Source organism: Hibiscus syriacus, unplaced genomic scaffold, assembly GCF_006381635.1.
Source record: "Hibiscus syriacus cultivar Baekdansim isolate YM2019G1 unplaced genomic scaffold, ASM638163v2 tig00110403_pilon, whole genome shotgun sequence".
In the NCBI taxonomy this organism is placed as follows: Eukaryota; Viridiplantae; Streptophyta; class Magnoliopsida; order Malvales; family Malvaceae; genus Hibiscus; species Hibiscus syriacus.
The window spans coordinates 1,052,773-1,109,926 of record NW_024062723.1 but is presented as its reverse complement, the minus strand read 5'-3'; the positions used below and the strand labels follow the sequence as shown (position 1 = coordinate 1,109,926).

Sequence of the window (57,154 nt, the reverse complement as noted above, 5' to 3'; positions counted from 1 at the left end):
TGGAGCACGGAGTGCCTGGAGGCTTTTGAAAAGATCAAGGAAGCCATGATGAGTGAGCTCGTGTTGGTCTTGCCAGATTACACTAATCCTTTTGTAGTTTTCACTGATGCATCTGACGTTGCCATTGGTGGAGTCCTTATACAAGAGGGACATCCGGTTGTATATGAGAGCCGGAAGCTCACTGAGGCAGAGAGAATATACTCGGTTCATGAGAAGGAGATGACTGCAGTGGTGCACTGTTTACGCACTTGGCAACACTATTTGCTTGGTTTCAGGTTTGTGGTTTTTACCGAAAATGTTGTAAATAGTTATTTTCTCACCCAAAAGAAGTTTTCTCCCAAGCAGACTCGTTGGCAAAAGTTTGTTGCCGAGTTTAATTTTTTCATGGAGTACAAGTTAGGGAAGGCAAATTGTGTTGCGGATGGCTTAAGCCGGAGGTATGCCATCAAGACTGTGGAGGGTACTTTGCTCGAAATGATCAAAGAAGGGTTGCCCCATGACCCTGTGGACGAAAGAATCATTGATGGAGCCAATGAGGGGCGAACTAGGGAGTTTTGGCTCAAGGGGGAGTTGCATTATTATCGAGGACATTATCTCTTTGTGCCTCGATATGGAAAGTTGCGCAAGGAGCTCTTGAAGGAATGCCATGATTCCATTCTTGAGCGCCCATGGGAGAGTATTTCCATGTATTTTATCATTGGTTTGCCCAAGACTGATGGACTTTTGAGTATAATGGTTGTGGTTGACAGGTTTTCGAAGTATGTGACGTTTATTCAAGCGTCTAAGGTGTGTCGAGCCATGGAGGCGGCTCAACTTTTTCTCAAGCATGTGGTGAAGTTTTGGGGGATGCCGAAAACCATCATTAGTGACCAGGACACATGGTTCACGGGAATGTTCTGGACAGAGTTGTTCAAGCTGATAGGATCGAACTTGAACTTTTCTACCGCAGTTCGAATCGGGTGCAAGCAATAAGATACGAATATGTTTACAACATGATTAGTGATAAATTTTTGTAAGATTTTGTATTTAAGTAGATGATCATTAAGGTCATATCTTCGTATTCAAAAAAAGTGTGGAGAACATAACTTTTATTTCCATGCTTTGTCTTTGTTTTTGACAACATGTATTATTGTTCTATTCTGGTAGTCTGATGTTAGTTTTCAAATATGTTTTGTCGCATTTAACCGATTCTTGTAAATGAGTGAATCCTTTGACTTATGATAAGTAATCACTTTGATGATTTTCTGTTAAGTTCATTTATTGACTTGATTTAGCCTAGTGATTTTCTGGAGTATGTCTTGTTATTGTTTCGATTAGTATGTCGACTCGATTCAATAGAGACTCGACCATGTCTCGAACATGCTTGATTCAATCAATCTAATTTTCATTTTTAATTGTCTCTGTACTTGAAGGGGCACAAACACTAGAATTACCCTGTCCTGTATGGAAATGCATGCCATGTCCAAATACTCAAGACTTGAACATGCAGGTACGACAAAGGTGAAACATCCGACCTCGAATCCCAAGCTCGGTTCTGCCTCTCAAGATACGAGGAAGAGGAAACGGATGGCGACCAATGGAGACAAGGAGACGAGCAGCATTCTACAATACCACTTGATCGACGTCTTGGAAAAGAATGGTAAAATGTTGGTTGCTCAACTCAAGGCTCAAAACATCAACTTCCAACAGGACAGGGCGCAAAGGAAAGACCATGGCGAGAACTTGGTCTCTGTTCTGAATAAGCTTGTGGATGCCCTAGGGAGGATCGCAGACAAATTATAACTGGGAAGTGACCGGGAAACACGTCTGTACATAAATCGAGTAAGACGATGCAGGTTCGAATAGATGGTAGCTGAAAAGATTGAAGTTATGGATCAAATTGTTGATTCATTATATTTGTCTCAGGATATATGCATTTTTCCCACTACATATTCATCATATTTAGTTTCTGCCAGTAGTGCCATGCACCAATAAATAAGGTTTAGAATTTTGTAGATTTATACAACATTTCTACTCCGAGATTATATGGTTTTCCCTACTTTTTTATGCCTTATATAATCAAATTTATTTTTTTTTCAATTTTTTTATTAATCTAGAGTAACTATAAGATAGTGTATGTTCAAAGATAACTCTAAACCATTTGACATGAAACGCTCACACTCATGATATTTTTGGTGTTCAAACCCGATACCTTAAAGAACAACAACAATTTTTTTTTATTACGATCACTCGGTTCATGTTTTGTATTTTCGAGGTTGAATTCAAATGATTGAGAATATAAATATGATATAAAAAACCAAGGACGTCCCACATAGGGTGGGGGAGTGTTTGGGATTTGGATTAGTTTGAAGACAACGTCTTTGCTTTAGCTCTTGCACTGCCCTTTGTCGGACCCTTTTTTTTTTCTTTCTCGTTTCAACAATATTTTGATCATCATCTGCTTTTTTTTATTTTTTGACTTAATTACAATACACACCTTTATATTATTATTTTATTTTAAATCGATTAATAAATTTTTAAATATTTTAATTTTATTCTCAAATTATAGCTCTTATTTTCAAATAGTCCCTAAACATTTTAACATTCAAAATTCATCCTCAAACTATGGTCCTTATTCTAGAATGATCTCAAACTTATGAATGATTTTGGGGTGTTATATGGATGTTCAAAAGTTTGGTTCCATCATCTGCTAATTTTTGAGTTAATTAATAATATACATCTTCAAACTATGTTCTTTGTTTTAAATTAATTTCTAATTTTTTGAGTATTTCAAATTCATCCTTAAGCTATATCTCTCATTCTAAATTACTCTCTAAAATTTTGAATATTCCAAACTCATACTAAATTATTTCATTATGTATAGGTCCCCAAACGTTTGAATGATTTTGGGGGATATTGTTAAAATGTTAAAAAATTCGAGGATCAATTTAGAATGAGTGTTATATTTTGGGAATGAATTTAGAATTTCCAAAGTTTGGATTGATTTAAAATGAGATTCATAGTTTTGGATGAAATTAGAACGCTCAAAAGTGTATAGGCCAATTTAGAACGAGAATCACAATACAGTGGTATGTGGTACAATTAACTTTTTTCCATTTCTCAATGAGTTTCTTGCCTAAATTTGAAGGGTAAGTGTTACATGTCGGGACTTTAGTCTCGTTATCATGCTATATTTGAAATTGTATGGGTTGTGACATATTAGTAGTTTGAGTCTTTGAGATATATATTTTGTTTTATTTTACATAAATTTTATACATTTTAAAATGGTACTTTTTTAAAACCTACCTACTTGTGGCTATTGGATTTAATAAATTGATAAAAGGATAGTTTTTGCCTCTACAATATACCTAATTTATCACTTTCGATCCTATTATATTATCGTATCAATTTAGCCCTTAAAATTACTCAATTGTATTATTTTATACCATACTCTTAACTTAAAATCCTAGATTATAAACCCTAAACTATAATCTCTAAATCATAAACCCTAAACTTAAACTCTAACTTAAGATTTATAATATAAGGTTTTAAGTTAGAGGTAGGGTATAGAACGATAAAATTAAACATTTTTAACGATTAAATTGATGTCAAAATATGATAAGAGCGAAAATGATAAATTGAATATATTACAGAGACACAGTAACCCTTAAGCTTAATAAATCTAATTTTTCATTTAGTTAAACTTTACTAATATTTTTTATGCTTTGAGTAGATTTAAATTAAATTTAAATAATAAATATATTTTAAGATTATGCTATTTTTAATAAAAAGATTTTTAAAAATATCAAATTTAAATAATATAATATTCCAACATTTGAGTAATAAATGGGCCATGGAATCAGATCAAATACCGGACCCGACTCTCTCTCGTTTCTGGGTTTGTTTTGTTGCCGGCAAAAACAGATGGTAAAGTGAAAAAAAATTACAGTGAACAAACTTTATTCAAAATATATAAAAACAAAAATCTCTTTCTTTTAACTTAAAAGCCATTAAAATCCATGAAAATCGAGTTGATGCAGCTGAATTCTCTTGCTTTTGAAAGCTAATTGTCTTGGTTAATCAAGCTCTCAGGTCACTGCGTATCGCTCTTTCGCCCCCCCCCCTTTTGGGAGGTTTAAATCGAGCTGAAACTGAGATCTCAAGGGCTAATTTTGTTCTATGAAGGATCAAAAATCAGTGTAATGCAAACCGAGATTCACCGTAAAGAGAAAAAAGAATCGTCGCCTCCACAATGCATTTTGCTAAGCTCGATGACTCTCCCATGTTCCGCAAGCAGGTTTCTCTCTCTTTTTTTAGCTTCGTGTTACTTCGTGTTCGAGGTTGTTGATTTAATATTACTTACATATTTAGCTGAATTATTTCGTGTAGCGTATTTTCATTGTCGTGTTAGTAAACTCCTGGTGCTCTTGAAAAAAAAAAAGCAAAGCGGGGAACCCCTAATTTTGTCTTTACGATTTCTAAGCTGAGTAAACAAGCTTGTTTGGCTGCTAACTTTAGAATTTTTTAGCTAGAAACCAGCTGTAGTGTTTGTATAATGAAAAAATTGTAGATTCGGGGAGGTTTACTTTTGGGAAAGAGTTGGGAATAGATGCGAAAATTGATGGTTAGCTGGATGATCAGTATCTGTAATTGGCGGGTTTCTAAAGAATGATCAGTAGATATTGTGTGATCCTTCATCTTTCTGTCATTCGTGATGAGTTGTCTTATTTGGTACTACAGGTTTTTGATTATCAGATGGCCCCTTATGCCTTTTAATTTTGACTTAATTATGTCCTGTTTATGAATAAGAAGAGAGAAGACTGAAATGGGGTTGGACGAATAGAATAATACTTTGAAACCTTGTTTTTTTCTCCTGGTTAACTTTTCATCTCATGAATATATCTTTGTCAAGTGTCAATCCTAAATCCGAATTTGCCTTTTAATTTTGCTTTAAGACATTGATTACTTATAATATTTGCATTGTTGCAGTGAGGATGTACTGTAGTTTCTCATGGATTTTGAAACGTTCTTATGCCTATGAAGATTATAGTTTGGCTAGCTTCTTTAATTTTAAGATATTCATGTTGTTTGCTTGCTTCCAATTCATTACTGGTTATTGCCTTCCCTCTTATTTTGGTTTTAAGTTTCAAAGTGAAGTAGTTGGTTTCTTGTCATTTTATTGTAGTTTCTACACATTGTTACCTACTTTGCTCTGATGGGCACTAATGCTATACCTTATAAGAGAATATATATTTTTGTTACTTATGGATCATGTATTGGTAATTTATTTATTTGGCGAGACAGATACAATCCATGGAGGAAAGTGCAGAGTTGTTACGGGAAAGAAGCTTAAGGTTTTATAAAGGATGTCGAAAATACACGTATGTTTAGATCATTAAATTTATCTATGAATATGATTGTTTTCAGAAAGCAACATCTCTTTCGGCCATATAAATTGATATGCATGAGAATGTGTCATGGCCAATCATAAATTTCCGAACTAAATAAAGAAATAGTCCAATATGTCTTTCACTAATAGGCAAAGTATTTGCTGCTTGATGTTTGTTTATTTGTGCCTCTTGAACATAAAGCGTGTCAAATGTGTAAATTGTCATAACCTATTTTTGTTCCTAAATTTCAGCTTGTTCGAGGTAAGTCTCATATGTTTTTCAACATTCTTCTTACGTGTAAAACTAGTTACTTAATTGTAACTCTCAACTGGAATAGAATTTTTTATTATTTTTTAATTTTTAATTTTCCCCCCTTGGTATCTTCCTTTGATGAGGGAAGGAAGTAGGGTGGGGTTGCTACCACTTGTTATTAGAGCCACAAGCTTGTGAAATATTCATTTGCAGTTTTACCCTTCTGATTGCAGTGAAGGACTTGGGGAGGGATATGATGGGGACATTGCTTTTGCAAATGCCCTTGAAATGTTTGGTGGAGGGCATAATGACAATATTAGTGTGGCTTTTGGAGGTATGTATTCGCTCAATCTTAGTGTGAAAGTTGTTTATTGGAATTTCTCAAATGTTGGTTGATGCATATGCACCTTGAACTGTTTGGGCAGTCTTTAGTGGTAGTGGATTCACCATTGTTGCTTTGGTGGCTCTTACTGTTGTAATAATTGCTTTGGTTTCATTACTTTGCCACTTTGTTCTTCGGTTCTGGCATCACATGAAGATTTATTCTGGTGTGATTCTGATACTTATGGCACTATATCAGTAATTGAACCCTTTTTCTCTACTTCTTTAGGGCCTGTCATGACCAAGTTTACCATAGCGTTGAGAGAAATTGGTACGTACAAGGAAATTCTTCGATCCCAGGTAAAGTTCTGAAGTATCTTCTGAGCATATATATAAAATTTTTTAGAGCGAGGACCTGAAAATAACTTATTTTGGATCTTTAACACTCTCCAACTGCTGCTGCAAGAATAGCAACTGAAAGACTGATTAGTCTTTTAGAAATTTTAGTCATAAATGTTTCTTTTTTAATTTGTTATTTTTTATTGGCTACCTAAAAATTGCAATGAACAACTTTTGAGAACTAATCTCATGTCATGTTTAGATCTTTTTTTAACACTATATAGTTTGTTCTTTGTTGATATTGAAAATTATGGATCTTTCCTTTTTTATTAGAAAATTCAGTCATAAATGTTTCTTTTTTAATTTGTTGTTTTTTTATTGTTTGCCTAAAAATTGAAATGAACAACTTTTGAGAACTGATCTCATGTCATTTTAGATCTTTCAACATTGTATATAGTTTGTTGAAATTGAAAAATATGCAACTCTTTCTTTTCTTTTTTAGGTTGAAACGGAGCTAAATGACAGATTACTGCAGTTTGTTGACATTGATTTACTTGAGGTCAAGGTAACCCCCAGTTCTTCTTGCTTATGAGATGTAAGCAGCTGTATAAAGTTGGGAGGATATGGAACTATCTTAAAGCTGGCCACTGGGCAGCCCTATTAACTCTTATATTATTCTTTTAACTTTCATTTTTAAAATTCTTATCTTAGTGCAGGAAGCACATAAGCTCTTTGACAAGGCTTGTCTCATCTATGACCAGGTGCTTTAGAGGCTACATTTATTTTTTTACTGCTGTTTGTTGGCATGATACAAATGTTCCTTGGATGTGATGTTATATTTCTTAAGTTGGTCTAAAATCATGTTTAGTTATATTAGACCAATTCAATTAATCTTGCAGGCTCGAGAAAAGTTTCTTTCGCTGAGGAAAAGTACGAAGAGTGATATTGCCAATATTTTGGAAGAGGTATCTGATAAAATAGCTTGATAGTTTCTAATTTCATGTATCCGAAATTCTTACCTATGTATCTATCGTATTGATCGAAAACCCCTCCATGCTCTGATATGGATGGAGTTATTCTAGGAACTTCATAATGCGAGGTCCACATTTGAGCAAGCTCGTTTCAATCTAGTGAGTTAATTCCTTATTGACCATTTTCTAAATTGATGTATCTGATATTTCAGAATGTTCAACATATGAAATGGGAGTACTGTGGTTTATAATTACAGGTAACTGCTCTTTCCAATGTTGAAGCCAAAAAGAGATTTGAATTTCTAGAAGCAGTCAGTGTGACTATGGATGCACATCGTCGTTACTTCAAACAGGTTATCACATGGCAGGCCTTCTCAATTCTTACTCATATTTCTCACTTCGTGCAGTTCTTATTAAAAAATTTGTTCATTTGTAGGGATATGAATTATTGCATCAAATGGAGCCATATATTAATCAGGTTAGCTACCAACTATCATATAAATTACCTCTAGACTCGGAAAAATATCTCTACATCTTCTCTGACTTGGCTTTCTTTTCTTCACCTATTCATTTCCTCAAAATAGAGAAATAATATCATATACCAAATATATATTGTTTGTTTGATAGATTAGTCATAGAATGCTATAAGATTTCTGGTTTATAGTTGATATGGCCTTTGAAGAAAACCAAAGCAGGAAGAATAATTGTATCTTGTTCTTTTTGACGATACCTACACCTGTAATTCCAGTACTCTATTTATTCTGTGCTAATTGTTGAAATACAAGTCCTGCAGGTCTTGACTTATGCACGACAATCAAGGGAAAGATCAAACTATGAGCAGGCAGCATTAAATGAAAGAATGCAGGAGTACAAAAGGCAGATTGACAGAGAGAGTAGATGGTCTTCTAATGGTTCTTCTCCCAATGGAGATGGTATACAAGCAGTTGGTAGAAGTTCACATAAAATGATAGAGGCAGTTATGCAATCTGCTGCAAAGGGAAAGGTTTAAAGAAGCTTTTAAGTTGTGGCCGACCTCTGTTTGTGAGATTGTCTTATTGATGCTTTTGCATTTAATTGTCAATCTGCATCTAAATATGAAAAATACTCCACCAGGTTCAAACTATTCGACAAGGTTATCTCTCAAAACGTTCATCAAACTTAAGAGGAGACTGGAAAAGAAGATTTTTTGTCCTTGATAGTCGAGGGATGCTGTATTACTACCGCAAGCAGTGTAGTAAAGCATCTGTAAGATTCTTCCTGTTCTCCCCTGTGGGAAAAATGTTAATAATTAGGGTGCTTGAAGTTAATTTTATGATCAGTTCTCTTTTCTGCTCATATAATTGTTCTTTGTCTATCGATAGGCGTCTGGCAGTCAGCTTTCTGGTCAGAGAAATAGCTCTGAGCTTGGATCTGGATTATTGGGTCGTTGGCTTTCTTCTCATCATCATGGTGGCGCGCATGATGAAAAGTCTGTTGCTCGTCACACAGTGAACCTGCTTACGTCAACTATTAAAGTAGATGCCGACCAGTCAGATTTGAGGTTTTGTTTTAGGATAATTTCTCCAACAAAGAATTACACGTTGCAGGTATGACTTGTGTGTAAGGGTTAATATGTGTGTATGCATGTATATACATGTATGTATGTTGTTTATGAGATCACCCTATTGAAAAATCATTGTGCATAAAATGTGTCGCCTTTGAAGGATTGAGGATTTTTATTTCGCAAATTAATCCTCAATAATGCTTGTTTGTGCTTGTCAGTACAGGCCGAGAGTGCGCTAGATCAGACGGATTGGATTGAAAAGATAACTGGAGTTATTGCATCATTACTTAATTCGCAGGCTCCTGAGAGGGTAATTAAAGATTTAGCATGAGTTTTTCTTCTTGATTTACTTATTGATATATTGACAATTATACTCCAATAATGTTTCAGTGTCTTTCTGCTAGTCCCATGGGAAGTGGTCATCATCGATCCACAAGTGAGAGTTCATTTGAAAGTTCCGATTTTGATCATACTGCTGTTGAAGAGTATACCTCTGAGAGAAACCTTGTTAGTGCACATAATGAACACCAATCAAAAGCTTCACAACATCTAAGGTCATGTATAAAAAATGAAAAGCCAATTGATGTACTGCGAAGAGTGTGCGGGAATGATAAATGTGCAGATTGTGGTGCCCCTGACCCTGATTGGGCATCATTGAATCTGGGTGTTCTTGTTTGTATTGAATGTTCTGGTGTTCACCGTAATCTTGGCGTTCACATATCAAAGGTAAATTTAATAAATTACAATCAACCTTTTTTTCATCACTTGGTGAGAATCCCGCATCACTAAAACTAAAGTATTTGATTGATTGATTGATTGTTCTTTCTCTTGGTTTTCTTATTTCTAAAATGGTCAATGGTTCGTATTTCAGGTTAGGTCACTTACCCTTGATGTCAAAGTATGGGAGCCTTCTGTTATAGTTTTGTTTCAATCTCTGGGCAATACCTTTGCTAACTCAGTTTGGGAGGAATTTTTGCAGTCAAGAAGTGCTCTCCATGTCGATCTTTCCCTCAAAGGGTAAAGATTTTTGTTTTTCTTTAAATAAATAAGACATTTTCAGTAGTATAAAACCAAATTTGTTTTTCTTGCTGCTTGTTTCTAACGTTCATTATTTCGGTGATGAAGCTTTTACAAGTCTGATAAACTGCAGTTGCTTCTTACGGGCAAGCCATGTCATACTGATTCTATATCTGCAAAGGAGAAGTTCATTCATCCAAAGGTTAAGCATTTTCCTTGTATTCAAATCTTTACATATTTATTATTTTAGATGGTTGCATAAGATGATCTTTTTTGCTGTACCTTTTCCTTGAAGGCCGGATAATTTAATCTAATTTAATTACGGCTCACAAGGACAACAATTATTTGACTAGTGTAAACAATTGAAGGAATTCTGTTTTCTCTTGATCTCAGTATGCGGAAAAGCTTTTTGTTCGCAAGCCTAAAGACAAGCAATATCCTAATTCTGTGGCACAGCAGATTTGGGAGGGTGTTCGTGCCAACGACAAGAAGGCTGTCTACCGCTGTATTGTCAATTGTGAAGCAGATATAAATGCAGTGTACGAACAATCTCCTGTGTCTTCACTGACCCTTGCCAAAGCCATGCTATTGCAAGAACATGAGAATGCCGATAACAACTCCGGTTACATGAGAGTGAATTCATCTGATAGCTTCTCTGTTAGCTCTTTCAACTTGGTGGGAACCAGTGAGGGCCAAGTTACGGACAATTTACACGGTTGCACCCTACTTCACCTTGCCTGTGAAGCTGCAGACATTGGCATGCTTGAACTTCTATTACAATATGGAGCAAATATAAATGCAACTGATTCAAGAGCTCAAACGCCACTTCACCGATGTATTCTCCGAGGCAAAGCGGCATTTGCTAAATTACTACTTACCAGGTGATCTTTACATCTTTGCTACATGATGGTTATATCTGCATTGTTCTCATGGCCGTTTACATGGTGCTTTAATATGGCTCGTATGTGTATACCGTATATGGAAACATTACGAAGATTTACCTGGTTTTATGTAGGGGAGCGGATCCATGTGCATTAAACAAGGAAGGGAAAACCCCTCTTGAGCTTGCAGTAGAATCCGATTTCCGTGACAGTGAGGTACTTGCTTTATTATGACATGTAAACGGGTAAGGAAAACCAAAATGGAAGTAAGAACCGAACCCGAAGTGTGGAGTTTGAAAATATATAGGGCCGGTTCTTCTCATTGAAATGGATGTCAGCAGTGTTTTTGGTTTGAGGGGCGATTTTAGAGGGGAGTGGAGAGTGTATGCTATATGTTGTGTTTATTAGTTTTATTCCTTTCCTGGTGAAGCTGTTGGGCTGGGGATTAGATTTTAGGGCAATTCTGTGTTTTAAAATATGTTTTTTTGAGATGCTTTCTTGTGTTTTTTTAATATTAATATATTTATAATCTAATGAGTGATCCTAGTGGTAGAAGAAAATGAGTGATCTTTACATCTTTGCTGCATGATGGTTATCACACTCACCTACTCATATCTAGGGATGGGTACGGGACTCGAACCTGACGGATTTTGATCCGATCGGTTCGGGTTAGATCGGGTTTTTCTAATATTATGTTTGGGTCAGTTTCGGGTCCTGTGCTCATCCCTAAATATGAGTAGGTGTATATTTTTTCGGGTTTGGATCCAAATTTTATCTAAAAAAAGCAAGTCTAATGGAAAGTGTATATTTTTTGAGTTTGATTCGGATCGGGGGAAGGATATATAATTTTTAAGTCAAATTAGGTGGATTGAAAATCCGGCCAGTGTACATCTCCACTCATGTCAGATTTCCCTGCTTGATAGGCCTTCAATTCATGAACTTGCTCCCGTGTTAACTCAGCTTTCAATGGACCAAAACGGACAATACTTCACAAGTTGACTTAAATCGAGGGAATTTTAATTTGGATAGACTATTTGACGTGACAAACTGCGGGACGCTTACGTTATCGTTTATCCCAATATGTAAGATACCATTAAATCGAAGTAGCCAAACACTTGGACCGACAATTTGTTAAAAATTGGATATTGATTATCTGATGTGATAATTGTGGGACAAATGTGCATTATTACTTTTTCTTTCTTTCTAGAGGTAAAGAAAACAAATGTCTTTTTTGAAGGAAAGATCATGTCTATAACACGTGTTTTGAAGCAAAAAAAAAATGTTTGATTAGTTTATGATGGAGTTGATTGATTGTAATGAAAATGTTTTAGTAGAAATTGGTCTACAAGACACGTGGTTTTGACACAAATGTCTGGTATCTAGTGGATGACGTGTGTGTGTGTTTCTTTATATTTAACCATAAGGTTAAATTACATAAAAATTATTGAATTTTAATTTATTTCACTGTAATTATTATCATTAGTTAGTCTAAGGAATAAGACACTAAATTGATATGTCAATCAACAATCAATTAGTCTAAGGAATAAGACACTAATTGATTGGAAATTGTTGCATAGTTTATTTGCTCCATGTTATCTTTGTTTGACACCAAATAAACTTTGAAATTTGATTGGAAATTGTTGCATAACTAAGCAATCTCCTCCCCCCATATGTGCAGTATGGGTAACTTTGTTTTCCATACGTTAAAGACCCTTTTGAGTGTTGATTTTGGAGCTCGAAAATGCAGAATGACTCGAATAATCCGGGGGCAAGTGGACCAGCCACATCCGACAGCAACAATCTACCAATACCAAAGCAATCATCTGGTTCAACTTTTGGTAAACACAACGACTCTAGCAGTTCCAATGATCTTAACTTCACCGAACAGCCTTTAATTGTGAGGCCGGTTGACCAAGGAAAGCCAACAACAGCAGTTAACGAGGCTGCTGATCGCGAGTTGCTGGCGCAAAACAGAGGCAATGCCATGCAACGTTACAAGGAGAAGAAGAAAACAAGAAGGTATAAACTTATACACTCACATTACAATTAACATTTAAGTATAGGTTAATTGCACTCGAAATTTTAAAATGGTCTCAAATTTCAAAACGACCTTGTTAAACCTTTAAAGCAGACGATGAGACGATGTCGATAGGTGTATGTGTTTATAATTTGATCCCTATATGTTTTTAAAATGTTGCAGGCCGACTGTTAAACTGATGGAATGAATTGATCGATACCATACCGATATTTTTGGGGACTCAATCAGAACGTTTTGAAGTGCAGGTATCGATTTATAATCCGGCCGATAGTTTGGAGACATTTGATGGAATCAACCTTTATGTGTAAGATTCTTAATGAAGTGTCGTCGTGTTGTTAATTCTGGTCCATTTAATCCGTGCTTGAAATCGAGGAAGTCGAGAGCGGATACAAGGAAGCGAGTGATTAGTCATTGACTATAGATATTTAAATCTTGGTGTTTGTGTATGAATCAAACTGGGTTGGGTGCATAGCCCCTATAATAGGCCTTTACAAAACTCGATCTGGATTAGTCGGTTAATAGTTTGGATACCAATGATTAGTTCAAAATTTTGAAGTGAATTAAATTTAGATGGTTCATATAGGTTTATTGAGTTTTTAAAATATGATAAAAGTATACAAATGGTAATTGACTATAGAATATTGTTTTATTAAGTTAATCGACTATTAAAAGTTACAAAATGGTCATTCGATTATTCATTATGTTCCAAACTCGTCATTTTTTGTTAAAAAATGGCGGTTGTCTAAACTGGCCGTTAACACGATGATTGAGATATGATAGTCGTTTGAGATTCTATGATCAGATTTTATCATATCATAGTCAATAGGTTAATGTTCAGCTTACCATATCGTCAATTTTTTAATAGAAAAAGACGAGTTTGGATCATAATGAACAATCAAGTTATCGTTTTTGTAACTTTTAATAGTCAAATGACTCAACAAAACAACACTATATAATCGAATGATCATTTTACAATTTTTAATAGTCGATGAACTTCATAAAGCAGTAGTACCCTTTAGTTGGGGACCACTTGTGTATTTAATCCTTAAATATAATTGAGTTTGATTGAAATATAATTAAAATTCGGTTTGACTCAAATAATTTTATATATATATATATATATATATATATATATATATATATATATATATATATATATCAATTTATGAATTGAGTTTGATTTAATATAATTAAATAGTTATAGAAAATCAAACCGAAAACAAAATTGAACACTATGGTTGGACTTGGTATTCTGAAGTTGTTTGTTCAACTATTATATTGACATAAATGGTCATCAACTTTAGGATATTGTTTTATCACGCCCATCGACTATTTAAAGTTACAAAACAGTCACCCAACCATTCATTATGTTTAAACCCGTCCTTCTTTGTTAACAAAATGACGACATTCTAAGTTGAACGTTAACATGATGACTGTGATATAATAACATATGATTCCAGAATCTCAAACGACTATCATATATCTATCATCATGTTAATGTTTGGCTTAGACAACTGCCATTTTTTAATAAAAAATGACGAGTTTGGAACACATGATAGTCGGGTAACCATTTTGTAACTTTTAATAGTCGAGAGACTTAACAAAGCAACATTCTATAGTCAGGGGACCATTTGTGTACTTTACCCTATAATTGATTTGAGAAAATCCATTTTCAAAAGCAGCTATTTCGAGTTTATTAATATAAATAGGGTAACTTACAAATTTGGTAATTGATCTTTACTCTCTCTCCTATTTCACTCATTATACTCTAAATCTTTTCAATTTCCTCACTGAACTTAATACATTGGATTTTTTGTCACTCGGCCGTTAAATAGTTAACAACGTTAAAATGGACTGTTATATATATGCAAAACGACGTTGTTCTGGTGAAATTTTTTTTAAACGACGTCGTTTTTAACGTCGTTAACTATTTAACAGAGGAGTGACCAAATTAGGAGAGAGATTAAAATTCAATGACCATAAAAACAAAATGTATTAAATGCAGTGAGGAAATTGAAAACTTTTAAAGTTCAATGAGCAAAATAGGAGAGAGTAAAGTTCATTGATGAAATTTGTAATTTACCCATATAAATATTAAAAGATATTATTTATATTTACCAAATTTGTGATTTGTGGTATAAATCAGTATGGTCAAATATGTTGAATATTCAACCATGGGGGGGACACGATAGAAACGACGAATTCAAATCCTTGGACTGATCGACATTAATAAATCAGAACAGGTAAAGTCGATGAATAACTGCAATATTTCCTCCATATGATTGTTGTCGGAGTCAACCTAATCTCCATCTTCAACTAGGTTACAATTTGTTATTAGGGTTATTATGGCTTCCCAGATTCTAGTTTGCCTCCTCTTTGTTGCAGCCATGAGTGTTGCTGTACACTGCAATTCTGAAGGTATAAATATACATATTATATGATTTATTACAATTAATGGTGATTATGTTGTCTTAATCCCTGTAATAATTATTACAGGTGATGCTCTTAATGCCTGGAGAGCCCAACTGATGGATCCGAACAACGTTCTTCATAGCTGGGATCCCACACTTGTTAACCCATGCACCTGGTTTCACGTTGCCTGCAACTCTGAAAACTCCGTCATTAGAGTGTAAGTGCATGTATGTATGTACGTACGTACGTACGTACGTATGTATGTATGTATGTATGTATGTATGTATGTACGTATGTATGTATATATATATGTGTGTATATATGTGTGTAATGTGTATGCATGTATGTATATGTATGTACTAAAATGGGGTTTCGATTGTTGAAGGCACCTCGGTAATGCAAATTTATCAGGGCCTCTTGTTCCTGAACTTGGACAACTTGCGAATCTTCAATATTTGTAAGTCCAGTATTTTAAAATTGGGTTTATTTAAGTAAAAATAAAAAGTTAGGGGGTTTATTTTGGTACACTAAAAGTTCAGTGACTAATTTAGTAGAAGTAAAATAGTACAAGGGTGGTTGTAGTATTTTAACCAAATGTTCCGATTGGCAGGGAGGTATCTGATAATAATCTCAGCGGCAGCATTCCAACCGAGATTGGTAACTTAACGAGCCTTGTGAGCTTAAATTTGCAGCATAATCAACTTACCGGCCCTATTCCTTCATCTCTTGGAAACCTAGTTTCTTTGTCATTCTTGTAAGTTCATATATGCTAGAGTATATTACACGTTTAGTACTTAAAATATTAGTTTTTGTCTATTTTAATATTTAAACTTTTAATTTTTTTAAAATCATACTTAAAATTAGGTTTTTGTTTCATTTTAGTACATGTTCAAAATTTAACATTATGTTTTGAAAAAAAATTAAAAGTTTAGATACTAACGAACCAAAATTGATAGTTTACGTACCGAACGCGTTAAATTTTTAACATTGAATACTAAAATGAAACAAGAACTAAACATTAAGTACTAAATGTGTAGTTTACCCTGGTATTAATTGTGTATATTAATGACAGGAAGTTGAATGGCAATAAACTCAGTGGCGTAATTCCACCATATTTGTTCCTACTCATTCAAAGAGGCAACTTGATCGTTATGTGAGTTTGCATTTTGCACATCTTTTACTAATTTATTTTCTCTTTATATTTTCGTTTTAGCTCATCGTCCTTATCGTATTTTTACATCAATTTTACCCTTAAAATTATTTAATTGCATCATTATACCCTACCCCTAACTTAAAACCTTAGATTGCAAACTCTAAGTTAAAGTTTATGGTTTAAGGCTTATGGTTAAGAGGTTATGTAGTTATGATTTAGGGTTTAGGATTTATAATTTAGGATTTTAACTTGAGGATAATGTATATAATGATGCAATTGTGTAACTTAAAGAGTTAAATTGGTATGAAAATACGATAAGGAAAAATGTGATAAATTGAGTCAACTATAAGGGCGAAAGTTACCCTCTTACCTTTCGTTTTTTTATACTCCGGAATTTATGAAAAAATTGAAATCTCTAATTGATTTTGGCCTTACAAGAGAGTGATTGTGTATCAGGAATGTATCAGACAATATGTTTGCAGGAACCGTTCACCGAACAAATCTTACCGGTAAGGGTAAACTCGGTGTTACATGCCATGTAACGGTGTTATCAAGTGAAATTTTAATTTTAATTTTTATTAATTTAATTTTCTAATTTAAAATTTGATTGGTTTAATTTATCAATTTAATAAATCCCCTTTGTTTGTTGTATAATTTGCAGTAACAACAATAATCCAAGATCCCAGAGCCTCGTAGAGTTTCAAGTAATACAAACTTATGATATGAACCTTCTTCATGTTGCTGTTTTTTTTATCTTATATGATTCAATTGTACTTTTCCCTTATAAATAAATGGAACAATTGCAGTTTTGGCCCTTTTTTAAATAGCTAATTCAATTTAAGCCATTTTAAATTTTAGTACAAACTCTTTAGCTTTTCCCTTGCAAATTCTTTTGATTTTATTTTAGCCTCCAATACTTGCTTCATGACTTCACCCCAGATCATATGATGATTTTTTTTAATCTCGTTCGTAAAGTTTATTTAAATAAATATGGGTAAGAATCTCAATCTGAGGTTATTATAAATTCTATATTTAATATGTGGTGGAATAGACCCAAAGTTGAATTAGAGGATATGTTCTCATGATTTGGGACTAATTTTGTTTTCTTCTTGGCAAAAAGGCATATACACGTACTTTTGGAAAAAAAAACTAATGTGGTCTTTCAACTCGGATAAACTCAATGTGATCGTTTGATCAATGTTTTTTTTTCGTTGATCGTTACAATACTGGTGTGTCAATTTACGGTGTTGACGTAGTGTTCTACGGTGCTAACATAACAGTTCATCTGTCATGTTTGAGTTATCAATTTAGTCCATCTGCCATGTCATCTGTCACCATGGGTTATCATGTAAGCATCGTAGATTGTCACGTCAGCTTCATGAACCGTCACATCAACATTATAATAGTCAACGACGAAAAAATATTGGTCAAAGAGGTCCACTAAATATATTTTATGAATTGAAGGATCACACTAAAAAAATAATACGAAAGGATATTAGATTTTTTCAAAAGTACATGAAGCTATGATGTTTTTCCCCTTTTGTTTGAAAGCTTTGTTAAATATTCTTTGTGGATCTTGAAAAAGCAAAGAGGTTTAGTGCATGCTAGCTTATAGTGTTAGAATACTCGACGGCATCTTCTTTGTCTTGCATCTTTATATTCTGTTCTTTATTTGCCTCTTTCAAAATCTGAATTGACATGTTAAAAATGTACAATTTGAAACTATGTATGGGAAGCTTTAAGACAAGGGTTCAATTTGAAGGAGGGAAAATAAAGGTGTGTGGGGAACCTTGTTGGTCCATTTACATTTCCAAATTGCACTATCAAAGGATCCATCCCTTTTGACCCCATGCTCTTTGCTTGCTTTATGCAATCTCATTATGTCCATCTTTGCCCTATTTTACTTCATTTTGTTTCTTAGGGTAAAATACACAAAGGATATTGTTTTATTAATTACTTCGACTATTAAAAGTTATAAAATCGTTCCCTAACTATAGAATGCTACTTCGTTAAGTCCCTCGACTATTAAAAGTTACAAAATGGTCACCTGACTATTCATTATGTTCCAAACTCGTCATTTTCCGTTAAAAATTAACGGTTGTTTAAGCTGGACGTTAACATGATGATTGAGATATGATAGTCGTTTGAGATTCTAGGATCATATTTTATCATATCACAGTCAACAAAGTAACGTTTAGCTCAGAATATTGCCCACTTTTTAACGAAAAAAGACGAGTTTGGAACATAATGAATAGTTGAGTGACCATTTTGCAACTTTTAATAGTCGATGGACTCAACAAAGCAACACTCTATTGTTAGAGGACAATTTTATAACAAAGCAACACCTTATAATCGGGAGATCATTTGTGTATTTTACCCCTTTTATATTGTCTCAAAAATCATTTCCGATAAGTAAATTATATTAGGATATATTTAAGACGAAAATTTCAATCCCAAATATGAACCGTAAAACAAATATGAAAGATTCCAAAAACGAAGGAGTAAATCTCAAATTTTTACATGGCAGAGGGGCTAAAACCAAATTAGACCGACAAATAATAATAAAGGTCAATGGTCAAAAATTGACCGCCAAAAGTATCAAAAAGAACAAAAAATTTATGGGGGTGGTAGTGATTACACTATCAATGGTCCGTGTGGAAAGCCTTTTCATTCTCCTTTTGTAGAAGAAGAAAAATGAAGGACATAGCCTTTTGCAGTTTGGTCCCTCCTTTTTCCAAATCTATGATCGAAGGAAGAACAAAAGATGCAATGCAAATATAAGGTGCTTTAATGTTGGCCTTGTGAAGTCACTTCTTTTAATAATAAAGTTGCCATCATATCTTATCTAATCTTTCACTTAACCCAAGATTTGAAAAGGTGTTTTATGTGTCCATATTATTTTGATTTCCCATATTTCAAATTATTATTATAATAATATAATATTTTCAATTATTTAACATTAAATGTTTTACCTTGATACTTAAATTTGTGACCTCGAATAATAACAATAATTTTTTTTACTACTGAAGTCACTCAATTCGTGCGTTTTACATCTCTTAAACATATAAGAGACACATATCTATAAATTAAAAAAATGATATGTAAATATAATAAAATATTCATATATAACAATATAAAATTACATTAACTCAAAATTTTCATAATATATTATATATTAAAGACAAAAAGGAATCACATCTGTTGTACTTTTTAATAAAATCAATGTAGTTTTGGTATTATTTTTTTCTCACGCGGTCCTACAACTTAAAAAATAAATCTAATGTGACCCTTTGATCAATGTTTTTTGTTCGTTGATTGTTACATGATGATATAACAGTCTGTCTGCCATGTTTCAATTACCAATATAATTCATCTGTTATATCATTAATCAGCATAGACTGTCACATCAATATTATGAACCGACACGTTAATACCGTAACGATTAACGATAAAAAAATTAGTTAAAATGTCACATTAGACTTATTTTTTAAGTTGAAGGGTCAAATTAAAAGAAAAAATAATACTAGAATCACATTATTATTTTTAAATTACAGGAACCTCGACGCTTTTTTGCCTAAATTAAATCAATGTTTATATAAAAATGTAGACTTCAACCTCTCCATAATCATAAATACGAAGCTGTAAACACAAGGAGAAGCAATTGCAAAGTGAAACCCCAGTGAAAGTGAAGTCAAAACATTACAAGGAATGGAGCCCTAAAGGCCAAAGCCATTTCAGCATCATCAAACACATCAAAAGACGAGTTTCCATTCACATGCTATTCATTATTTTTTGTCCCTTATTCGTTATTATTAATATATTAATTACCAATATTATATTTATAAACAATAATTAATTTAATCTCAATAATAACCCGTAAAAAATAAAATTGCACATTCTATATTGTTATAAAAATTAAATTCAATTAGTTGGGCACCGACAAAAACGACAATAAAAGAATTGGACCAGAGCAAGAAATTGGGAGTCGGTGATGATATTTGGTACAATGTTGTAATTTTACCAACCATTCTGACACAACATTCAAGGACACTGATGTTTCAATTTCAATGTCACAATTGCATTATGGCTGTCCTTTGTGCATGCCACTGAAGGTCATAGTTTGGAGATTGAATAGAAAATTTTTAAATTTAAAGATTGTTTTAGAATAAATATTATAAATTAGGGACCTCCTACGCAATTATCTCTTAACTGTTTAACTAAAACGTTTGGCTCTCGGCCTCTCAATAAACGAATCTATTTAAGGACTAAAATAATAAATGATGGACCCGTAACTAATTACTTTATTATATTATTTTAATCATGTCAAAAGAATAATATTGTTTTTAAAAATAATATATATTAGTTAAAGTTTTCTCAACTTTATACTAGCGAATATTTTGGCATAGGGACCGAGTTAGAAAAAAAATTGGTCGTCGAATTTAGAAATTATATAAAAAAAATTAAAGAGAGAAAATTGAATTTTAAAATTTTTATTGTTATATATTTTTAAAATATTTTTAAAATATTTTTAAAAGAGATGTTATTTTTTATATTATATATATATATAATTTATATGAATAAAAATGAAAATTTTAAAACTTTTGAGATGTGAATTGACAACCCTTAATACATATCAGGTCCGCCAGTATTTTGGCATAAATAATTCAATTAAAAGAATATGAAGCACAACATGCAGCAAAAATAACATATTTTATTGGAGAGTCAATGAGTTTTTTTTCGTTAGTAGCTTTATTTTATAGGGTAAAATACATAAATGGTCCCCGACTATAAGATATTATTTTATTAAGTCACTTAATTATTAAAAGTTATAAAATAGTATTTCGATTACAGAGTGTTGCTTTGTTAAGTCTCTCAACTACTAAAAGTTATAAAATAGTCACCTGACTATTTATTATGTTCCAAAACCAGCCTTTTCTATTAAAAATATACAATATTCTGACCTAAACAATAACATGTTGATTGTGATATGATAAACTTTGATCCGAGAATCTCAAACGATTATCATATCTTAGTTATCATGTTAACGTCCAATTTAAACAACTGACATTTTTTTAAACAAAAAATGATGAGTTTGGAACATAATAAATAGTCGAATGATTGTTTTGTAACTTTTAATAGTTGAAGTATTTAATAAAGTGATATTATACAGTCGAGAGATCATTTGTGTACTTTACCTATTTTATATATATTATTGACTAAAGAATTAAAAGTGGCTCCAACAGAGTTCAAAAGATTTGCCTATGCTCTTTGGTCTTTCCCTCACTCCATTACTTTCATTGCATGCAGTCCGATATATAAAAATATTGACTCCAATTTTAATTATTTTTTATTCAACAGAGTAAAAAATATTTAATATTTAATTATATTTAATTTATTTAGCAGAGAATGTAATTTTCGGATAATCGAGTTATAGGTTTTATTAATTATTGTAATAATCAAAGATAACCTAAGCTACTAAATCATGTTGGTAACAAGAAAAAAAACAAATAAAATTAATAGTGACATTTGGTACAATGTTGTAATTTTACCAAACATTCTGACACAACATTCAAAGATACTGAGATTTCAATGTCACAATTGCATTATTGTTGTTCTTTGTGCATGTCAATTTTTACATTGAAAAATTAAAAGAATTTTCTCTCTCTATATATATTTGTTACAATCAATTAATTATATGACCTGCTTGAAATTTTTGAAATTCAGTGACCCATTTATAATCCTATTATAAGTAAGAGACATGTGATGTATTTTACCTTTTTATTATTTGAATATGCACAAGACAATAAAGATAATTTTCAATTTTCTAACATTAAACGCTCACACTAAGGTTCTCCATTATCCATACCAGTCTGGTTTTTGGCTCCGACAGAGTTCAAAAGATTTGCCCCTGCTATATTTGTCTTTTCCCCACTCTTGCATGCAAGCTAATATATAAAATTCTGAATATATATATATATATTAAATAATCTTATAATATTTTCTAATTATAATAATATACCCTACAAATATAATTATATAATTATTTAAATTTAAGATCTCAGAAGATAATAAAATTCTCTTTGATAATTTGAAATACATTTAAATATATATTACTTATATCTCTCCATCATATGATCTTAGAATTTGTTCTCTTTAAAAAATTTGAATTCGAGTACTTGCACTTGTATAGTGTATATACATTGTAAATGGTTAAAAAAGATTATGAACAAATATTACCGATAATTACTCTAATTTTTCAATGTTCATAAAATAAATGGATAAATTCATAATTAGACCCTAGAAAGTGAAGGAATATAAACTTGAACCCCGTAGAAACACCTTGTAGCCAAGCCAAGCTGTGAATCGGGGAGTGTGTATTGCACTGTAGAAGATGCTCCCCGCCCCCACGTGAAACAGCCCCCCACTCCATTCATTAAACCCAACCATCCTTTTGAAGGGCTCTATAAATTCTTCCATCGCACCGAAGCCTCTTGTTTCCATATGCTTCCCTTTGCCTCTTCACAATAACCAAAATATTTATATATAAAAACACCATTAGAGTGTTGTTCAAACCAGTGATAATTATGACGATGGCCAGTCTACTGCTGCTTCAAGTTCTTGCAGTAACTCTGTTAAACACATTGGCAAATGCGAATGTAGAAGGTGATGCTTTGTTTGCTTTCAGGAGAGCTGTTAGAGACCCCAAGAAGGTCCTGCAGAGCTGGGATCCCACCTTGGTCGATCCTTGCACTTGGTTCCATGTCACCTGCGATGCCGATAATCGAGTTACTCGTCTGTAAGTTACTCGATCTCATTTGCGAGTGTAAATACGAATATGTAATAACAGTTAATTTACTTCATGTTGAACATTTGCAGAGATCTTGGAAATGCAAAGCTGCGGGGCCGTTTAGTGCCCGACTTGGGAAAGCTTGAGCGCCTTCAATATCTGTAAGCAAATAATTATTTTAGGTCAAATTATATAAAAGGTCCCTGTGCAATGTATTTATATTACTAAAAAGAATCAAATTATGATATAGGGACTAAATTCGTTAGGGACACATAGTACATGGACCCTCTTATGAGATTTGACCTTTTGATGATTATTAAACAAAAGGCATGGATTTTCTTGTCTTGTATGCAGAGAGCTATACATGAACAATATGGTGGGTTCAATACCGGAGGAAATTGGAGAATTGAAAAGCTTAGTGAGTTTGGATCTTTACCATAATAACCTTACAGGCTCCATCCCTGCGCCCCTTTCCAAGCTTTCAAATCTCAAGTTCATGTATGTAATTGACTAAGATTTTCCCTCTTGATTTTACTTTTTTTTAGGACATCAGTTAAAATCGGAACGATACGGTCGTCGTTAATGCTTGTACTGATCTACTGTTCATTCCTTGCAGGAGACTGAACAGTAATCTACTGATCGGAAGGATTCCGAGACAACTTACACAACTCCAAAATTTAAAGATCTTGTGAGTCACATGTAAAAGCTTTGTTTAAAACACTACCGGTCCGGTAGAGATTTCGATTTTATTATTGTTGTTGTCCTTGTTTAATACGGTTGTGTCGTGTGAAGCAGCGATGTATCGAACAACGATTTGTGCGGCACGATCCCGACGACGGGTGCCTTCTCTAAGTTTAAGGAGGAAAGGTACACGAGTGACTTACAATTTTGCTAATCAGATTGTTGTTGCATAAATGGTGGATTAATGTTTGATTATTATTATGATTATGTTGCAGTTTTAGGAATAACTCAAGGCTTGAAGGGCCTGAGCTGATGGGGTTTGTGAGATATGATACAGGAGGGTGCAAATGAAAACATTATAAGTTATATAACCAAATTTCCACATATATTCTCTTCATATATGGGAAATGCTCTGTGTTGTAACACAAAAGATGTCATCTTTGGAGGCCAATTGCATCTCTTTTTGGGACATTCTGTTTGCAGCGCGAACTATATCTTCAACCTGCACAATTCATGTATAAATTAACAAACTTTATCTATAGACTTCGTGTACGTGTGTGTATATATATCATAATGGTAATTGTAGAAAGAACATGGAGAAGTGGAACCTCCTGTGGCACTGCCATTCTCTTGAGATTTGCCGCATGTGGCATAGGAACATCAGCTCCGGCGATTCTCTCAACCGGCACATCAAGATATACAAAGCTCTCCTCCACAACACTTGTACCGTGAACAAAGTATACTGCATAAATATATACAAGGTCCCATGTATATATATATATATATATATATTTATACACGTTAAGCAGAAATTTAAATGATTTTAAGAGAACTCGAACCATATTTCAGCACCAACACCATGCTGTGGAAACGCTTCTTCAACTGTGACCAATCTGTTGGTTTTCCTGACTGATTCATTAATTGTGGATCGATCTAGCGGCCTAATCGAACGCATATTTATGACCTGCATTTAACAAAGATCAGATATTGCACTTCTCAGTAGAACGGTCAAATCAAATTGAGCCTTGTAAGGGCTTGCGCTACTTTGAGTTGTAATTTTTACCTCAGCATCGATCCCATCCTTTTCAAGTATCTCAGCTGCCTGAACAACAAACAATCTCTTAAATGTATCTCGGATGATAACTAGGCATCTGCGTATCCAAACAGATATTGCATACAAGACATTCCTTAAGAGAATAGCCCACCATTTTCGAATAAGCATCAATAGTCACATGCTTTCCTTTTCTCTCTATCTGTTAAAGTAGTGGTTAAAAACTATATGTATATGTATTAAACTGCAGCTTCATGAGATCGGAGTTACAGCAGAACCGACGGAAGCAGAAACATGGAAATAATAATGCTAACAGCCTAGTGAGTAAAATTTCAGGTGCTCTATAGCATTTACCTTAGCTTTACCAATTGAAAGGCAAAAGTTTGAGTCCAGAACTTCATTGGAAATCTGGAACGATTCACCATATCTGAAGCAGAACGATTATATCGAGTAGCATCAGGCATTAAAATTCTAGTCGACGGCGGACCAGTGGAGTGGGAGTCGATACATAAAGAGTCGTAGTTTACTATATCACTTACAACAACTCATTCTCAAGGAAAACAACTGGGTCGGGATCTCTAATAGCAGCTGTGAGCAGTCCACGAGCATCTTCGGCATTGTATGGTGTCGGCACTTTCAACCCAGGGCAAGTAGCATACCATGCAGCATAACACTGAAAAGTAACCAAGACAAAACAATCAAACGAGCTTCTTACTTATTGAAAATAAGCTAGATTTCTAAAATATGGAAGCAAGTAAACAATAATTAGTACAACGTAACTTGATTTTTAACCTCGGAAAGCTCTGGGGAACCAGAGGAAGTAGACGAATGTAAACAAACCAAATAATGGGTGCAACTAACAGTATTAAGAAACCAAACCTGAGAGTGTTGGGCACCAACACCAGCTGCAGCACCATTGGGACCTCTCAAAACTATGGGTACAGAAATCTGGCCAGCAGACATGTGGTTTGACTTTGCAGCAGAGTTGATAATGTGGTCAATTGCCTGTAGTAAAAGAAAATGGGATCGAAAACAATGTATCAGACAAAAATTTCAGATAAAAAACAATGTGCAACTCCAAGGAGAAAATACAATGCAGGAACATTCATAGGATTCAGCATACATAAATCACATCCAAATCTTCTCTTTTGAACATTCCAATTCTAGTATCTTATCATGAAAGTAAAGGTTAAACATATAAACCACCTACGTTCCTTCAGTACACTAAGATTCAAGGAAAAACATTACTTCATTCATTTGAACTAGTTAAGTTCATTGTCTAACACAAAGCATGTACATATGATCTCCTTTTTCACAACATGTATATGGTAGCACAAAATAGTAATAAAAGTGTACATAAGCAGAGATTCGAGTTGGAACTCTCGGACCTGCAAGGAGAAGTTAAATGTCATAAACTCCACAACAGGCTTCAGAACGTAGTAGGCCGCACCAACTGCAATCCCAGTAAAACCAGCCTATGAAACCAGATATAAAAGACAGATTATGCAAGGCAGCACAAAAGTAACCTCAGTAATTGGAGTATCAAGAACCCTCTCGGGTCCATACTTGTCCAGAAGCCCCTTGGTTATCTAAAGAGGTGGAAACAAAAGCCATCTTCAGATGAAATCAGTATTTTCGCAGAGGTTGCATGCAGCGGCTAGGAGAGCTATTGGGAGATTCTTCCTATATGAAGACATAAGCTTTTATGCATTTTGGGACAATTCATACTACCAGCCTATGTTTATGCTGCAGCAGTTTGTGGTGCGGGCTTCAAAGGCCCCTCATCATAATACCAAGCAGAATGAATGTCATGTAATTTTTGGATTTGCAAGAGAAGCCCCTCGATCTTCTCATCCCGCCGATATTGTCACCGTTGGAATGATATTGTTGTTCTATGTTATCATGAAAGATCCTTAGATCTTTGTAAAACTAAAATAACTAGTATGAATGAATAAATAAATAAATTAACTCGTCGTTAAAAATTTCCACGTGACATTTTTTATGGGTAAACTATATCATTTATCACTTAATTATCTTCTCGCTCCTGTTTTAGTCATTAAGTTTTAAACATTTTTAATTTAACCACTCAACTTTCAAATTGCTCATGTTTTAATCACTCTAATTTATTTTATTAATAATATTTTACGGCATGATTTTTTATTATTTTATTAATATAGAATTAAAATAAAAAATAAATTTAAAAGTTGGAGTGATTAGATTAGGAGTAATTTGAAAGTTAAGTAATTAAATTAAAAATATTAAGTTTCAATGACCAAAATAGGAGTGAGAATGTAGTTGAATGATATAATTTACCCATAAAAAAATATCAAGCCGCAACAAATTCGCTAAGTTTTAATGATGGGTAGTAAAATGAAACAAAAATTAAACGTTTGATAAAATTTTGAAAAAAAATAAAAATTTAAATACTAAAACAAGACTGAAATTGATAGTTAAAGTATTAATACGTAATTTATCTAATATTATATTATTTACGAATCGATCATAAAATTCAAAATTAAAATCGAAAAAGGACTCATTCGTCATATAAAACAAAAATGAGGCAGCATAAGATAAATTTTCCATAATTTCAACCCTTCATTTCCGTCTCTAGTATCCTCTGTTCTCTTTCAACCCACTCTTATCCACCAGTTGAGCTCCAGATATTTCCCATGGCGGCTTCTTTCGTGACCCTGGTATTTCCCACTTTGTCTTATCTTATTATGGCTTGATTGTTTCCCCTTTTTTCATTATCTTATCAAAACTCTTTCTTCCTTTGCAGTCAAATGTAGGTTTGCTTTCAGGTCCAAAAACCCTATCAAAGAATCAAACGCCATCGCCAACGTGCAATGCCCTTAAGCTTCCTCGAAAGCTCTCGGTTTCGTCTTCATCTTCATCGCGCTTCTTCTCTGGGTCATTTCGTCTTCCCTCTCTGAATTCAACCCAGACTAATCCCCGTCTTCTCCGCCATATTCGGGCCAGTGCTGAGGTCAGAGGTTTTGGGTTTCCCTTATTGTTTACTAGTAATCCCATACGAATTGTAAATTTTGAAATCGTGGTAATAAAGTATTGATTTTTTTTATATGAGATTGTAGGTGGAACCTGTACAATCAAAAATAACAAACAAGGTGTATTTCGATGTAAGTATTGGAAACCCAGTGGGTAAACTAGCTGGAAAAATTGTGATTGGATTGTACGGTGACGATGTGCCCCAGACTGCTGAGATTTCCGTGCTCTTTGCACAGGTTTTGTATATTGTTTCCCCCTCTAATTGACTTGATTTTGAGAACATTGTTGTAATTTTGGTGTTAGCGAAGCTTTTGAATTGGTAGCAGTATGTTCATTTTCGATTATCATCTGTTCTTGTAGGGGAGAAGGGTTTTGGTTATAAAGGCTCCGCTTTCCATCGTGTCATTAAAGATTTCATGATTCAAGGAGGGGATTTTGATAAAGGAAATGTGGGTATTCATACTCATTTACCTTTTTATGCTTCATAATGCGATTGAGCATGCTTTTGCGCTGTTAGTTCAATGTAAAGGCTTACAACTCGTATTCATAGTATTTAGTGGCATAAGAGCCAAATATGCTGCAATGAATTCAGAAAGATTAATTTTTCTAAAATCTGGCCTTTACGATCATACTGAAAGTTGTTAGTAAAAATGAAATTTGTTTGCCTTGTTACTTAGTCTGGCAAGCATAATCTCCATGTTTCATGTAGATAAAGTATGCCACACTTACTCTCTTTTCTGATGTTGCAAAAAGCTACATCTCTGGTTATCAATTGGGATATCTGTGGTGCTCTTGGTATATTTTCGGGATTTATATATGGATAAATGTGGGGGTCTTAATTATATCTGGAGACTTGTTCACCTTAATGTCCATTCCAAATCCACAATGGTGAACTTAGGGGCCCGTCTGTAATGTTGGCCTTAATGATTTTAGTTTTTTCTTTGTCCGTTCTTGGAGTCTCGCATGGAATATGCTTCTGTTAATTTATTTTCATCTTTATTTTATATTGAATATTTGCAATTTCATCGGCTGATTCTTTAAAAAGTACTATTGGCATCTTCCAAGTAGATCCGGAATGTAGGCATTTATCCTATTTCTAATGCCCAATAAAGCAATGACTTTTTCATTTATCATTTATTTATTCAGGGAACTGGAGGCAAAAGTATATATGGACGTACCTTCAAAGATGAAAACTTCAAGTGTAAGTTGATTGTTATTATCACTATAGAAATTAAATCGGCATATCCATGTTTTTGCAAGATTGTGGCAGCAGAGGTCTGGAGGATTTGTTCTTTGGGATAATCTAACTTATCAAGTTACTATCTCTTTTATCCTCTTCCCTTCTTCAAAGATTTGGGCAGCATCTCGAGCCATCCACTATGCTGTTGATTAAACCTTAGTTTGTGGGGAACTAGTGGACAATGTTTCCAAATTTCCGTCTAATGTTTGCTGTTTAAACTGCCTTTGATGCACACTTCCTGCATATTTTCTGAAACATAAATTGTCTTGCAGTGACCCACGTTGGACCCGGTGTTGTTAGTATGGCAAATACTGGCCCAAACACCAATGGCAGCCAATTTTTCATTTGCACTGTCAAGGTATGTTGATTCCTGTTCAGTTAAAGATCGTTGCTACTAGCACACGAGTTTTAGTTTCGGGTTTAATGTTGTCATCATAGTTTTACACACACTGGCATTTGTTGTGATGGTTGATGGCTATGTTTTAGTTGACAAATTGCTAATAGAACATCATCTTGTTTATTATCATCTGTCGTTAAACCTCATCGCATATATTACATTATCACTAATAAAAAAATGCAGAATGCGCCTTACCACTAAGTCTGGAAAGTAAGATCATGCACGAAAACAAGCATAACATAGCCAAATCAGCAGCAATAAATCCATAAGATCAAAGTAACGAGCAAATACTACTGATTCTGAACACTCATCAAACTTCATCACAGATATACATTATACAAAAGAACTTATGTATCTATACTGCTCAATCCAAAACCATCTTGAGTACAGTAACGAGTTATCATGGTCGCATGTGTCTGATGCATGTTGGCTTTACGTCGATAATTTATCATCTCCTATTAGCAATAACCAGGAGCTATTTCCAATGCTTTCTTTTAGCCTTATGGTTTGATTACAATATTGTATAGCTGCTCATTAAATACATGTATTCATACTGTTGGAAAATCGCAGACACCATGGCTGGATCAAAGGCATGTCGTATTCGGGCAGGTTTTGGAAGGCATGGACGTTGTTAAGCTGATTGAATCACAAGAGACTGATAGAGGAGACCGTCCTAGAAAGAAGGTGGTTATCAGTGATTGCGGTGAGCTTCCGATGTCCGAAGTCTGATTCTAGCTGTTCATCCTTCGTCTTTTTTTTTTTCGATCTTCGGATTAGTTTACCCTATATAAAGGCTCTAGTTTAAATGAATGTTGAGTTTCTAGAGAAGGGTTTTATTTTCTTTATCTCATGTATGAATGAATTCAATGATGAACTCTCTACTCAAAAACATTTTGAAAATGACTGAGCTTCTTTATAATAAATTTCAAAAATATCTAAATTCATATTAATTGATTAATAGGTCGATTATCGATAATTATATTCAAAATGTAATATTATATCCAGAAGTTTCAAGTTCGAATACATATTTATAATGGGTGTTCATACTTTCATTAGTAAGTGTTAAGTCTTTTAAACATATACTACATTATATACTAATAAAAATATTATCATCAATTTAGACACACAATAATGTTATAAAAATTAAATATAATTGGTCTAATGGCATGAGACATTAGATTATTTAAACAATGTTGAGGTTCGACTTTTAATGTTTGTGAATGGAGTAAATTAGATTGAAAGGGAGATTTTTATCTCTGTAGTATTCGATTTGGTTTGGATTAATGAATTTGATATCGATAATTATAAAAGTAAAAAATTTAAATCTACGATTTTAACATAATAAATGGACTAAAAGCAATATCGTGGACTTGAGAAAGGTACGTGAATGACTAGTAGCCAATGTTGACTACTCAATGAGAAGCAATTAATTGACGTAAACTACTTCACTATAATGGAAGAAGGGTTGGGGAGAAACTATCACCAAACTTCCCACTAGAATTAATTTTGTTTATTTGAAAATATTAATTTTTCACACCCTTATTCAAAAATTATATTAATTTTCTAAATCAACTAATAATCGTTATATGGTTCACTTATTTTTGGTCTAATTCTGAATATCAACCTTTACTCTTCCTATCAATAATTTGAACTACCGCTTGGACTCCATCTCCATTATTCGATGACATTGTCTCCGAATTGCTTAACGTTCTTCAACTTTCATCTCCATTCCTCTGTTTTCTTCCTTTTACTCCGAATTTCCTTTTCCTTCTTTCTTCTAATCCCACCATGTCTTTCATCGGAGAGGCTGCTCTTTCTAAGCTTTTGGAGCTGTTGCTCGGCAAGTCCATCGATGCTGCTCTCAACTTTGTTGCTGATCACCACCAACTGTACGACCAGCTCAAGGAGTGGAAATCCATATTGCCCGATATCAAGGCAGTGCTGAACCACGCAGAGGAGAAGCAGATCCAGGACGAGGGTGTGAAGAGTTGCTTGAAGATCTCCAACACTTGGCGTACGATGCAGATGACATCTTGGACGAGTTTGTCTATGAACAGTTACGTCTCAAGCTCGACAAAACTCAGGCTCAGGCTCAGGCCAGCACTAGTATGGTACGGAAACTCCTTCCTACCTGCTGTACCGGTACCAATTTCACTCCGTCGTCATTTCAATTTAAAAAAAGCTATGATTCCCAAGATGAAAGACATCACCGCTAGACTCAACATTCTGTTTACACGAAGTAGTTTGGGGTTGAGTGAAATATGGCCTCAAGCTGCAACCTCCGATCGAAAGAAACCGGCCAGGCTGCAACCTACTTCCGTGGTGGATGGAGCTGTTGAGTACGTTGGTAGAGACAACGAGAAACGAGAAATGCTTGATTTGCTAAAAACTAATAAAACCGATGGAGTTTGTGTCCTTTCCATTGTTGGCATGGGAGGGATGGGAAACAACTCTTGCTCAGTTTGTCTACAATGATGACAGCATCGAGAAGTCTTTTGATCACAGGGCCTGGGTATATGTTTCCGATGACTTGATGCTGTTAAAATAACCAAGACTATTTTAAAAATCAATCGATCCTTCCTCACCTGATGAGAATGACTTGAATCAATCGATCACAGGGCCAAAGTGCATTCACAACTTCACCTCCCTTGGCAAGTTAACGGTGTACAACTGTGGGGCAGACGTATCCTTTCAAGAGACCGTTTCCCTACCAGCCTTACATCACTTGTAATCTCGGGCGCACCCAAGATTTAATGCTCACTTGTTGAATGGGGATTCCATAGACTTGCCTATCTTCAAAATCCCTCCATTGGATGCTTAAATGTGGTGTCGTTTCCCGAAGAAAGGACTGGAATGATGCTGCCTCCATCTCTTATCTCTATCCACATTAGTAATTTCAATAATCTGGAGTTCATGTGCTCCAGGGGCTTTCAGAACCTCACCTCTCTTGAACAATTGAAAAATCAGCGAATGTCCAAAGCTCACATCTCTTCCGGAAAAGGACATGCTTCTCTCGGATTGTCCGTTGTTAAAACAAGAGTGCACCAGCCTTAAAGGGAAAGAATGGTCCAAGATTTCCCACATACCAAAGGTTGTACTCGATTGTAAAAATTTCATCCGAGAGAAGTAGATTGAAAGTCTCCATTGTTAAAAGGTCTTTCCATTGGTGGTTGGAAGAGGTGCACAAGATTGGTAGTTTCAGCCCCTGCAGAGACTTGAAATCAAAGAGTGCGAGAGATTGATAGTTTTAAGACACAGGTGAGAAACCATTTTAGAAATCAAGTAATTTCATAGCCTTTTCTGATGGACATATATGATTATTCTCCGGAACAAGATGATAATAACTTATGCTACTTTTGCAGGTGTTTAAGAAAGTGTTGTTTTCAAAAGATGGTTTCAATAAAAGCAATGAAGATGTTCAATTGATCTGCTTTACTCAGATAATGGTAACTGTGATCATCTTTACAGGTTATCTGAAGTTTCAGTGTGAGCTTTCCAAGTTCAGATTCTAACATAATGATATTGCAGGTTATTCATTGATGATTGACAGATGCTAGGATATGCACTTTTGTTTTCAACATTTTAGAATCGAAAAGAATCTTGGCTTGCATATTATGACCCTTCAAGACCTTGCAGATACATAGAATTCACATACTCATATCGATCACATATTCAAATCTGACACTCATATCGGATTCCGAACATGAATGATACAAGTATAGCTCCATTATTTATCCCCTTTTTCTGGACAAATTACTCTTGCAGATGTTTCTGGCATGAACAGTGCAACATTCACAGAAAGAGTAGCCAAAAGGCCTTAAACATTGGAACCACAAGCAAAGCTTCAAAGCACAACTCTTTATAAACACATTGTTCCAGAAAATGAACATATGAATATCTCACTGTAAATTTCTGGGATTTTGTTATATACTATGTACATTCCAGGAATCATTCAATAATGGTGAAATTTCTCCACGTCTAGTCTTTAAACATGATTTACTTTCATTCAACAATGATTGTGCGAATTTTTGAAGGTACTAGAGCCTTTATATTGAGTTTCCGATGTCCGAAGTCTGATTCTTTCTGTTCATCCGTCGTCTTTTTTTTCGATCTTCGGATTAGTTTACCCGATATAAAGGCTCTAGAGAAGGGTTTTATTTTCTTTATCTCAGGTATGAATGAATTCAAGGAATGATGAACTCTCCACTCAAAAACATTTTGAAAATGACTGGGCTTCTTTATAATAAATTTCAAAAATATCTAAATTTGGATTAATTGATTATCGATAATTATATTTAAAAATGAAGAAAAATAAATTTCCAAAAAAAACATTACATGACACAAAATAAATTATTTATTTCACGAAATCTGAAGGCAGATAAAAAGTGGGAGGGTGCAATAATTCGAAGGACTGCGACCTCTTGCCCACTTTCCTCGACTTTTCCTACCAGTTGGACTCCATCTCCATTATTACATTGCTTAACGTTCTTCAACTTCATCCATTCCTCTGTTTCTTCTTCCTTTTACTCTGAATTTCCCTTTTGCTTCTTTCTTCTAATCCCACCATGTCTTTCATCGGAGAGGCTGCTCTTTCTAAGCTTTTGGATCTGTTGCTCGGCAAGTCCATCGATTCTGCTCTCAACTTTGTTGCTGATCACAAGCAAGTGTATGACCAGCTCAAGGAGTGGAAATCCATATTGTCCGATATCAAAGCAGTGCTGAACCATGCTGAGGAGAGGCAGATCACGGACGATGGTGTGAAGAGCTGGTTGGAAGATCTCCAAGATTTGACTTACGATGCTGATGACATCCTGGACGACTTTGCCTATGAACAGTTACGTCTCAAGCTCCACAAAACTCAGGCTCAAACCAGCACTAGTAGGGTACGGAAACTCTTTCCCACCTGCTGTACCGGTATTGATTTCACTCTGTCTTCATTTCAATTTAAAAATTACATGATTCCCAAGATGAAGACATCACTGCTAGACTCAACAGTCTGTCTACACGAAGAAGTAGTTTGGGGTTGAGTGAGATATTGCCTCAAGCTGCAAGCTCCGATCGAAAGAAACCGGTCAGGCTTCAACCTACTTCCCTGGTGGATGGAGCTGTGGAGTATGTTGGTAGAGACAATGAGAAGCGAGAAATGCTTGATTTCAAAACTAATAACTCCCATGGAGTTTCAATCCTTTCCATTGTTGGCATGGGAGGGATGGGGAAAACACTCTTGCTCAGCTTGTCTACAATGATGCCAGCATCGAGGAGTCTTTTGATCACAAGGCTGGGTATGTGTTTCCGATGACTTTGATGCTGTTAAAATAACCAAAACTATTTTACAATCCATAGATCCTTTCTCACCTGATGTGAATGACTTGAATTTACTTCAAGTCAAGTTGAAGGAGAAGTTATCTGGAAAAAATGTCTTAATTGTTTTGGATGACCTTTGGAACGAGAGTTACGTAGATTGGACCATCTTACGGTCTCCCTTCGGAGCAACAACCAAGATCATTGTAACTACTCGCCTTCGAATGTTTCATCAACTGTGGATCCAATGAAAGCTTTTCACTTGGATAAACTATCAGATGAGGACTGTTTGTCCATATTTTGTCAGCATGCATTAAGAGCAAGAAATTTCGATGGACATTTTCAATTTAAACAAGTTGGAGATAACATAGTGAGAAGGTGTAACGGCTTACCTTTAGCAGCCAAAGCCATGGGAGGCTTGTTATGCACAACTAATCTTAGTGAATGGAAAAGATCGGAGAGCGAGATATGGGACTTACCAGAAGATAAATGTGGCATAATTCCAGCATTGCGATTAAGCTACCATCATCTTCCTTCTCATTTGAAATGTTGCTTTGCATACTGTTCCATATTTCCTAAAGATTACGAATTCGAAGAAGAGATAATTTTGTTATGGAGTGCAGAAGGTTTCTTGCAACAAAAAACTAAACTTCCATTCAAAGATCTGGGAAATCAATATTTTCAAGATCTAGTGTCAAGGTCATTTTTTCAGATATCTAGCAAAGATGAATCACAATATGTAATGCATGACCTTATCAATGATTTAGCTCAATTAGTTGCAGGAGATATATGTTGCAGACTGGAGGAAAATGAGCAACAAATGTTTTCACATCGTTGTCGCCATTCTTCTTATATTATCAGCAGGTATGACACGGTGAAGAAGTTTAAATCATTTAATCAAGCAAATTCTTTGCGTACCTTTCTTCCGTTAAAGCAAGATTGTTGGCATCCTTATTACTTGACGAATGTTGTCTTGGTTGAATTATTGCCGAGACTTGGCTATTTGAGGGTGCTTTCTTTGTGTAGATATTGGATCACCGAGTTGCCTGATTGTTTGGAAAATTTGAAACATCTACGCCACTTCAATCTTTCCCATACTCAAATCAGATGTTTACCTGATTCCTTATGCACTCTTTATCATTTGGAAACTTTTTTGTTGAAACGGTGTTCCAAACTTCAAAATTTACCCTCGAAGATGGAAAATCTTGTTAATTTACATTATCTCGATATTAGAGGTGCGGACTTGATAGAAAGGATGCCTTTTGGAATTGGAAATCTAACCAATCTTCAAAGGTTATCTGATTTTGTTATTGGTGAAGGTGATGGACATCGCATTGGAGAATTGAAGAATTTATCAAACCTCAAAGGTGATCTTTGTCTTTCAGGGTTAGAGAATGTTAATGGTCGAGATGCATGGGAAGCCAGGTTGAATAAGAAATCGGGTATCAATAATTTGGTACTAGAATGGAGTGGAGACTTTGAGCCTACAAGGAAGAATCAAGTTGAAGAACGTGTGTTGGACTCTCTTCATCCTCCCAAAAAGCTTGAGCAACTCGTCATCAAGAATTTCGGTGGTGCAAAGTTCTCTACTTGGATAACAGATTCTTCTTTCAGTAATTTGTCATCTTTGGAGCTACGCAGTTGTAAAAACTGCAAATCACTACCACCGATTGGAAGGTTGTCATCGTTGAAAGGTCTTTCAATTGGTGGGTTGGTTGAGGTGCGAAAGATTGGTAATGAGTTGTTTGGGAAAATCAGTCAGTTGCATTTGCATCTTTAGAGAGTTTGTCTTTCGAGAATTTGGTACTAATGGAGTGGAGACTTTGAGAAGCCTACAAGGAAGAATCAAGTTGAAGAACGTGTGTTGGACTCTCTTCATCCTCCCAAAAAGCTTGAGCAACTCGTCATCAAGAATTTCGGTGGTGCAAAGTTCTCTACTTGGATAACAGATTCTTCTTTCAGTAATTTGTCATCTTTGGAGCTACGCAGTTGTAAAAACTGCAAATCACTACCACCGATTGGAAGGTTGTCATCGTTGAAAGGTCTTTCAATTGGTGGGTTGGTTGAGGTGCGAAAGATTGGTAATGAGTTGTTTGGGGAAAATCAGTCAGTTGCATTTGCATCTTTAGAGAGTTTGTCTTTCGAGAGTCTACCAAACTGGGAGGAGTGGGATGCTTGTGAAGGTGATGAACAAGTTTCAAAGTTACCCATGCTTCGTAAGCTTTCGATAAGACATTGTCCTCGATTGTTGGGAAGGTTGCCAACCCGTCTTCAGTCCTTGCAGAAACTTGAAATCTACGAGTGCATGAGGTTAGTAGTTTCAATTTCAAGTTATCCATCACTGCGTGAATTAAGCGTGGAAGGGTGTGAAGAATTGGTGGATGAATGCCCATCTTCTTCACCAGGGGAGGAGGTCACCTCTTTGCAAAGTGTGAATCTTTCAAGCATTTCAAAGTTTAGTATTGCAGCTGAGAGGAGAATGTTGAGGAGAATGGAACTAGTAAACTGTGAAGGCTTGGTTTCTTTTACAGAGAGTAACTTCCCCCCTGCTCTAAAAGAACTTACGGTTCGGGGTTGTGAGAATTTGCAATACTTGTTTGATGAGAGTATGAGTAGTAACACTTGTCTTCTTGAGGTCTTGTACGTTGATGGCTGCCAGTCTCTAAAATGGTTGTCTTCAAGGGGTGATATATGCAATCGGCTTCAATGTCTCCGAGTTTACGACTGCCCAGAGTTGAGAAGCTTATTTTTAAATTCCAAGTTACCCGTAATGCTTAAGAAGCTGTCTATTTCGGACTGTCCGGTGCTGGAATGCATAGCCGAAGACTTCCATGAAACCACTGATCTCGAAAGGATTCATATGTATGCTGTTGGAAATATTAAATCTTTACCGCGAGGAATAGACAAGCTCAGTCATCTCCAGGAGATTTCTCTGATTGATTGTTCAAATCTGGTGGCTTGTTTCGACGAAATTGGGTTGCCTACCACAAATCTCATAGATTTCACAGTTTGTCAAATGTGAAAACATTGTAGCCCTTCCAAAGTGCATCAGCAACTGCACCTCCCTTAAGAAGTTAGTGGTGTCCCACTGTGGGGCTGATAGATCCTTTTCAGAAGAGGGTTTCCCTATCAACCTGACATCACTCCGAATCTTTAATGCACCCGAAATTTATAGCTCACTTGTTGAATGGGGATTCCATAGACTTAGTTCTCTTCAGCAACTCTTAATAACAGGTGAAGAATGCTCAAATGTGGTGTCCTTTCCAGAAGAAAGTATAGGGATGAGGCTGCCTCCTTCGCTCACCTCTATCCGGATTTCGAATTTCGATAATCTGGAATTCATGTGCACCAAGGGCTTTCAGCACCTCACCTCTCTCGAAGAATTGCACATCACAGATTGTCCAAAGCTCACATCTCTTCCGGATAAACACATGCTTCTCTCGCTTGGGGAGTTGGTTATTGAGAGTTGTCCATTGTTAACAGAAGAGTGCAGGAGAGTTAAAGGACCAGAATGGTCCAAGATTTCCCACATACCTTACGTTCGAATTGATGATGAATATTTCATTCCGAAAGAAGTAGATTGATAGTAAAGCTGCAAAATTTGGTTTTGATTTCTCCACACTTAAATCACAGGTGTGAAACCATTTAACATTGGTTGAGGTGCGCAAGATTGGTTATGAGTTGTTTGGGGAAAATCAGTCAGTTGCATTTGCATCTTTAGAGAGTTTGTCTTTCGAGAGTCTACCAAACTGGGAGGAGTGGGATGCTTGTGAAGGTGATGAACAAGTTTCAAAGTTACCCATGCTTCGTAAGCTTTCGATAAGACATTGTCCTCGATTGTTGGGAAGGTTGCCAACCCGTCTTCAGTCCTTGCAGAAACTTGAAATCTACGAGTGCATGAGGTTAGTAGTTTCAATTTCAAGTTATCCATCACTGCATGAATTAACCGTGGAAGGGTGTGAAGAATTGGTGGATGAATGCTCATCTTCTTCACCAGGGGAGGAGGTCACCTCTTTGCAATGCGTGAATCTCTTTCAAGCATTTCAAAGTTTAGTATTGCAGCTGAGAGGACAATGTTGAGGTTTGCAAACTCCAAACATTTTGTAACTCGTGATTTCAGTTTACTACCAAAAGTGTCGCATGCTTTCACATTCCTTACAAAAATGGACCTGGACCTAGTAAGGTGTGAAGGTTTGGTTTCTTTTACAGAGAGTAACTTCCCCCCTGCTCTAAAAGAACTTACGGTTCAAAGTTGTGAGAATTTGCAATACTTGTTTGATGAGAGTATGAGTAGCAACACTTATCTTCTTGAGTTCTTGTCCGTTGGTCGCTGCCAGTCTCTAAAATGGTTATCATCAAGGGGTGATATATATGCAATCGGCTTCAACATCTCCGAGTTTACAACTGCCCAGAGTTGAGAAGCTTATTTTTAAATTCCAAGTTACCCGTAATGCTTAAGAAGCTGTCTATTTCGGACTGTCCGGTGCTGGAATGCATAGCCGAAGACTTCCATGAAACCACTGATCTCGAAAGGATTCATATGTATGCTGTTGGAAATATTAAATCTTTACCGCGAGGAATAGACAAGCTCAGTCATCTCCAGGAGATTTCTCTGTATAATTGTTCAAATCTGGTGGCTTGTTTCGACGAAATTGGGTTGCCTACCACAAATCTCATAGATTTCACAGTTGTCATATGTGAAAACATTGTAGCCCTTCCAAAGTGCATCAGCAACTGCACCTCCCTTAAGAAGTTAGTGGTGTCCCACTGTGGGGCTGATAGATCCTTTTCAGAAGAGGGTTTCCCTATCAACCTGACATCACTCCGAATCTTTAATGCACCCGAAATTTATAGCTCACTTGTTGAATGGGGATTCCATAGACTTAGTTCTCTTCAGCAACTCTTAATAACAGGTGAAGAATGCTCAAATGTGGTGTCCTTTCCAGAAGAAAGTATAGGGATGAGGCTGCCTCCTTCGCTCACCTCTATCCGGATTTCGAATTTCGATAATCTGGAATTCATGTGCACCAAGGGCTTTCAGCACCTCACCTCTCTCGAAGAATTGCACATCACAGATTGTCCAAAGCTCACATCTCTTCCGGATAAACACATGCTTCTCTCGCTTGGGGAGTTGGTTATTGAGAGTTGTCCATTGTTAACAGAAGAGTGCAGGAGAGTTAAAGGACCAGAATGGTCCAAGATTTCCCACATACCTTACGTTCGAATTGATGATGAATATTTCATTCCGAAAGAAGTAGATTGATAGTAAAGCTGTAAAATTTGGTTTTGATTTCTCCACACTTAAATCACAGGTGTGAAACCCTTTTAAACATTGCTCAATTTCATAGCTGTCTACCATGAAGAACGACACAGCCTAACATATTACGTACTGATCTCTCTTAACCTTTTTTTTTCTGGACGAATTACTCCTGCAGATGGGTTGTAGCATGAACAGCCAAAGCTCGGTCTTTTAAAGCACAAACTCTGCATCAACCATTGTTGCAGAAAATGAAGAATCTCAGCTCTCAGCCATGACCCATTGTTCCAATGAGATTAAACAGGGAGATGATCCAACTCTACTAATCTCCAGACAGAAACCCAATCCCAAGAGCAGCTGGAGAAATCAGAATTGAAGAATATAACAACAATTGATGACCCAGCATATGAATATCTCACTGTAAATTCCTGGGGTTTTTGTTATTCTCAGTCTCCCATACCCTATTATGTGTTCTGCGTATTTTGGAAGGTTACTGGATTATCAACCTCCAAGTTCCACCATTTAGATTAAAAATAGAGTACAAAAGCAAAATATTTGTATATTTACAATAGAGACAGAAAATACCCGCTTTTAATCCTCGTATAAAACAAGTAAATCTCATTTATTATCGCTTTTAAGTTAAAGCTTTCACAGAGATAAAATCTGTAGATGTTACAACGTGAGAAGGAGACGATGTTTCGGTGACCATGAACAGATGTGGAAAGGGTTGCAGTTAGATTTATGTTCGAAGGATATGAAGGAAAAAAGAGAGAAAAGTTTAAGAAATTTGAGGAGTTATTTAGAGAAAAAATGAGTTGAAAATTCTTTTTCGACCAATGAGACATGTCATATACAATTGGGTATTTGCTTTTATAAAAAATAATTTAATGATTTATGAAAAAAAAATAGTTTAAATGCTTAAAACTTTATTTTTGATAAAAATTATTTAGGTCTTTTTCATGTTCACCCCACATCCGGTCAGCGGTGGCTCACACTATCACCACCATCGTCATCGGTGTCGCCTCTTGACCACACTCCGACCCTTGATTCATACTCACCCTCCATCGTTCGTCCCAAATCACGAGAATATTATTCGAACACTCATCCCCGATCCCTGATCTCCATCTTCAATCGTTGATGACCGTCACTACTGATACCAGTAAGAGTGTCACCCCATTCCGACTAAAACCCACTAACCAATTGTTGAGACTCACCTCCGTTCACCCTAAAGAGGACTTCGAATCTCATTCGAAAAATCCCAACCCTTTCTTTTTTTCATCAATTTCCGACCGATCCACTCACTTTCCTATAATAAATTTTAGAAATATCTAAATATAGATTAATCGACTAATACATTAATTATCGATAATTATATCCAAAAGTTTCGAGTTCAAACACATATTTATAAGGGTGTTCATACTTTCATTAATAAGTTGTTAAGTCTTTTAAACATATACTACATTATAATACTAATAAAAAAAATATTATCATCAATTTAGACACATTAATAATTTTATAAAAATTAAATATAGTTGGTCTAATGGGATTAGACATTAGGTCATTTAAACAAGGTTGATGTTCGAATTTTAATGTTTGTGAATGAAGTAAATTGGATTGAAAAGACGACTCTTACTTATGTAGTATTCGATTTGGATTGGATTAATAAATTTGATATCGATAATTATAAAAGTAAAAAAATTAAATCTACGATTTTAACATAATAAATGGACTAAAGACAAAATCGTGGACTTCAGAAAGGTACGTGAATGACTAGCAGCCAATGTTTTTTTTAATGAAATAAGAGCGTAAACTAAAGCTTAAACAGCAGCTTCCATATCACGAACAGAGTAGTCTTGCTGCAAGAGATAAGCAATTTCCAAAGGTGGCGTGGAGAAGATTATGTCATCAACACATCCTGTTACTGTCATCTCCGCTAGCTTAGCAGCAACTTGGTTAGCAACCCTGTTAATGTGTCTCAAGTTCACATTCCATTCCCGGTTTAGCAGCTCTGTAATTCGGTCTAGAAGGGTAAAGGACGATCCTCTATGAGAAGTTTGCTGCAACATACGAAAAACCTCCAAACTATCCACTTCCAACATCACTTGTCTCTCACCAAGGTTCCAAGCATGAGTAAGACCTTCATGAGCACCCCAGAGCTCTGCCTCAACAATAGAGCATATCCCAATAGCTTTAGAGAAACCAAGAATCCAACCACCATTCGAAGATCGAATAAGCCCCCACAAGCAGCAAAGCCATCGATTCTACTTCGAGAACCATCAGTAATAAACTTACACCAATTAAGAGGAGGCGGAGACCATGAAGCAGGCACATTGTTCACCTGATCAGAAGACTGAACTGTTGACAAAGCTGGTTAATTTACTACTCAATGAGAAGCAATTAATTGACGTAAACTACTTCACTATAATGGAAGAAGGGTTGAGGAGAAACTATCACCAAACTTCCCACTAGAATTAATTTTGTTTATTTGAAAATATTAATTCAACTCAATTTTTTTCACACCCTTATTCTAAAATTATATTAATTTTCTAAATCAACCAATAATCGTTAAATGGTTCACTTATTTTTGGTTTAATTCTGAATATCAACCTTTACTCTTCCTATCAATAATTTGAACTACCGCTTGGACTCCATCTCCATTATTCGATGACATTGTCTCCGAATTGCTTAACGTTATTCAACTTTCATCTCCATTCCTCTGTTTTCTTCCTTTTACTCCGAATTTCCCTTTTCCTTCTTTCTTCTAATCCAAATACCACAAAACGACAGGGACAAAATACTAGAAAAGGAAAGTACACGTCTCAACCAATTTGCAGAATATCTTTAATTTTGGTCGTTATTTTCACTGATTTTATAATTTGAGCCCATTTTTTACATGGTAAAGTATGCAAATATCCCCAAATTTTTAGGGTACTTACATTTTGATCACCTAATTTTAAAATTTATAATACAATCATCGAACTTTTAGTTCGTTTCAGTAGGCACTGTCGTTATTCCTGTTAGTTTTATTGACATGACAACTCCCGTTAAACCCTTCCCTCGTCCTTCTTCTTCTTCTTCTTCTCCTCTCGTCACCCCACATCCGATCACCCCACCTCCGATCAGCGGTGGTTCACACTATCACAACTATCGTCATCGGTGTCGTCTCTTGACCACACCCCGACTCTCGATTCATACTCACCGTCCATCGTTCGTCCCAAATCACAAGAATATTATTCGAACACCCATCCCCAATCTCCGTCTTCAGTTCGTCGATGATCGTCACTATCGGTACCAGTAAGAGTGTCGCCCCCATTCCAACTAAAACCCATTAGCCACTTATTGAGACTCACCTCCGTTCACCCTAGAGGGGGCCTCGAATCTCATTTGGAAAACCCAACCCTTCCTTTTTTTACCAATTTCCGATCGATTGGGTCGTCCAATCACCACACTGCCACCAACATTGGAGTCCTCACATCGTTTCGACCAAATCACAATCTGTCGTGCCTCCTCGTCGTTGTCCCTTATTTGTCTGTCGTTGGTTAAAAACAAAAAAGAGGTGTTGAGGTCTTCTCGCGATTTGGAACGAACGGTGGACGATGAGTGTGAATTGAGGGACAGGATGTGGTCGGGGTGTGACGATGGTGATGGCTGTGTGAGCCACCATTGACCGGAGGTGGGGTAAATGGGAATGAGGGAAGAAGAAGAAGGGGGTTTAATGGGAGTTACCATAATATATGAGAGCGAGATATGGGACTTACCAGAAAATCAATGCGGCATAATTCCTGCATTGCGATTAAGTTATCATCATCTTCCCTCTCATTTGAAACGCTGCTTTGCATACTGCTCCATATTTCCAAAGGATTATGAATGCGAAGAAGAAGAGATAATCTTGTTATGGAGTGCATAAGGTTTCTTGCAACAAAAAGCTAAACAACGCATTAAAGATCTTGGAAACAGATATTTCCAAGATCTAGTGTCAAGGTCATTTTTTCAGATATCTCATATAGATGAATCACGGTACGTAATGCAGAACCTTATCAACGATTTGGCTCAGTTAGTTGCAGGAGATGTATGCTGCAAACTAGAGGACAATAAGAAACAGATGGTTTCACAACGTTCTCGTCACTCATCTTATATTATCAGTGAGTATGGCACAGTGAAGAAGTTTGAAGCATTTGATCAAGCAAATTCTTTGCATACTTTTCTATCATTAAAGAAAGATCGTTGGCTTTCTATTATTTGACAAACGATGTCTTGGTTGAATCATTGCAGAGACATTGCTACTTGAGGGTGCTTTCTTTGTGTGGATATCGTATCACTAAGTTGCCTGATTGTTTGGAAAATTTAAAACATCAACGCTACTTCAATCTTTCTAGTACTCAAATCAGATGTTTAACTGATTCCTTATGCACTCTTTATCATTTGGAAACTTTATTTTTATAAATGTGTTAATGGCTTCAAAAATTGCCCTCCAAGATGGAAAATCTTGTTAACTTGCATTGTCTTGATATTAGAGGTTCAAACTCCATAAAAAGTATGTATTTAGGAATTGGTAATCTAACCAATCTTCAAAGGTTATCTGATTTTGTTATAGGCGACGGTGATGGGCATCGCATTGGAGAATTGAAGAATTTGTCAAACCTCAGAGGTGACATTTGTCTTTCGGGATTAGAGAATGTTAATGGACAAGATGAAAGGGAAGTCAGGTTGAGTGAGAAATCGGGGATCAATACGTTGGCACTGCATTGGAGTAGAGACTTTGAGAAACCTACAAGGAAGGATGAAGTTGATGAACGGGTGTTGGAGTCTCTACATCCTCCCAAAAAGCTTGAGCAACTCGTCTTTGTGAATTTCGGTGGTGCGAAATTCCCTACTTGGATAGCAGATTCTTCCTTCAAGTATTTGTCATCTTTGAAGCTATTCAGCTGTAAAAACTGCAAATCACTACCATCGATTAGAAGGTTAGCGTCGGTAAAATCTCTTCTAATTGATGGTTTGAATGAGGTGCGCAAGATTGGTGTTGAGTTGTTTGGAGAAAATCAATCAATTGCATTTGCATCTCTAGAGACTGTGTTTTGAGAGTCTACCAAACTTGGAGGACTGGGACGCTTGTGAAGGTGATGAGCAAGTTTCAAAGTTTCCCAGCCTTCGTGAGCTTTATATCGGAAGATGTCCTCAATTGTTGGGAAGGTTGCCAACCCGTCTTCAGTCCTTGCAGAAACTTGATATCTAAGAGTGCAGGAGGTTAGTAGTTTCAGTTTCAAGTTATCCATCACTGCGTGAATTAAGAGGGAAGGGTGTGAAGAATTGGTGGATGAATGCTCATCTTCTTCACCTGTGGAGGGGATTAGCTCTTTGCAAAGTGTGACTCTTTCAAGCATTTCAAAGTTTAGTATTCCGGCATAGAGGAGAATGTTAAGGTTTGCAAACTCCAATTATTTCAAGGCTCGTGATGTCAATATACTACCAAAAGTGTTGCATGCTTCTACATTCCTTACAAGAATGGTACTAGCAGACTGAAGGTTTTATTTCTTCTGCTGAGAGTAACTTCCCCCCTGCTCTAAAAGAATTGATGATTTTGAGATGTGATAATTTACAATATTTGTTTGATGAGAGTATGAGCAGTAACGCTCGCCTTCTTGAGCACTTGGAAGTGGAAAGTTGTTCATCTCTAATATGGTTATCATCAAGGGGTGATACATGCAAGCGGCTTCAAAATCTCAAAATTTGGTGGTGTCCAAAGCCGAGTAGCTTATTTTTCAACGCCAAGTTACCCGTAATACTTAAAAATCTAGATATTTGGATGTGTCCAGTGTTGGAATCCTTAGCCCAAGACTTCCATGAAACCATTGATCTCCAGATTATTAAAATTGGGGATGCTGAAAATATTGTCTTTACCTAGAGGATTAGGCAAGCTCAGCCATCTCCAAGAGATCAGTTTATGGGATTGTTCAAATCTGATGGTTTGTTTCGAAGAAATCGAGTCCCCCCTCACAAATCTCAAGGTTCTCTCAATCCGCAATTGTAAAAATGTTGGAGCCCTCCCAAAGTGCATCAACAACTTCACCTCCCTTCGAGAGTTAACAGTGTACAACTGTGGGGCTGACATATCCTTTCCATAAGAGGGTTTCCCTGCCAGCCTCGCATCACTTTCGATCTCAGATGCACCCAAAATCTATACCTCACTTGTTGAATGGGGATTCCACAGACTTACCTCTCTTCAGCGACTCGAAATAAGCGGTGAAGAATGCTCAAATGTGGTGTCCTTTCCAGAAGAAAGGATGGGGATGGCGGCGCTGCCTCCTCCGCTCACCTCTATCAGGATTTAGAGTTTCAAGAATCTGGAATTCATGTGCTCCAAGGGCTTTCAACACATCACCTCTCTTGAAGAATTGCATATATTGTCCTAAGCTCGCTTCTCTTCCGGAAAAAAGACATGCTTCTCTCACTTGGGCTGTTAGTTACTGAAAATTGTCCGTTTCTAAAGGAAGAGGGCGTGAGAGTTGAAGGACGTGAATAGTCCAAGATTTCCCACGTACCAAGGGTTGAAATTGATGGTAAAGATTTCATCCCCAAGGGTCTAGATTGAAAATAAAGCTGTAAAATTTGGTTTTGATATCTCCACGCTCAAACCACAGGTGTGAAACTAATAGCCCTTTTTCTTTTATGGATATATCAGACTATCCTTGGAACAAGATGATAATAAGCTTACGTGCATGACTTTTGCGGGTGTTGAACAAAGCAATGAAATACACACAAGCTTCATTAAACACTGCACACGGTAGCATGTTGATATTGCAGGTACTGGCTTCTCTGCTAGTACCTGATGCTAGTGCGATATGCACTTACGTTTTCCACATTTTAAGATTGAAAAAATGTTCATTGTGGCCAGGTATTTACCAGATTGTCGATCATTATTGCCTGCACTTTGGAACTTTATATGTATCAGTGGCCAAGTTCGGTGAAAACTGCAGTGTTGATTGAATACAAAATTTAAAAATTTCATGTAAGAATACAAAAACACATTTAAATTATACGAAAATTTAAAAAAATTATAGGATACGATTATCTCAATATTTTTTTCGACCCATTCTTAATAGTAACACAATTAATCATGTACTATATATATGTGTATATTACTTCTTTCATTTAACACGTGCTACCCATGGCTTCAATTATAGGAGGAGAAAAAGTACAGAAATTAAAAGCATGCAAATTAACAATTACTTTGCCTTCCTTACCATGAAAGTGCATCAGTCACTTTCTTAGTGCTAACCCTTTTCTTTGGACGAATTAATTGCTATGTTTGATTCACCAATGGAAAACAACAACACAAAAAGTAACCTTCTCATGCAGAAAAAGCAATTTAAAGAGGAAGTAGAGGTTCTCTTGAATATCACCATGGTATCCTTCTCTCTTCCCCTCCTCTATATATTTACTCAATGCTGTCACCTTGTTGAAATGTTCAGTCATTCGTTGAGTTTTCTCTAATTCAAAACCCTAAAAATGACAATGAAGAAGCAGATGAAAGCCCAATTTTCTATTCCTAACACCCTTCATTTGCTTGCTGGAAATGGAATATCATTCGCTTGCAGTTTATTTTTCCCCGATATTCCTTCTCTATGTTCTTCAGTGAAGCACTCTCTTCTAATCTCTCTCCCCTGCATTTGGTCTTCATTTTCCGACCCTAAGTGCTTGTTTGTAGTTGTTAATGTTATTTTCATCTTCCTTGTCGGTCAATCCAGGGTTGTCTGTTCGAAGAAACCTCCAGTGGCTCTTGATGTCTACGACGAAAACATCAGACGGAGTTGTGGCCGGGTCAGGGCAGTATCGGTTTTGAATGAAGCTAAAAGGATTGATTGTGAAGAAGAAAAAGGGTTGTTGGAAGTGGAGGAAGTGATTACATACAAGTCTGAATCTCTGGAGAGTCGGGGCCGGGTTAGAGCAGTCTCGGTGTCGAATGAAGCTAAAAGGATGGATTGTAAAGAAGAAAAAGGGTTGCTGGAAGTGGAGGAAGTGATTACATGAGAGTCCGAATTGCCGGAGGAAGCAACATGTGAAGATATTGCAGAAGAAAATGAAAGGGAGTTTGTTGAAGAAGAGCAATATGAAATAGCAGAAGAGATTAATGGAAGGGTGACGGTTGAATATGAACAAGTGGTTGAATTGCCTGCCCAGGAACTTAATAAAAGAGTTGAAGATTTCATTGCTAGGGTTAATAAACAACGGTGGATGGAAGCTCAATTACCTTTGTCGTAAGGCACTATTATATTATTCTTAGAAATTTAAGGTATATATATATATACAAGTAGCCATTGTCTAGGAACACCCGAACCCGAAATATTAATGAATAACCAGATCCTTGATAGGTCTATATGACGGGGAAGAGAGGCTCTCAAGAACTATTCCTCTTTCTCATTCATAAATTCAAATCAGTGTACATTTTCTAATTACTTGCGTATAATGGAAGATTACACAGTATAAAATTTAAACGATTTAGTGTGCAGCATACAGTGCGAATTACTTGTACAACTTGTCAAGCCAATGCTTAGACAGAGATCGGAGAGGGCACCGCTGGAGGGACCTGATTTTCGGCTGGGATTTCAACGAATTCCGAAAGGATTGCCCTGAATTCGTCCCCGCTCATTGTTTCCTTCTCGAGGACGACTTCGACTATCTTGTCAATGGCTTCACGGTTGTTCCTAATGTGATTCAACGCAATCTCGTAAGCGCTGTCTGATAACCTCTTCACAGCGGCATCGATATCTTCTGCAAGTTTTTCCGACATTGAGTTTCTTGCCATCATTCTCATAATGACATCTGCACTCTGGGCTGATGAGTCCATAAGGGACCACGGACCGATTTCAGACATTCCGAATGTCACCACCATCTGCAAAGAGATCGATTCAATGTCGTTAACTGGATCAAATGGTTCCTAGGGAACTCATGGCATAGGGCTAAACCAGAGATATGCAGGTAATCAGACAAAAGGGACTCGGCCTATAAGCTTAACACAAGCACCAAGTAGGCTGCCATCTCAGTGGTGATTGAGCATTGTATTTGTGGAAATAAGAAGGCACAATGCTATGAAAATCTATGCTTATAATCCTTCTTGCACAATTTCTAATAGAAACCCATCAAGCGGCATGGAATGACAAGTGAATTTACGGATGTTCGAAATTCAACTTGAAGTGGAAGGTTAGAAATGCACAGTTACCTGTTTAGCCAAACCAGTAATCTGCTGCAAGTCACCAGCTGCACCTGTTGTCACCTCAGGCTCACCAAAGATGACTTCCTCTGCTGCCCTGCCACCGAGTCCACCAACAATTCTTGCAAAGAGTTGCTGCTTGGAGATCAAGGTGGGGTCATCTGAAGGAATGAACCAGGTAAGACCACGTGCCTGGCCACGAGGAACTAAGGTGACCTTTTGAACAGCATCGTGACCTGGTGTCAAAGTTCTGAGACAAGAAGGAAACGAACAATCATAAGTTTCCAAAAACGTCATTTGAATATAAAACTGAAAGTATTAACAGATAATATGAACAAGCATGCATAATGGGCGTGGATAAAGCCATTTAACGGGTACATGATCGACAGAGCGAATTAAGATGCTCTTATTTCACTCACCCACATATAGCATGGCCAACCTCATGGTATGCAACTAAGCTTTTGCTCTTTCCATCTGTCATAACTGTTCCCTCCATTCCGGCCACAATCCTATCAATTGAATCATCAATTTCTTTAGATGAAATGGCAGTCTTGCCACGTCGACCAGCCAATATAGCAGCTTCGTTTAACAGATTTGCAAGATCAGCTCCACTAAAACCAGGTGTTCTCATGGCTATAACATCATATGATACATCAGCATCAAACTTCTTATTGCTACCATGAACCTTTAATATCTCTGTTCTGCCTCTGATATCCGGAACATCAACGGTGACCTGCATTAAAGCATTATGTTGAAACTTTGTTGTCTAGATCATAAGAATGATGCGAACAATAATTATATTCTTACCTGTCTATCAAACCGTCCTGGCCTCAACAAGGCAGAATCAAGAATGTCAGCCCTGTTAGTTGCAGCAACTACGATAATACCCGTGTTACCCTCAAAGCCATCCATTTCAGTCAAAAGCTGATTAAGAGTTTGCTCCCTCTCATCATTCCCTCCACCGATACCAGTTCCTCTTTGTCGTCCAACAGCATCAATTTCATCCACAAATACAATACATGGGGCATTTTCCTTGGCCTTCTTGAAAAGATCACGAACTCGAGAGGCACCGACACCAACAAACATTTCAACAAACTCGGAACCTGAAATGGAGAAGAATGGCACACCAGCTTCACCAGCAATTGCCTTGGCAAGAAGGGTCTTTCCAGTTCCAGGAGGGCCGATGAGAATAACACCTTTAGGGATGCGAGCCCCGACTGCAGTAAACCTCTCTGGCTTCTTCAAGAACTCGACAACCTCCATGAAGTCCTGCTTCGCTTCATCAACTCCAGCAACATCATCAAACGTCACGCCAGTGCTAGGCTCCATTTGAAACTTTGCTTTTGATTGACCAAAGGTAAGGGGGAAGCCAGGCCCACCCGGGCCACCCATTCCTCCAGATGATCTCCTCGAAAGAAGGAACAACCCTCCAATCAAGATTAGTGGGAATGCGAGATTGCCAATCAAGTTAAATAACAGTGAACCAGATTCTTCTTGAGCATTATGGGCAGCAAAGTCAATGTTCTTTTCCCTAAATTTCTGAAGAAGCTCTTGGCTGAATCCTGGAAGCTGCACACGGACTCGTTGAACACGGTTTCCCAACTCGGGAGAGACGGCCTCCACGATAGCTATCGTGCCATTTTCATACAAATCCACTTTTTTAACCCTGTCCTTGTCCAAATACTCCAAAAACTTAGAGTAGGACATTCTCGAGGAAGAAACCCCTTGTTCATCGGCATAAGCTTTCCCATTTCCTAGTAAAGCCGGAACTCCAATTCCAGCACTTCCAAGTAACGACCGTAAGAATTCCCTTCTTCCATCATGCTGTTTAGGTTTTAAAGATGCCTTTACAAGGACACCGTTCGATCTCCTACCCAACGATGAGATGCTGGGGGTAAATACAATATGCTTCCCATAGAAGTCTCTACTCAACTTTGATTTTGTTCTGTGGGCAGACAGACCATTCCCAAGCAGGCAAGCTGATGATGCTGCCATCTGCACTATAAACGAACGCTCAAGGTTACAAAACAACTACCTTGTTCCATAAGCGAAACTGGGTATGACTCGAATTTTAGTTCGAAAATAGAGCAAAACAACTACCTTGTTACAATCTGAAAGCTAAACAGACTCAGTTCAGCTATCCACACAATAAGATGATGAGAATAACGGTGAAGTGTGTCAAGAGCATAATACTATCACACAGGACAAGTTTACTTCAGTTAATTATCAACCACCACAGGAAGCAATAGAAAATGGTCTAATTGTGAATTTCATCCCTCTATTTCACGAAAACTGAAAAGTTACTCCAATTATATCGTTGAGCTGAAAATCAGAAATTTAACATTTATATGCCCGAAATCAGTAAAAATCAACAATTTATATGCAACAAATCTGCAAAACAGTTCAAGTTCACGTGTTTCAACAACTGAACTTGCATGTCAGTATTCGTGACATAAACTAAACAAATTCTGACAAATTAGAGTAGATGACTAACTTCTCAGCTTTCATAAAGCAGATAGATAAACTCCATAATCGAACAAAAGAAAATTCAAACTTTCTTTCCCGAAACTTCAAAAAATAGAAAATCCATTTGAGGGGTTTGTGATTCAACCAGCTTTTTTCACAAAGCAGGTGTAAATTTAGAGGCATATAAAGAACATATAAGATCGACCCACAAATTCAATCACTAGAAAACTTCATCCAAAACACTGAACCATACTATGCATCCTAGTTCTCAAGCACATACTGCATCATTTTCCCTCGGAAAACTTAGCAAAGTTCAAACATGAAAGAAGTTACCTTTGAAAGCAGGAGAGCGGGATGAATAGCAGAGGACAAAAGGGAACCAATGAGATCGATTAATGCTCTGGGTCGGCGTGGAGTACAGAAATGAGCTAAGGGGAGGGGTTGGAATTGGGAAATAAAGGGGTGAGTCTCCGAGATTGGATGTGGTTTGGGAAGACGATACGTGGCGCTTTCAGAATGACTGGCTACTTGTCAAATTGGTTGCTTTCTTTTCTTGATTTTCGTATTTTCACTGATTTTATCGGTTCGTATAAGGACTATACAACCCAGATTCTATCGTATTATGGTTGGTGATGTTGTTACGTATCTATCTTCTATTTTGATTATGATATTAGCGTCTTTTTTATCGGTTTTGCTTTGAATTCTTGTCTCAATTTTTATTGGTTCTATAAAATTGGTGGCTTCAATTTTTATTTTTTTCTTAAAAAATAAATAAACTTTAACAGGATAAACGCGTGTTTACCCAAAAATCACTCAAATATATATTATTTATTTGTCAGATATAATTTCTCCAAATATTATTGATTTAACACCCTTTAACAATAAAACGTGATTGATCAAACGTGCCTTGCACACGTAAATGGAAGGCATGGATCATCAAGCGAGTCTTATGTTTGAGTTGGCGCCACAGGGGTAAAGCGTAGATCCTCGGGCGCACCTTCGATGAGATTCTAACATCACATAAACATCTCCTTTAATACCGCCCAACTGTCTCCACTCCCATTTAATTTCACTCGTCCCCTCCACCTATAACCCTCAAACCAACAAAAATTACTATTTCTTTTATCAATCATTCTAGTAAGCTTTAAGTAAATTTGTTATCGTTTTATAAGATATAACTTTTATTGTTATATTATAATCATTTAATAATTTATTATTTTATATTTTATTGTACTAATTTTTTATTGCTTTTTGCAGTAATAAAAGGAAAGCGGTTTATTGCTTTTAGATAAAAATCATATCTCGAGTCATTTTTTTGATACAATAATAAATTTAAATTGTGTTATTTTAATTATTGTGAATTTTTATTTATTTATTTATTTAGTATTTTAGATTTAATTATATTATTTATTTAATTAGGGAAATTATCAGATATTAAATCCATTTATTTATAATGTTAAGTTAAAGATATCGAATCGTGTATGTCCGTATTTAGCCGATGTTGGATTCAATTACATTGCGAAATATGAAGGACACGGTAACCTTGAACTTCCACTTATTTCTGCACTGATTGAGAGGTAGGGACCAGAGACACACACATTCCATCTTCCTTGTAGGAAGTGCACTATTACTCTGGATGATGTTTTCATATATTTGAGCCTTTTGGTAGATGGGGTTGTTATTTCTAGTGTGGTGGATGATGATTGATATTCCTTGTGCGAGGAGTATCTTAGAGGTATCTCGCCTACTTTCAACGGTAGTCGAATATCGTTAGCATGGTTGGCTACAAATTTTAAAAATTTGAGTGAACACTGTTCCAAGGAACAGGTTAAAAGATTTGCTCGGGCTTGCATATTATAACTCATAAGATGGATCTTGATGCCAGACAAATATCGCAACCAAGTTCATTATATGTGGTTGCATCACCTCGATGATTTTCATGTTGTCGGCTCACTCCATTGGGGCTCATCAGTTTTGGCATCTGTATAGAGAAATGTGTCAGGCAACTGATTATCAAAAAATGTTATCGGCATATGTCTCATTCTTCTCCAATATTGGGCGTGGTATCGCATGCCATTTTTATGTCCGGTCGTGAATAACTCATTGGTCTTCCCGTTATATTCAATGTAATTTCAATACTAAGTTTGTATATAAATAATTTTTTGTGAGTATATAATGAATTTTTTTTATATTGAATATGTGGTCACGTAGAAGGAAAGATCATTGTGGTATACCAAACGAATTGGAAGAAATTCAGCTACTCGTTGATTAGAAGGCTAGTACAGAGGTATGCATTTAAATTTTATTATTTACCTTTAATTATTGTTATATAATTATAATATTTTATTTATAACAATTATATATATTTGTTTTAGTTTGAATATGCTCTTATTCTACTGAGAAAATGAGGTTGTGCATCACACCTCACTTGAGTGACTTTTCAGATGTATGGATTGCGGTGGTCCCTCTAATATGTTATGCTATTGTCGGGTGGCATCCTGCTGATCGTTTGCTCAGTCAATTTGGCTTCATACAATATATTCCTAAAACACTTAGAAATCTTAACCATCTGCATAACATCGATAGACGGGGCAAAAAGGATGTCAACTAGCTGATAAAGCATAGGGAGTGGATAATGATCTAGGAGGATCGAAGTGGACACATTCCCCCTAGGAAATCGATTTATGTGGATCATTATTCGGTTGCAGCTAACTATTATCAATGGTTCAACACGTTCCGGAAGCCATTCCTATTTTTTGAGGAAGCACAAGGCAGAAGCATTCATCGGCGCCGAGAAAAGTGTACATCGTCACATCTTCCCCTGACTTGTGGATGGAGAGCAGGCGCTTCCAACTCATCCTCAGCTGTCTGACAGGAACTATCACAATATGCACAATCTACACCGGTTTACATGCCCAGACCATTATTATATATGGGTATACCGTCAGTTCACGTGGCACCGCAACCATTTCAGATGGCACCACAGTCGTTTCAGATGGAATCATAGTCATTTCAGATGGCACTAAATCCATTTCATATGTCACTGCATGGTTTTATGACACATTCTTTTGGACATTATAATGTTATGCATATGGATCCAACGTGAGCTTCATATGCTGCTTATTTGGCAGATGGTGTTTCACGACAGACACAGACACCTCCGGCTCAGTATGGATCACAGTCTTCGATGTTGATGTTTTCGCAATTTTCACAGTTATCTATAAGCGGTGGGATGGTTAGTCATATATCTCTATGGTCCTTATTCTATGGAGATGCTACATCGTCATCCGTTTATAATCAACAAAATGTAGATGCTACTGATGATAATGGTGGTGACGATGATGATGATGATAATGATGATAATAGTGAGGAGGAACAATAATTTATACGAAGAAACCCTCATTGAAATAGACAGTCATCGCCCTGTGGAACACATTCAAGACGCAGACATATAGACTTATTTAGTTTGTAATGTTTTTATTTAATTTTCTATGTTTATCAGCAAATGTAATGAATTATGGACATTTTATTTAAGTTGTTTCTTAATGTTTTTATTGTTTAATTATTTGAGTTGTAACTTTTGTATTTAATGTTTGTATTTAATTATTTTTTATTTAGTTTGTAATATTTTATTTTAATACTCAAATGACATTCTCATAAAGTAAATGAAAAAGAAATAGCAGAAAATGAGATTTCAGAAACCATAATTATATCGTGATGCTCAACAGTTACGTGATGTTAAAAGAGATGAACATTTTTTCCTATTATGGCCTAGGTTTATACAATGTCCACATCTTTTTTTTTGACATCTTTCGAATATCCATATCATAATGAATTCAAGTGGATTTTGGCTGACCTGGTTCCCTTAATAAGGATGAATTTGGTACAATTGGAAGCCAATTTTGAACCATGTCTAGGCCTTTCTCATTACCTATTGGGAGAAACTCAAATTCATATACCTAAAATACGGTTGAAAGTTGGTATACAAAATCCAAAAAAACGGTTATAGTCTAGACATGTATAAGAGCAAACTGCTATGACATGGGAGCATGGATACTTCAGAGCTTGAAAAAATCCACAATCACACCACATGTCTTGTAGATTAACTCTGAACGACCTAGCTTCAATCCCTTGAAGAGGTCGTGGTATTTCTGTGACACGAAATAATTCATGGTCCGAGAAAAGCTTGTCACAGACGTTCCATTTGATGCAACAATTCTTTTTTGTAGATCTGCAAATAATCTTGGGTGATAAGCATGGCCATTTTGCATCGAAGTTAGAGTTTATCCCTCGAGCTTGGCAAAAAGCGTCCCCAAATGAAAATATATCATTTTGACCAAAGTTGTTATTGGTAAATGACGCCCCCTTTAAGGTCGAATTGATTGTCTCAGCCAAACTGGTTGTCATATGTTCATATCGCTATCTGTCATCGTATGCATTTGTCCATATTTATCTGTTGATGAGGCTGATATAATTGTATCCTTGCTCATTTTTTCTCGTAAATTGAAGAATGGATTCAAACGTTTGAGGTAAATTTGTAACATGTGCATCAAATATAGTACTTACGGTTAAGTTCACATACAAAAAAAAATGATTGGGAAATGAAATTAGGCATTGTAACATACCCATGCATACAAGTAATTGGCATTCGCTATTTCTTAATTTTTCCATTATAGTTTGCGATAATATGTCGGATACAATACTGATGTTGGACATGGGGTGGTTGCCACATTGGACTCAAAAAGTCCATCATGCTTTGATCCCAGCTCTGCGATCTGAAATAATGCAGATTTTTTCCCTCGTGATAACATGTAAGCGTAAGTTTCTTAGGAAAAAAACCTAAGAATCTGTATCTTTACCTTCAACAAGGGCAAAAACAACTGGAAGAATATTGTTATTACTATCTTGGACAACTGTCAATAGTAAAACTTGCTTGTATTTTCTATACAATAATGTCCCATCAATTTGGACCATGGGCTTGCAGTACTTCACAATATTAATGTATTGTGGGTACGTCTAAAAAACCGATAGAATTTGCATTGATCTAGAAGCACTCGATCATTGTGGTATGCATGACAAGTTTATAGTCTACTATTGTCTCAGGATTCAATCTGTGCACTACGTTAATCCAACTTGGTAGTTTGTTGTAAGATGAATCTCACTCGCCGTAAAGTTTTATAATGGCATTTGGTTTTTTTAATTGCTTTCATGTAGGAGACGGTGTACCCATATTGAGACTATATAGCAAAAATCAGCACCACAATAGCTATATGAGAGCTTGCTTTGACCATGGGCATGGTGGCTTAGCAAATAATGTCGAAGTCCAAGTTGGTATAGTCCTAGTTGATCCATCTCGCATAGCATGTATGAGGATCGTTGTATATTTTTAGTTCCCATATGTTATTTTTTTTATTTTCCTCTTCGATACACGAACCATCCAGTTGCATCCATTATCACGTTAGAC

The 57,154-nt window shown here is 36.0% G+C and overlaps 9 protein-coding genes across 10 annotated transcripts; 7 read left to right on the top strand and 2 right to left on the bottom strand.

Moving 5' to 3' along the window:
• The first annotated feature begins 3,941 nt into the window (after positions 1–3,941).
• LOC120123782 (ADP-ribosylation factor GTPase-activating protein AGD3-like) lies at positions 3,942–11,207 on the top strand. The gene is made up of 19 exons (XM_039142609.1): positions 3,942–4,276; positions 5,284–5,360; positions 5,855–5,955; positions 6,232–6,302; positions 6,784–6,846; positions 6,998–7,042; positions 7,181–7,246; positions 7,364–7,411; positions 7,510–7,605; positions 7,689–7,730; positions 8,046–8,255; positions 8,366–8,497; positions 8,614–8,838; positions 9,019–9,105; positions 9,186–9,521; positions 9,667–9,812; positions 9,921–10,014; positions 10,206–10,693; positions 10,828–11,207. Exons 1-19 carry the CDS (start codon positions 4,232–4,234, stop codon positions 10,925–10,927), a joined length of 2,472 nt encoding a protein of 823 aa, XP_038998540.1. The 5' UTR covers positions 3,942–4,231; the 3' UTR covers positions 10,928–11,207.
• Positions 11,208–15,004: 3,797 nt separating this feature from the next.
• On the top strand, positions 15,005–17,102 carry LOC120123821 (leucine-rich repeat protein 1-like). The gene is made up of 7 exons (XM_039142644.1): positions 15,005–15,149; positions 15,228–15,360; positions 15,529–15,600; positions 15,754–15,897; positions 16,216–16,296; positions 16,753–16,805; positions 16,958–17,102. The coding sequence occupies exons 1-7, from the start codon at positions 15,077–15,079 to the stop codon at positions 16,990–16,992; spliced, it is 591 nt and encodes a 196-aa protein (XP_038998575.1). The 5' UTR covers positions 15,005–15,076; the 3' UTR covers positions 16,993–17,102.
• A 5,716-nt stretch (positions 17,103–22,818) lies between these two features.
• LOC120123820 (leucine-rich repeat protein 1-like) lies at positions 22,819–24,130 on the top strand. The gene is made up of 6 exons (XM_039142642.1): positions 22,819–23,092; positions 23,173–23,244; positions 23,438–23,581; positions 23,700–23,771; positions 23,879–23,950; positions 24,040–24,130. Exons 1-6 carry the CDS (start codon positions 22,881–22,883, stop codon positions 24,113–24,115), a joined length of 648 nt encoding a protein of 215 aa, XP_038998573.1. The 5' UTR covers positions 22,819–22,880; the 3' UTR covers positions 24,116–24,130.
• Positions 24,131–24,158: 28 nt separating this feature from the next.
• Positions 24,159–26,512, bottom strand: LOC120123925 (pyruvate dehydrogenase E1 component subunit beta-2, mitochondrial-like). Its single transcript, XM_039142711.1, has 11 exons — positions 26,468–26,512; positions 26,342–26,404; positions 26,204–26,290; positions 25,695–25,820; positions 25,355–25,488; positions 25,170–25,242; positions 24,948–25,017; positions 24,828–24,862; positions 24,604–24,728; positions 24,373–24,484; positions 24,159–24,266 (listed from the first exon to the last, which is right to left on the bottom strand). Exons 1-11 carry the CDS (start codon positions 26,510–26,512, stop codon positions 24,159–24,161), a joined length of 978 nt encoding a protein of 325 aa, XP_038998642.1.
• Positions 26,513–27,436: 924 nt separating this feature from the next.
• Positions 27,437–30,316, top strand: LOC120123811 (photosynthetic NDH subunit of lumenal location 5, chloroplastic-like). The gene is given in 8 exon segments (XM_039142636.1): positions 27,437–27,508; positions 27,595–27,801; positions 27,908–28,034; positions 28,037–28,057; positions 28,182–28,270; positions 28,968–29,022; positions 29,334–29,419; positions 30,029–30,316. Coding segments are annotated over 8 exon segments (768 nt in total). The 5' UTR covers positions 27,437–27,484; the 3' UTR covers positions 30,188–30,316.
• A 930-nt stretch (positions 30,317–31,246) lies between these two features.
• LOC120123924 lies at positions 31,247–31,674 on the top strand. The gene is made up of 2 exons (XM_039142710.1): positions 31,247–31,436; positions 31,484–31,674. The coding sequence occupies exons 1-2, from the start codon at positions 31,247–31,249 to the stop codon at positions 31,672–31,674; spliced, it is 381 nt and encodes a 126-aa protein (XP_038998641.1).
• Positions 31,675–31,729: 55 nt separating this feature from the next.
• Positions 31,730–35,566, top strand: LOC120123781 (putative disease resistance protein RGA4). Its single transcript, XM_039142608.1, has 2 exons — positions 31,730–31,970; positions 34,741–35,566. The coding sequence occupies exons 1-2, from the start codon at positions 31,860–31,862 to the stop codon at positions 35,008–35,010; spliced, it is 381 nt and encodes a 126-aa protein (XP_038998539.1). The 5' UTR covers positions 31,730–31,859; the 3' UTR covers positions 35,011–35,566.
• Positions 35,169–38,930, top strand: LOC120123923 (putative disease resistance RPP13-like protein 1). The gene is made up of 2 exons (XM_039142708.1): positions 35,169–36,479; positions 38,420–38,930. The coding sequence occupies exons 1-2, from the start codon at positions 35,169–35,171 to the stop codon at positions 38,837–38,839; spliced, it is 1,731 nt and encodes a 576-aa protein (XP_038998639.1). The 3' UTR covers positions 38,840–38,930.
• Positions 38,931–48,404: 9,474 nt separating this feature from the next.
• On the bottom strand, positions 48,405–52,129 carry LOC120123779 (ATP-dependent zinc metalloprotease FTSH 2, chloroplastic-like). Of its 2 annotated transcripts, none has more exons than XM_039142606.1 (5): positions 52,024–52,129; positions 50,032–51,219; positions 49,644–49,957; positions 49,234–49,474; positions 48,405–48,906 (listed from the first exon to the last, which is right to left on the bottom strand). In XM_039142606.1, the coding sequence occupies exons 2-5, from the start codon at positions 51,217–51,219 to the stop codon at positions 48,565–48,567; spliced, it is 2,085 nt and encodes a 694-aa protein (XP_038998537.1). In that variant the 5' UTR covers positions 52,024–52,129; the 3' UTR covers positions 48,405–48,564. The 2 variants fall into 2 exon arrangements, with proteins under 2 accessions (XP_038998537.1, XP_038998538.1); XM_039142607.1 differs by having other exon boundaries at positions 50,032–51,224; positions 52,024–52,126.
• Between the last annotated feature and the right edge of the window lie 5,025 nt (positions 52,130–57,154).

Coding starts and splice junctions, on each gene's coding strand:
- LOC120123782 (XM_039142609.1), top strand. CDS start 4,232: ATGCATTTTGCTAAGCTCGATGACTCTCCCATGTTCCGCAAGCAG. Junction 7,731..8,045: donor TGGAGCCATATATTAATCAG/GTTAGCTACCAA, acceptor CAAGTCCTGCAG/GTCTTGACTTATGCACGACA. Junction 10,015..10,205: donor AGAAGTTCATTCATCCAAAG/GTTAAGCATTTT, acceptor TCTTGATCTCAG/TATGCGGAAAAGCTTTTTGT.
- LOC120123821 (XM_039142644.1), top strand. CDS start 15,077: ATGGCTTCCCAGATTCTAGTTTGCCTCCTCTTTGTTGCAGCCATGAGT. Junction 15,361..15,528: donor GAAAACTCCGTCATTAGAGT/GTAAGTGCATGT, acceptor CGATTGTTGAAG/GCACCTCGGTAATGCAAATT. Junction 15,898..16,215: donor CTAGTTTCTTTGTCATTCTT/GTAAGTTCATAT, acceptor TATTAATGACAG/GAAGTTGAATGGCAATAAAC.
- LOC120123820 (XM_039142642.1), top strand. CDS start 22,881: ATGACGATGGCCAGTCTACTGCTGCTTCAAGTTCTTGCAGTAACTCTG. Junction 23,093..23,172: donor GATAATCGAGTTACTCGTCT/GTAAGTTACTCG, acceptor GAACATTTGCAG/AGATCTTGGAAATGCAAAGC. Junction 23,245..23,437: donor CTTGAGCGCCTTCAATATCT/GTAAGCAAATAA, acceptor TCTTGTATGCAG/AGAGCTATACATGAACAATA.
- LOC120123925 (XM_039142711.1), bottom strand. CDS start 26,512: ATGTCTTCATATAGGAAGAATCTCCCAATAGCTCTCCTAGCCGCT. Junction 25,821..26,203: donor CATTTAACTTCTCCTTGCAG/GTCCGAGAGTTC, acceptor CTTTTACTACAG/GCAATTGACCACATTATCAA. Junction 25,243..25,354: donor TTCCTTGAGAATGAGTTGTT/GTAAGTGATATA, acceptor GTTCTGCTTCAG/ATATGGTGAATCGTTCCAGA.
- LOC120123924 (XM_039142710.1), top strand. CDS start 31,247: ATGTCTTTCATCGGAGAGGCTGCTCTTTCTAAGCTTTTGGAGCTGTTG. Junction 31,437..31,483: donor GAAGCAGATCCAGGACGAGG/GTGTGAAGAGTT, acceptor CGTACGATGCAG/ATGACATCTTGGACGAGTTT.
- LOC120123781 (XM_039142608.1), top strand. CDS start 31,860: ATGGAGTTTGTGTCCTTTCCATTGTTGGCATGGGAGGGATGGGAAACA. Junction 31,971..34,740: donor CTTTTGATCACAGGGCCTGG/GTATATGTTTCC, acceptor TCACAAGGCTGG/GTATGTGTTTCCGATGACTT.
- LOC120123923 (XM_039142708.1), top strand. CDS start 35,169: ATGGGAGGCTTGTTATGCACAACTAATCTTAGTGAATGGAAAAGATCG. Junction 36,480..38,419: donor CAATTGGTGGGTTGGTTGAG/GTGCGAAAGATT, acceptor ACATTGGTTGAG/GTGCGCAAGATTGGTTATGA.
- LOC120123779 (XM_039142606.1), bottom strand. CDS start 51,219: ATGGCAGCATCATCAGCTTGCCTGCTTGGGAATGGTCTGTCTGCCCAC. Junction 49,958..50,031: donor CAGGACGGTTTGATAGACAG/GTAAGAATATAA, acceptor GCTTTAATGCAG/GTCACCGTTGATGTTCCGGA. Junction 48,907..49,233: donor TTACTGGTTTGGCTAAACAG/GTAACTGTGCAT, acceptor ATCTCTTTGCAG/ATGGTGGTGACATTCGGAAT.